The sequence below is a fragment of the Pristiophorus japonicus genome, unplaced genomic scaffold (assembly GCF_044704955.1).
Source record: "Pristiophorus japonicus isolate sPriJap1 unplaced genomic scaffold, sPriJap1.hap1 HAP1_SCAFFOLD_30, whole genome shotgun sequence".
Lineage (NCBI taxonomy): Eukaryota > Metazoa > Chordata > Chondrichthyes > Pristiophoridae > Pristiophorus > Pristiophorus japonicus.
Window position 1 is genome coordinate 6,710,814 of NW_027252779.1, and position 72,089 is coordinate 6,782,902.

Here is a 72,089-nt window from a genome sequence, read left to right on the forward strand (position 1 = left end):
TTCCACACCTCATTCCACGCGTCATTCCACACATCATTCCACACCTCATTCCACACATCATTCCAAACATCATTCCACACACCATTCCACACATCATTCCACACCTCATTCCACACATCATTCCACACACCATTCCACACATCATTCCACACATCATTCCACGCGTCATTCCACACATCATTCCACACCTCATTCCACACATCATTCCAAACATCATTCCACACACCATTCCACACATCATTCCACACCTCATTCCACACATCATTCCACACATCATGCCACAAATAATTCCACACCTCATTCCACACATCATTCCACACATCATTCCACACATCATTCCACACATCATTCCACGCATCATTCCACACCTCATGCCATATCTCATTCCTCACATCATTCCACATATCATTCCACATAACATTCCACACATCATTCCACACTTCATTCCAGATATCATTCCACACCTCATTCAAAACATTATTCCAAACATCATTCCACACATCATTCCACACATCAATCCTCGCATCATTCCACAACACAATTCACCCGTCATTCCACACATCATTCCACACCTCATTCCAATCATCATTCCACACATCATTCCAAACCTCATTCCACCGTTTATTCAACACATCATTGCACACATCATTGCACACATCATTCCACACATCATCCCACACATCATTCTCCCCTCCTTCTACATATCATTCCACACGTCATTCCAGACATCATTCCACACACCATTCCACACATCATTCCATACTTCATTCCACACCTCATTCCACAAATCATTCCACAACTCATTCCACACATAATTCTACACTTCATTCCAAACCTCATTCCACACCACGTTCCTCACATCATTCACACATCATTCCACACATCATTCCACACATCATTCCACCAATCATTCCACACCTCATTCTACTCAGCTTTCTACACTTCATTACAAACCTCATTCCACACATCATTCCACACGTTATTCCACACATGATTCCAATCATCATTCCAAACCTCATTCCACACCTCATTTCAAACCTCAATCCACACATTATTCCACACAACATTCCACACATCATTCCACACATCATTGCACACTTCATTCTACACATCATTCCACACGTCATTCCACACATCATTCCACACATCATTCCACACCTCATTCCACAGAAGATTCCACACATCGTTCCACACATCATTCCATACAGCATTCCACTCATCATTCCACACATCATTCCACCAATCATTCCACACCTCATTCTACTCAGCTTTCTACACTTCATTCCAAACCTCATTCCACACATCATTCCACACATTATTCCACACAAGTTTCCAATCATCATTCCAAACCTCATTCCACACCTCATTTCAAACCTCATTCCACACATTATTCCACACAACATTCCACAACTCATTCCACCCGTCATTCTACACATCATTCCACACATCATTCCAAACATCTTTCCACACATAATTCCAAACCGCATTCCATACATCATTCCACACATCATTCCACGCATCATTCAACAACTCATTCCACCGGTCATTCTACACATCATTCCTCACATGATTCCACACATCATTCCATAGTTCATTCCACAAATCATTCCATACATCATTCCACAACTCATTCCAAACTTCATTCCACTCATCATTCCCGATATCATTCCAAACCTCATTCCACACATCATTCCACACATCATTCCACACGTCATTCCACACATCATTCCAGACATCATTCCACATATTATTCCACATATCATTTAACACATCATTCCACAAATCATGCCACACATCATTCCACAAATCTTTCCACACATCATTCCACACCTCATTCCAAACATCATTGCAAACATCATTCACATCATTCAAAACATCATTCCACGCATCATTCCACACGTTATTCCACACATAATTTCACACATAATTCCACACACCATTCCACACATCATTCCACACCTCATTCCAAACATCATTCCACACATCATGCCACAAATCATTCCACACCTCATTCCACGCATCATTCCACACCTCATGCCACATCTCATTCCTCACATCATTCCACACATCATTCCACACCTCGTTCCACACTTCATTCCCGATACCATTCCACAACTCATTGTAAACATCATTCACATCATGCCACAAATCATTTCACACCTCATTCCACACATCATTCCACACATCATTCCACACATCATTCCACACACCATTCGACACATCATTCCACACATCATTTCACACCACTTTCCACACCGCATTCCACACATCATTCCAAACATCATTCCATACATCATTCGAATCCTCATTCCACACATTATTCTATTCATCATTCTACACATCATTCCACACATCATTCCACACCTGATTCTACACATCATTCCACACATCATTCCAAAAATCATTCCACACCACATTCCTCACATCATTCCACACATCATTCCACACATCATTCCACACATCATTCCACCAATCATTCCACACCTCATTCTACTCAGCTTTCTCCACTTCATTCCAAACCTCATTCCACACATCATTCCACACATTATTCCACACATGATTCCAATCATCATTCCAAACCTCTTTCCACACCTCATTTCAAACCTCATTCCACACATTATTCCACACAACATTCCACACATCATTCCACACATCATTCCACACATCATTTCACACCTCATTCCACACAAGATTCCACACATCATTCCACACATCATTCCACACATCATTCCACGCATCATTCCACAACACATTCCACCCGTCATTCTACACATCATTCCACACATCATTCCAAACAACTTTCCACTCATCATTCCCGACATCATTCCAAACCTCATTCCACACATCATTCCACACATCATTCCACACGTCATTCCGCACGTCATTCCAGACAACATTCCACATATCATTCCACATATCATTTAACACATCATTCCACAAATCATGCCACACATCATTCCACAAATCTTTCCACACATCATTCCACACCTCATTCCAAACATCATTCCAAACATCAGTCACATCATTCCACACACCATTCCACGCATCATTCCATACATTATTCCACACATCATTTCACACAACATTCCACATACCATTCCACACATCATTCCACACATCATTCCACACATCATGCCACAATTCATTCCACACCTCATTCCACGCATCATTCCACACCTCGTGCCACATCGCATTCCTCACATCTTTCCACACATCATTCCACACCTCATTCCACACTTCATTCCAGATATCATTCCACAACTCATTATAAACATTATTCCAAACATCATTCCACACATCATTCCACACATCATTCCACGCATCATTCCACACATCATTCCACACCTCATTCCACACATCATTCCAAACATCATTCACATAATTCCACCCGTCATTCCACACTTCATTCCACACATTATTCCACACATCATTTCACACATCGTTCAACACACCATTCCACACATCATTCCACACCTCATTCCACACATCATTCCACACATCATGCCACAAATAATTCCACACCTCATTCCACACATCATTCCACACATCATTCCACACATTATTCCACACATCATTCCACGCATCATTCCACACCTCATGCCACATCTCATTCCTCACATCATTCCACACATCATTCCACACCTCATTCCACACATCATTCCACACATCATGCCACAAATCATTCCACACCTCATTCCACACATCATTACACACATCATTCCACATCTCATTCCTCACATCATTCCACATATCATTCCACACACCATTCCACACTTCATTCCATATATCATTCCACACCACATTCTAAACAGTATTCCAAACATCATTCACATCATTCCATCCGTCATTCCACACTTCATTCCACACATTATTCCACACATCATTTCACATATCATTCCACATACCATTCCACACATCATTCCACACATCAATCCACACATCATTCCACACATCATGCCAAAAATCATTCCACACCTCATTCCACACATCATTCCACACATCATTCCACACCTCATTCCACGCATCATTGCACACCTCATGCCACATCTCATTCCTCATATCATTCCAGATATCATTCCACACCTCATTCCACACTTCATTCCAGATATCATTCCACACCTCATTCTAAACTTTATTCCAAACATCATTCCACACATTATTCCACACATCATTCCACGCATCATTCCACACATCATTCCATAACTCATTCCAATCATCATTCCACACATTATTCCAAACCTCATTCCACACTTTATTCCACACATCATTGCACACATCATTGCACACATCATTGCATACATCATTCCACAAATCATTCCACACCTCATTCTACATAGCATTCCACACATCATGCCACACATCATTCCACACATCATTCCACACGTCATTCCACACGTCATTCCACACATCATTCCACACACCATTCCACACATCATTCCACACCTCATTCCACAAATCATTCCACAACTCATTCCACACGTCATTCCACACGTCATTCCACACATAATTCCACACATCATTCCAAACCTCATTCCACACATCATTCCACACATCATTCCACGCATCATTCCACAACACATTCCACCCGTCATTCTACACATCATTCCACACATCATTCCAAACAACTTTCCACTCATCATTCCCGATATCATTCCAAACCTCATTCCACACATCATTCCACACATCATTCCAAACGTCATTCCACACATCATTCCACACAGCATTTCACACATCATTCGACACATCATTCCATACATCATTCCACACATTATTCCAAATCTCATTCCACACATCATTCCACGCATCATTCAACAACTCATTCCACCCGTCATTCTACACATAATTCCACACATCATTTCACACATCATTCGACACATCATTCCACACATCATTCCACACAACATTCCACACCTCATTCTACTCAGCTTTCTACACATCATTCCAAACCTCATTCCACACACCATTCCACACACCATTCCAAACATCATTCCACACATCATTCCACACATCATATCACACATCATTCCAAACAGCATTTCACACATTATTCCAAATCTCATTCCACACATCATTCCACAAATCTATCCAAACATCATTCCACACATCACTCAACACATCATTCCACACATCATTACACATATCATTCCACAAATCATTCCACACATCATTTCACAAATTATTCCACAAATTATTCCACACATCATTCCACACATTATTCCACACATCATTCCACAAATTATTCCACACATCTTTCCACACTTCATTCCACTCATCAGTCCAAACTCATTCCACACATCATTCCACACATCCTTCCACACATCATTCGAAACCTCATTCCACACATTATTCCACACATCATTCCACGCATCATTCCACACATCATTCCACGCATCATTCAACAACTCATTTCACCCCTCATTCTACACATTATTCCACACATCATTCCACACATCATTCCACGCATCCTTCCACAACTCATTCCACCCGTCATTCTACACATCATTCCACACATCATTCCAAACATCTTACCACACATAATTCCAAACCGCATTCCACATATCATTCCACACATCATTCCACACCTCATTCCACACATCATTCCAGACTTCATTCGACACATCATTCCAAGCTTCATTTCACACCTCATTGCACACCTCAATTCACACCTCAATCCACAACTCATTCCACACGAAATTTCACACATCATTCCATACAGCATTCCAAACCTCATTCCACACATCATTCCAAATATCATTCCACACCTCATTCCAAACATTATTCCGGACATCATTCAACACCTCATTCCACACATCTTTCCACACATCATTCCAAACATCATTCCATAAATCATTCCACACACCATTCGACACATCATTGCACACATCATTCCACACCACTTTCCACACCGCATTCCACACATCATTCCACACATCATTCCAAACATCATTCCATACATCATTCGAAACCTCATTCCACACCTTATTCTACACATCATTCCACACATCATTCCACACATCATTCCACACCTCATTCTACACATCATTCCACACATCATTCCAAATATCATTCTATACCCCATTCCACACATCATTCCACACATCATTCCACACATCATTCCACCCATCATTCCACACCTCATTCTAATCAGCTTTCTACACATCATTCCAAACCTCATTCCACACATCATTCCACACATCATTTCAAACATCATTCCACACATCATTCCACACATCATTTCACACATCATTCGAAACCTCATTCCACACATTATTCCACACATCATTCCACACATCATTCCACACATCATTCTCGCATCATTCAACAACTCATTTCACCCCTCATTCTAAACATCATTCCACACATCATTCCACACATCATTCCACGCATCATTCCACAACTCATTCCACCCGTCATTCTACACATCATTCCACACATCATTCCAAACATCTTACCACACATAATTCCAAACCGCATTCCACATATCATTCCACACATCATTCCACACCTCATTCCACACATCATTCCAGACTTCATTCCACACATCATTCCAAGCTTCATTTCACACCTCATTGCACACATCATTCCATAAATCATTCCACACACCATTCGACACATCATTGCACACATCATTCCACACCACTTTCCACACCGCATTCCACACATCATTCCACACATCATTCCAAACATCATTCCATACATCATTCGAAACCTCATTCCACACCTTATTCTACACATCATTCCACACATCATTCCACACATCATTCCACACCACATTCTACACATCATTCCACACATCATTCCAAACATCATTCCACAAACCCATTCCTCACATCAGTCCACACATCATTCCACACATCATTCCACCCATCATTCCACACCTCATTCTACTCAGCTTTCTACACATCATTCCAAACCTCATTCCACACATCATTCCACACATCATTCCAAATATCATTCCACACATCATTCCACACATCATTTCACACATCATTCGACACGTCATTCCACACATCATTCCACACATTTTTCCAAATCTCATTCCACACATCATGCCACACATCTATCCAAACATCATTCCACACATCACACAACACATCCTTCCACACATCATTACACATATCATTCCACAAATCATTCCACGTGTCATTTAACACATCATTCCACACATCATTCCACACATCATTCCACAAATTATTCCACACTTCATTCCACACTTCATTCCACTCATCAGTCCAACCTCATTCCACACATCATTCCACACATCATTCCACAACTCATTCCAAACCTCATTCCACACATATATCCGCACATCATTCCATACATCATTGCAAACCTCAATTCACACCTCATTCCACAACTCATTCCACACGAAATTTCACACATCATTCCATACAGCATTCCAAACCTCAATCCACACAGCATTTCAAACATCATTCCACACCTCATTCCACAGAACTTTCCACACATCTTTCCACTCATCTTTCCGCACATCATTCCACACATCATTCCACACATCATTCCACACATCATTCCACACTTCATCCGAGACAACATTCCACACTTCATTCCACGTAACATTCCGCACCTCATTCCAAACATCAACCCACACATCATTTAACACATCATTCCACTCGTCATTCCTCACATCATTTCACACATCATTCCAAATTTCATTTCAAACCTTATTCCACACATCCTCACACACATCATTCCACACATCATTCCACACATCATTCCACACATCATTCCACACGTCATGCCACACATCATTCCACACATCATTCCACACCTCATTCCACACAAGATTCCAAACATCATTCCACACATCATTCCACAGATTATTCCACAGATGATTCCAATCATCATTCCAAACCTCATCCCACACATCATTTCAAACCTCATTCCACACATAATTCCACACATCATTTCACACATCATTCGACACATCATTCCACACATCATTCCACACAACATTCCACACCTCATTCTACTCAGCTTTCTACACATCATTCCAAACCTCATTCCACACATCATTCCACACATCATATCACACATCATCCCAAACAGTATTTCACACATTATTCCAAATCTTATTCCACACATCATTCCACAAATCTATCCAAACATCATTCCACACATCACTCAACACATCATTCCACACATCATTGCACATATCATTCCACAAATCATTCCACACATCATTTCACAAATTATTCCACAAATTATTCCACACATCATTCCACACATTATTCCACACATCATTCCACAAATTATTCCACACATCTTTCCACACTTCATTCCACTCATCATTCCAAACTCATTCCACACATCATTCCACACATCCTTCCACACATCATTCGAAACCTCATTCCACACATTATTCCACACATCATTCCACACATCATTCCACACATCATTCCACGCATCATTCAACAACTCATTTCACCCCTCATTCTACATATCATTCCACACATCATTCCACACATCATTCCACGCATCATTCCACAACTCATTCCACCCGTCATTCTACACATCATTCCAAACATCATTCCAAACATCTTACCACACATAATTCCAAACCGCATTCCACATATCATTCCACACATCATTCCACACCTCATTCCACACATCATTCCAGACTTCATTCCACACGTCATTCCAAGCTTCATTTCACACCTCATTGCACACCTCAATTCACACCTCAATCCACAACTCATTCCACACGAAATTTCACACTTCATTCCATACAGCATTCCAAACCTCATTCCACACATCATTCCAAATATCATTCCACACCTCATTCCAAACATTATTCCGGACATCAATCAACACCTCATTCCACACATCTTTCCACACATCATTCCAAACATCATTCCATAAATCATTCCACACACCATTCGACACATCATTGCACACATCATTCCACACCACTTTCCACACCGCATTCCACACATCATTCCACACATCATTCCAAACATCATTCCATACATCATTCGAAACCTCATTCCACACCTTATTCTACACATCATTCCACACATCATTCCACACATCATTCCACACCTCATTCTACACATCATTCCACACATCATTCCAAACATCATTCCATACCCCATTCCACACATCATTCCACACATCATTCCAAACCTCATTCCACACATCATTCCACACATCATTCCAAACATCATTCCACACATCATTCCACACATTATTTCACACATCATTCGAAACCTCATTCCACACATTATTCCACACATCATTCCACACATCATTCCACACATCATTCCACGCATCATTCAACAACTCATTTCACCCCTCATTCTACACATCATTCCACACATCATTCCACACATCATTCCACGCATCATTCCACAACTCATTCCACCCGTCATTCTACACATCATTCCACACATCATTCCAAACATCTTACCACACATAATTCCAAACCGCATTCCACATATCATTCCACACATCATTCCACACTTCATTCCACTCATCATTCCAACCTCATTCCACACATCATTCCAAGCTTCATTTCACACCTCATTGCACACCTCAATTCACACCTCAATCCACAACTCATTCCACACGAAATTTCACACATCATTCCAGACAGCATTCCAAACCTCATTCCTCACGGCATTTCAAACATCATTGCACACCTCATTCCACACATCTTTCCACACATCTTTCCACACATCTTTCCACACATCATTCCACACATCATTCCACACATTATTCGACACCTCGTTCCACACATCATTCCGCACATCATTCCACACTTCATTCCACACATCATTCCACACATCATTCCACATTTCATCCCACACAACATTCCACACTTCATTCCACGTAACATTCCGCACCTCATTCCAAACATCAATCCACACATCATTTAACACATCATTCCACTCGTCATTCCACACATAATTTCACACATCATTCCACATTTCATTTCAAACCTCATTCCACACATCATTCCACACATCATTCCACACATCATTCCACACCTCATTCCACACAAGATTCCAAACATCATTCCACACATTATTCCACACCTGATCCCAATCATCATTCCAAACCTCATTCTACACATCATTTCAAACCTCCTTGCACACATAATTCCTCACAACATTCCACACATCATTCCACACTTCATTCCACACCTCATTCAACACATCATTCCACACGTTATTCCACACATCATTCCAGACATCATTCCACACCTCATTCCAAACAAGATTCCACACATCATTACACACATCATTCCATAAATAATTCCACACAACTTTCCTCTCATCATTCCACAAATCATTCTACACATCATTGTACACATCGTGCCAAACCTCATTCCACACATCATTCCGCAGGTGATACCAAAAATCATTGCAAACCTAATTCCACCCTTTATTCCACACATCATTGCACACATCATTGCACACATCATTCCACACATCATCCCACACATCATTCCACACCTTATTCTACATATCATTCCACACATTATTTCACACATCATTCCACACCTCATTCCACACGTCATTCCACACATCATTCCACACACCATTCCACACATCATTCCACACTTCATTCCACACATAATTCCACACATCTTTCCAAACCTCATTTCAAACATCATACTACACATCATTCCAAGCATCATTGATTGCATCATTTCACACATCATTCCACACATCATTCCACACATCATTCCACACACCATTCCACACATCATTCCGCACATCATTCCACACATCATTCTCACATCGGTCCACACCTTATTCCATACATCTTTCCACAACTCATTCCAAACGTCATTCCACACATCATTCCAGACATCATTCCAAACCTGATTCCAAACATTATTCCACACATCATTCCACACATCATTCCACGCAGCATTCCACAACACAATCCACCCGTCCTTCCATACATCATTCGACACCTCATTCCAATCATCATTCCACACATCATTCCAAACCTCATTCCACACGTTATTCCACACATCATTGCACACATCATTCCACACATCATTCCACACATCATCCCACACATTATTCCGCACCTCATTCTACATATCATTCCACACATCATTCTACACATCATTCCACACATCATTCCACACGTCATTCCACACATCAATCCACACACCATTCCACACATCATTCCACACTTCATTCCACACCTCATTCCACAAATCATTCCACAATTCATTCTACACGTCATTCCACACGTCATTCCACACATAATTACACACATCATTCCATACCTCATTCCACACATCATGCCACAAATCATTCCACGCATCATTCCATGCATCATTCCACACATTATTCCACACATCATACCACACATCATTCCACGCATCATTCCATGCATCATTCCACACATCATTCCACACATCATTTCACACATCATTCCACACACCATTCCACACATCATTCCGCACATCATTCGACACATCATTCACACATCATTCCACACCTCATTCCATACATCATTCCACAACTCATTCCAAACGTCATTCCACACATCATTCCAGACATCATTCCAAACCTCATTCCAAACATCATTCCACACATCATTCCACACCTCATTCCACAATCATTCCAAACATCATTCACATCATTCCACACATCATTCCACGCATCATTCCACACCTCATTCCTCCCGTCATTCCACAGAATATTCCACACATTATTCCACACAACATTTCACACATCACTCCGCACAGAATTCTACACATCATTCCACACCTCATTCCACGCATCATTTCTCACATCATTCCACAAATCATTCCACACATCATTCCACACATCATTCCACCCAACATTACACACTCATTCTACACATCATTCCAAACATCATTCCAAACATTATTCTAAACATCATTTCACAATAAATTCCAAACCTCATTCCACACATTAATCAACACATTATTCCACACCTCATTCCACACCTCATTCCACATATCATTCCACACCTCATTCCACACATCATTCCAGACATCATTCCACACCTCATTCTAAACATCATTCCACACATCATTCCACACATCATTCCACGCATCATTGCACAACACAATCCATCCGTCATTCCACACATCATTCCACACGTCATTCCATTCAGCATTCCAAAAATCATTCCAAACCTCATTCCACACATTATTCCACACATCATTCCACACCTCATTCTACACATCATTCCACACATCATTCCAAACATCATTCCACACATCATTCCACACATTATTTCACACATCATTCCACACATCATTCCACCCATCATTCCACCCCTCATTCTAATCAGCTTTCTACACATCATTCCAAACCTCATTCCACACATCATTCCACACATCATTCCAAACATCATTCCACACATCATTCCACACATCATTCCACGCATCATTCCACAACTCATTCCACCCGTCATTCTACACATCATTCCACACATCATTCCAAACATCTTACCACACATAATTCCAAACCGCATTCCACATATCATTCCACACATCATTCCACACTTCATTCCACTCATCATTCCAACCTCATTCCACACATCATTCCAAGCTTCATTTCACACCTCATTGCACACCTCAATTCACACCTCAATCCACAACTCATTCCACACGAAATTTCACACATCATTCCAGACAGCATTCCAAACCTCATTCCACACAGCATTTCAAACATCATTGCACACCTCATTCCACACATCTTTCCACACATCTTTCTACACATCTTTCCACACATCATTCCACACATCATTCCACACATTATTCGACACCTCGTTCCACACATCATTCCGCACATCATTCCACACTTCATTCCACACATCATTCCACACATCATTCCACATTTCATCCCACACAACATTCCACACTTCATTCCACGTAACATTCCGCAACTCGTTCCAAACATCAATCCACACATCATTTAACACATCATTCCACTCGTCATTCCACACATAATTTCACACATCATTCCACCTTTTCATTTCAAACCTCATTCCACACATCATTCCACACATCATTCCACACATCATTCCACACCTCATTCCACACAAGATTCCAAACATCATTCCACACATTATTCCACACCAGATCCCAATCATCATTCCAAACCTCATTCCACACATCATTTCAAACCTCCTTGCACACATAATTCCGAACAACATTCCACACATCATTCCACACTTCATTCCACACCTCATTCAACACATCATTCCACACGTTATTCCACACATCATTCCAGACATCATTCCACACCTCATTCCAAACAAGATTCCACACATCATTACACACATCATTCCATAAATAATTCCACACAATTTTCCTCTCATCATTCCACAAATCATTCTACACATCATTGTACACATCGTGCCAAACCTCATTCCACACATCATTCCGCAGGTGATACCAAAAATCATTCCACACATTATTCCACACATCATTTCACACAACATTCGACACATCATTCCACACATCATTCTACACATCATTCCAAACCTCATTCCACAAATTATTCCAAAACTCATTGCACACATCATTCCAAACCTCATTCCATACACCATTCCAAACCTCATTCCACACATCATTCCACACATCATTCCACACATCATTCCACGTATCATTTAAAATATCATTCATCATTCCAAACATCATTCCAAACATTATTCCACAAATCAGTGCAAACCTCATTCCACATATCATTCCACATATCATTCCACGCATCATTCCACAAATAATTGCAAACCTGATTTAACACATCATTCCACGCATCATTCCACACATCATTCGACACAACATTCCACACATTATTCCACACATCATTCCACACATCATTCCACACCTCATTCCACACATATTTCCACATATCATTCCACACATCATTCCACACATCATTCCAGACATCATTCCACAACACATTCCAAACTTCAGTCCACACATCATTCCAGACATCATTCCACACATCATACCACACATCATTCCACACGTCATTCCACACATCATTCCAGACATCATTCCACATATCATTTAACACATCATTCCACAAATCATTCCACACATCATTGCACACATCATTCCACACATCATTCCACACCTCATTCCACACATCATTCCGACATCATTCACATCATTCCACACATCATTCCACGCATCATTCCACAACTCATTCCACCCGTCATTCCACACATCATTCCACACATCATTGCAAACCTTATTCCACCCTTTATTCCAAACATCATTGCACACATCATTGCACACATCATTCCACACATCATCCCACACATCATTCCACACCTTATTCTACATATCATTCCACACATCATTTCACACATCATTCCACACTTCATTCCACACATCATTCCACACATCTTTCCAAACCTCATTTCACACCTCATTCCACACATCTTTCCAACATCATTCACATCATTCCACACATCATTCCACGCATCATTCCACAACTCATTCCACCCGTCATTCCAAACATCATTCCACACATCATTGCAAACCTAATTCCACCCTTTATTCCACACATCATTGCACACATCATTGCACACATCATTCCACACATCATCCCACACATCATTCCACACCTTATTCTACATATCATTCCACACATTAATTCACACATCATTCCACACCTCATTCCACACGTCATTCCACACATCATTCCACACACCATTCCACACATCATTCCACACTTCATTCCACACATAATTCCACACATCTTTCCAAACCTCATTTCAAACATCATACTACACATCATTCCACGCATCATTGATTGCATCATTTCACACATCATTCCACACATCATTCCACACATCATTCCACACACCATTCCACACATCATTCCGCACATCATTCCACACATCATTCTCACATCGGTCCACACCTTATTCCATACATCTTTCCACAACACATTCCAAACGTCATTCCACACATCATTCCAGACATCATTCCAAACCTGATTCCAAACATTATTCCACACATCATTCCACACATCATTCCACGCAGCATTCCACAACACAATCCACCCGTCCTTCCATACATCATTCGACACCTCATTCCAATCATCATTCCACACCTCATTCCAAACCTCATTCCACACGTTATTCCACACATCATTGCACACATCATTCCACACATCATTCCACACATCATCCCACACATTATTCCGCACCTCATTCTACATATCATTCCACACATCATTCAACACATCATTCCACACATCATTCCACACGTCATTCCACACATCAATCCACACACCATTCCACACATCATTCCACACTTCATTCCACACCTCATTCCACAAATCATTCCACAATTCATTCTACACGTCATTCCACACGTCATTCCACACATAATTACACACATCATTCCATACCTCATTCCACACATCATGCCACAAATCATTCCACGCATCATTCCATGCATCATTCCACACATTATTCCACACATCATACCACACATCATTCCACGCATCATTCCATGCATCATTCCACACATCATTCCACACATCATTTCACACATCATTCCACACACCATTCCACACATCATTCCGCACATCATTCGACACATCATTCACACATCATTCCACACCTCATTCCATACATCATTCCACAACTCATTCCAAACGTCATTCCACACATCATTCCAGACATCATTCCAAACCTCATTCCAAACATCATTCCACACATCATTCCACACCTCATTCCACAATCATTCCAAACATCATTCACATCATTCCACACATCATTCCACGCATCATTCCACACCTCATTCCTCCCGTCATTCCACAGAATATTCCACACATTATTCCACACAACATTTCACACATCACTCCGCACAGAATTCTACACATCATTCCACACCTCATTCCACGCATCATTTCTCACATCATTCCACAAATCATTCCACACATCATTCCACACATCATTCCACCCAACATTACACACTCATTCTACACATCATTCCAAACATCATTCCAAACATTATTCTAAACATCATTTCACACTAAATTCCAAACCTCATTCCACACATTAATCAACACATTATTCCACACCTCATTCCACACCTCATTCCACACATCATTCCACATATCATTCCACACCTCATTCCACACATCATTCCAGACATCATTCCACACCTCATTCTAAACATCATTCCACACATCATTCCACGCATCATTGCACAACACAATCCATCCGTCATTCCACACATCATTCCACACGTCATTCCATTCAGCATTCCAAAAATCATTCCAAACCTCATTCCACACATTATTCCACACATCATTCCACACATCATTTCACACATCATTCCACACATCATTCCACCCAACAGTACACACTCATTCTACACATCATTCCAAACGTCATTCCAAACATTATTCTAAACATCATTTCACACTAAATTCCAAACCTCATTCCACACATTAATCAACACATTATTCCACACCTCATTCCACATCTCATTCCACACATCATTCCAGATATCATTCCACACCTCATTCAACACATCATTCCAGACATCATTCCACACCTCATTCTAAACATCATTCCACACCTCATTCCACGCATCATTGCACAACACAATCCATCCGTCATTCCACACATCATTCCACACGTCATTCCATTCAGCATTCCAAAAATCATTCCAAACCTCATTCCACACATTATTCCACACATCATTCCACACATCATTCCACACATCATTATTCACATCATTCTAAACATCATTCCACACATCATCCACAATTCATTCCACACAGCAATCTCCGCATCATTCCAAGCATCATTCCACGCATCATTCCACACATCATTCCAAATCTCATTCCACAAATCATTCCACACATCATCCTGCACATCATTCAACATATCATGCCAAACCTCATTCCACACATCATTCCACACGTCATTCCATACATCAATCCACACACCATTCCACACATCATTCCACACTTCATTCCACATCTCATTCCACAAATCATTCCACAATTCATTCCACACGTCATTTCACACGTCATTCCACACATAATTACATTGGATCAATTGGGCTTGTATTCACTGGAGTTCAGAAGAATGAGAGGGGACCTCATAGAAACGTTTAAAATTCTGACGGGTTTAGACAGGTTAGATGCAGAAAGAATGTTCCCAATGTTGGGGAAGTCCAGAACCAGGGGTCACAGTCTGAGGATAAGGGGTAAGCCATTTAGGACCGAGATGAGGAGAAACTTCTTCACCCAGAGAGTGGTGAACCTGTGGAATTCTCTACCACAGAAAGTAGTTGAGGCCAATTCACTAAATATATTCAAAAGGGAGTTAGATGAAGTCCTTACTACTCGGGGGATCAAGGGTTATGGCGAGAAAGCAGGAAGGGGGTACTGAAGTTTCATGTTCAGCCATGAACTCATTGAATGGCGGTGCAGGCTAGAAGGGCTGAATGGCCTGCTCCTGCACCTATTTTCTATGTTTCTATGTTTCTACATCATTCCAAACCTCATTCCACACATCATACCACAAATCATTCCACGCATCATTCCATGCATCATTCCACACATCATTCCACACATCATACCACACATCATTCCACGCATCATTCCACACCTCATTCCATACATCATTCCACAACTCATTCCAAACGTCATTCCACACATCATTCCAGACATCATTCCAAACCTCATTCCAAACATCATTCCACACATCATTCCAGACCTCATTCCACAAATCATTCCAAACATCATTCACATCATTCCACACATCATTCCACGCATCATTCCACAACTCATTCCACCCGTCATTCCACAGAATATTCCACACATTATTCCACACAACATATCACACATCACTCCGCACAGAATTCTACACATCATTCCACACCTCATGCCACGCATCATTCCACACATCATTCCACAAATCATTCCACACATTATTCCACACCTCATTCCACACCTCATTCCACACATCATTCCACATATCATTCCACACCTCATTCCACACATCATTCCAGACATCATTCCGCACCTCATTCTAAACATCATTCCACACATCATTCCACGCATCATTCCACAACACAATCCATCCGTCATTCCACACATCATTCCACACGTCATTCCATTCAGCATTCCAAAAATCATTCCAAACCTCATTCCACACATTATTCCACACCATTCCACACATCATTCCACACATCATTATTCACATCATTATAAACATCATTCCACACATCATCCACAATTCATTCCACACAGCATTCCCCGCATCATTCCAAGCATCATTCCACACATCATTCCACACATCATTCCAAACCTCATTCCACGCATCATTCCATGCATCATTCCACACATCATTCCACACATCATTTCACACATCATTCCACACACCATTCCACACATCATTCCGCACATCATTCCACACATCATTCACACATCATTCCACACCTCATTCCATACATCATTCCACACATCATTCCAGACCTCATTCCACAAATCATTCCAAACATCATTCCACACATCATTCCACACATCATTCCAAACCTCATTCCAAACATCATTCCACACATCATTCCAGACCTCATTCTCAAATCATTCCAAACATCATTCACATCATTCCACACATCATTCCACACATCATTCCACAACTCATTCCACCCGTCATTCCACAGAATATTCCACACATTATTCCACACAACATTTCACACATCACTCCGCACAGAATTCTACACATCATTCCACACCTCATTCCACGCATCATTCCACACATCATTCCACAAATCATTCCACACATCATTCCACACATCATTCCACCCACCATTACACACTCATTCTAACACATCATTCCAAACATCATTCCAAACTTTATTCTAAACATCATTTCACACAACATTCCACGCATCATTCCACAACACAATCCACCCGTCATTCCACACTTCATTCCACACGTCATTCCATTCAGCATTCCAAAAATCATTCCAGACCTCATTCCACACATTATTCCACACATCATTCCACACATCATTCCACACATCATTATTCACATAATTCTAAACATCATTCCACACATCATCCACAATTCATTCCACACAGCATTCCACGCATCATTCCAAGCATCATTCCACACATCATTCCACACATCATTCCAAAAATCATTCCACACATCCTTCCACACTTCATTCCACACATCATTCCACACATCATTCCACAACACATTCCACAAATAATTCCACACATCATTCCACACCTCATTATAAACATCATTCCACACGTCATTCCACACATCATTCCACTCATCATTCCACACATCATTGCACAATTCATTCTCACATCAATCCACACATCATTCCACGCATCATTCTTGGCATCAATTCACACATCATTCCATACATCATTCCACACATCATTCCACAACTCATTCCACACGTCATTCCACACGTCATTCCACACATCATTCCACACATCATTCCAAACCTCATTCCACAGATCATTCCACACATCATTCCACATATCATTCCAAACCTCATTCCACGCATCATTCCATACATCATTCCAAACATCATTCCACAAATCATTCCACACATCATTCCACACAACATTTCACACATCATTCCAAACCTCATTCCACACATCATTAAACACATCATTCCACCACATCATTCCGCACATCATTCCACACATCATTCCACACATCATTCCACAACTCATTCCACCCGTCCTTCCACACATCTTTCCAAACATCATTCCACAAATCATTCCAAACCTCATTCCAAACATAATTCCACACATCATTCTACGCATAATTCCACAACTCATTCCACCCGTCATTCCACACATCATTCCACCCATCATTCCATACCTCATTCTACACATCATTCCACACTTCATTCCAAACATCATTCCACATTTCATTCCACACATCATTCCACAAATCATCCCACACATCATGCCACACATCGTTCTAAACATCATTCCAAACATCATTCCACACATCATTCCACTGATCATTCCACACATCATTCCACACATCATTCAACATATCATTACAAACCTCATTCCACACATCCTTACAAACATCATTCCACACATCATTCCACACATCATTCCACAGCTCATTCTAAACATCCTTACAAACATCATTCCACACATCATTCCACACATCATTCCACACATCATTCCACACATCATTCCACACCTCATTCCATAAATTATTCCACACATCATTCCAGAGCTCATTCTAAACATCATACCACGCATCATTCCACACATCATTCCACACATAATTCAACACCTAATTCAACACATCATTCCACACATCATTCCAGACTTCATTCCATATATCATTCCACACCTCATTCCACACATCATTCTACACATCAATCCACATATCATTCCACACATCATTCCACACATCATTCCACATATCATTCCACACCTGAATCCACACATCAATCCACACATCATTTCACACATCATTCCAGACATCATTTCACACCTGAATCCACACATCAATGCACACATCATTCCACACATCATTCCACACATCATTTCAAACCTCATTCCACACATCATTGCACAATTGATTCCAAACATCATTCCACGCATCATTCCTAGCATCATTCCACACATCATTCCACACATCATTCCAAACCTCATTCCACAAATCATTCCACACGTCATCCTACACATCATTCAACATATCACGACAAACCTCATTCCACACATCCTTCCACACTTCATTCCACACATCATTCCACAAATCATTCCACATCTCATTCCACAAATAATTCCACACTTCATTCCACACCTCAGTATAAACATCATTCCACACATCATTCCACACATCATTCTACTCATCATTCCAAACATCATTGCACAATTCATTATCACATCAATCCACACTTCATTCCACGCATCATTCTTGGCATCATTCCACACATCATTCCACACATCATTCCACACGTCAATCAACAAATCATTCCACACATCATTCCACACATCATTCCACAACTCATTCCATACGTCATTCCACACGTCATTCCACACGTCATTCCACACATCATTCCAAACCTCATTTAACAGATCATTCCAAACATCATTCCTCATATCATTCCAAACCTCATTCCACGCATCATTCCATACATCATTCCAAACATCATTCCACAAATTATTCCAAATCTCATTCCACACATCATTAAACACATCATTCCACCAGATCATTCCGCACATCATTCCTCACATCATTCCACAACTCATTCCACCCATCGTTCCACACATCATTCCTCACATCTTTCCAAACATCATTCCAATATTCATTCCACGCATAATTCCACACATTATTCCAAGCATCATTCCACAACTGATTCCACCCGTCATTCCACACATCATTCCACCCATCTTTCCATACCTCATTCTATACATCACTCCACACTTCATTCCAAACATCATTCCACATTTAATTCCACACATCATTCCACAAATCATCCCACACATCATTCCACACCTCGTTCTAAACATCATTCCAAACATCATTCATCACATCATTCCACCGATCATTCCACAAATCATTCCAAACATCATTCAACATATCATTACAAACCTCATTCCACACATCCTTCCACACATCATTCCACACGTCATTTCACACATCATTCCACATCTCATTCCACAAATCATTACACACATCATTCCACAGCTCATTCTAAACATCATTCCACACATCATTCCACACATCATCCGCTCATTATTCCACACTTCATTGCGCAATTCGTTCTCACATCAATCCACACATCATTCCACAAATCATTCCACGCATCATTCCACAAATCATTCCACACTTAATTCCACACCTAATCCCACACATCATTCCACACATCATTCCAGGCCTCATTCCACACATCATTCCACATATCATTCCACACTTCTTTTCAATCAACATTCCACACATCATTCCAAACCTCATTGAACCCTTTATTCCACACATCATTCCACACCTCATTCTACATATCATTCCATACATCATTCCAAACATCATTCCACACCTCATTCCACACGTCATTCCACACATCATTCCACAGACCATTCCACACATCATTCCATACTTCATTCCACACCTCATTCCACAAATCATTCCACAACTCATTCCACAACTCATTCCACACGTCGTTCCACACATAATTCCACACATCATTCCAAACCTCATTCCACACTTCATACCACACATCATTCCACGGACCATCCATGCATCATTTCACACATCATTCCACACATAATTCCCGACTTCATTACAGACATTATACCATACATCATTCCACACCTCATTCCACACCTCATTCCACGCATCATTCCACACATCATTCCACACATCATTCCAGATATCATTCCACACATCATTCCAAACATCATTCCAAAGCTCATTCCAAATATCATTCCACACATCATTCCACACATCATTCCACATTTCATTCCACACATCATTCCACACCTCTTTCCACACATCATTCCACAAACCATTCCACACATCATTCAACACCTCATTTCACACGTCATTCCCCGCCTCAATTCACACCTCATTCCACAACTCATTCCACACGTCATTTCACACATCATTCCACATATCATTCCACACATCATTTCACATATCATTACACACATCCTTGCACAGCTCATTCCACACATCATTCCACACATCATTCCAAACATCATTCCACATCTCATTTCACAGCTCATTCCACACCTCAATTCACACCTCATTCCTCAACTCATCCCACAGGAAATTTCACAGATCATTCCACACATCATTCCACACATCATTCCACACATCATTCCACACATCATTCTAAACGTCATTCCATACATCATAGAAACATAGAAACATAGAAAATAGGTGCAGGAGCAGGCCATTCAGCCCTTCTAGCCTGCACCGCCATTCAATGAATTCATGGCTGAACATGGAACTTCAGTACCCCATTCCTGCTTTCTCGCCATAACCCTTGATCCCCCGAGTAGTAACTCCCTTTTGAATATATTTAGTGAATTGGCCTCAACTACTTTCTGTGGTAGAGAATTCCACAGGTACACCACTCTCTGGGTGAAGAAGTTTCTCCTCATCTCGGTCCTAAATGGCTTAAACCTTATCCTCAGTCTGTGACCCCTGGTTCTGGACTTCCCCAACATTGGGAACATTCTTCCTGCATCTAACCTGTCTAAACCCGTCAGAATTTTAAACGTTTCTATGAGGTCCCCTCTCATTCTTCTGAACTCCAGTGAATACAAGCCCAGTTGATCCAGTCTTTCTTGATAGGTCAGTCCCGCCATCCCGGGAATCAGTCTGGTGAATCTTCGCTGCACTCCCTCAATAGCAAGAATGTCCTTCCTCAAGTTAGGAGACCAAAACTGTACACAATACTCCAGGTGTGGCCTCACCAAGGCCCTGTACAACTGTAGCAACACCTCCCTGCCCCTGTATTCAAATCCCCTCGCTATGAAGGCCAACATGCCATTTGCTTTCTTAACCACCTGCTGTACCTGCATGCTAACCTTCAAAAACTGATGTACCATGACATCCAGGTCTCGTTGCACCTTCCCTTTTCCTAATCTGTCAACACTCATATAATAGTCTGTCTCTCTGTTTTTACCACCAAAGTGGATAACTTCACATTTATCCACATTATACTTCATCTGCCATGCATTTTCCCACTCACCTAACCTATCCAAGTCACTCTGCAGCCGAATAGCATCTTCCTCGCAGCTCACACTGCCACCCAACTTAGTGTCATCCGCAAATTTGGAGATACTGCATTTAATCCCCACGTCTAAATCATTAATGCACAATGTAAACAGCTGGGGCCCCAGCACAGAACCTTGCGGCACCCCACTAGTCACTGCCTGCCGTTCTGAAAAGTACCCGTTTAATCCTACTCTTTGCTTCCTGTCTGACAACCAGTTCTCAATCCACGTCAGCACACTGCCCCCAATCCCATGTGCTTTAACTTTGCACATTAATCTCTTGTGTGGGACCTTGTCGAAAGCCTTCTGAAAGTCCAAATATACCACATCAACTGGTTCTCCTTTGTCCACTTTACTGGAAACATCCTCAAAAAATTCCAGAAGATTTGTCAAGCATGATTTCCCTTTCACAAATCCATGCTGACTTGGACCTATCATGTCACCATTTTCCAGATGCACTGCTATGACATCCTTAATAATTCATTCCATCATTTTACCCACTACTGAGGTCAGCCTGACCAGTCTATAAGTCCCTGTTTTCTCTCTCCCTCCTTTTTTAAAAAGTGGGGTTACATTGGCTACCCTCCACTCCATAGGAACTGATCCAGAATCAATGGAATGTTGGAAAATGACTGTCAATGCATCCGCTATTTCCAAGGCCACCTCCTTAAGTACTCTGGGATGCAGTCCATCAGGCCCTGGGGATTTATCGGCCTTCAATCCCATCAATTTCCCCAACACAATTTCCCGACTAATAAAGATTTCCTTCAGTTCCCCCTCCTTACTAGATCCTCTGACCCCTTTTATATCCGGAAGGTTGTTTGTATCCTCCTTAGTGAATACCGAACCAAAGTACTTGTTCAATTGGTCTGTCATTTCTTTGTTCCCCGTTATGACTTCCACTGATTCTGACTGCAGGGTACCTACGTTTGTCTTTACTAACCTTTTTCTCTTTACATACCTATAGAAACTTTTGCAATCCACCTTAATGTTCCCTGCAAGCTTCTTCTCTTACTCCATTTTCCCTGCCCTAATCAAACCCTTTGTCCTCCTTTGCTCAGTTCTAAATTTCTCCCAGTCCCCAGGTTCGCTGCTATTTCTGGCCAATTTGTATGCCACTTCCTTGGCTTTAATACTATCCCTGATTTCCCTAGATAGCCACGGTTGAGCCACCTTCCCTTTTTTATTTTTACGACAGACAGCAATGTACAATTGTTGTAATTCATCCATGCGGTCTCTAAATATCTGCCATTGCCCATCCACAGTCAATCCCCTAAGCATCATTCGCCAATCTATCCTAGCCAATTCACGCCTCATATCTTCAAAGTTACCCTTCTTTAAGTTCTGGACCATGGTCTCTGAATTTACTGTTTCATTCTCCATCCTAATGCAGAATTCCACCATATTATGGTCACTCTTCCCCAAGGGGCCTCGCACAATGAGATTGCTAATTAATCCTCTCTCATTACACAACACCCAGTCTAAGATGGCCTCCCCCCTAGTTGGTTCCTCAACATATTGGTCTAGAAAACCATCCCTTATGCACTCCAGGAAATCCTCCTCCACCGTATTGCGTCCAGTTTGGCTAGCCCAATCTATGTGCATATTAAAGTCACCCATTAAAACTGGTACACCTTTATTGCATGCACCCCTAATTTCCTGTTTGATGCCCTCCCCAACATCCCTATTACTGTTTGGAGGTCTGTACACAACTCCTACTAACGTTTGTTGCCCTTTGGTGTTCTGCAGCTCTACCCATATAGATTCCACATCATTCAAGCTAATGTCTTTCCTAACTATTGCATTAATCTCCTCTTTAACCAACAATGCTACCCCACCTCCTTTTCCTTTTATTCTATCCTTACTGAATGTTGAATACCCCTGATTGTTGAATTCCCAGCCCTGATCATCCTGGAGCCACGTCTCCGTAATCCCAATCACATCATATTTATTAACATCTATTAGCACAATTAATTCATGTACCTTATTGCGGATACTCCTTGCATTAAGACACAAAGCCTTCAGGCTTGTTTCTTTAACACCCTTTGTCCTTTTAGAATTTTGCTCTACAGTGGCCCTTTTTGTTCTTTGCCTTGGGTTTCTCCGCCCTCCAATTTTCCTCATCTCCTTTCTGTCTTTTGCTTTTGCCTCCTTTTTGTTTCCGTCTGTCTCCCTGCATTGGTTCCCATCCCCCTGCCATATTAATTTAAATCCTCCCCAACAGCACTAGCAAACACTCCCCCGAGGACATTGGTTCCGGTCCTGCCTAGGTGCAGACCGTCCGGTTTGTACTGGTCCCACCTCTCCCAGAACCGGTCCCAATACCCCAGGAATTTGAATCCCTCCCTGCTGCACCACTGCTCAAGCCACGTATTCAACTGCGCTATCCTGCGATTCCTACTCTGACTATCACGTGGCACTGGTAGCAATCCCGAGATTACTACTTTTGAGGTCCTAATTTTTAATTTAGCTCCTAGCTCCTTAAATTCGTTCGTAGGACCTCATCCCTTTTTTTTACCGATGTCGTTGGTACCAATGTGCACCACGACAACTGGCTGTTCTCCCTCCCATTTCAGAATGTCCTGCACCCGCTCCGAGACATCTTTGACCCTTGCACCAGGGAGGCAACATACCTTCCTGGAGTCTCGGTCGCGGCCGCAGAAACGCCTATCTATTCCCCTCACCATTGAATCCCCTATCACTATTGCTGTCCCACTCTTATTCTTGCCCTCCTGTGCAGCAGAGCCAGCCACGGTGCCATGAACGTGGCTGCTGCTGCCCTCCCCTGATGAGTCATCCCCCTCAACAGTACTCAAAACAGTGTATCTGTTTTGCAGGGGGATGACCACAGGGGTCCCTGCACTACCTTCCTTGCACTACTCTTCCTGCTGGTCTTCCATTCCCGAGCTGGCTGTGGACCCTTTCCCTGCGGTAAGACCAACTCACTGCACGTGATACTCACGTCATTCTCAGCATCATGGATGCTCCAGAGTAAATCCACCCTCAGCTCCAATTCCATAACGCGGTCCGTCAGGAGCTGGATGTGGATACACTTCCTGCACACGTAGTCGTCTAGGACACCGTCATTCCAAACATCATTTCTCACCTCATTCCACAAATCTTTCCACACATCGTTCCATACATCATTCCACACATCATTCCACACATCATTCCAAACATCATTCCACACCTCATTCCACACATTATTCCGGACATCATTCCACACCTCATTCCACATATCATTCCACACATCATTCCACACATCATTCCACACATCATTCCACACACCATAAGACTCATTATTCCACACATCATTCCACACATTATTCCAAATCTCATTCCACACATCATTCCACTCATCATTCAACAATTCATTCCACCCGTCATTCTACACATCATTCCACACATCATTCCACACATCATTCCAAACATCTTTCCACACATAATTCCAAACCGCATTCCACACATCATTCCACACATCATTCCACACCTTATTCCACACGTCATTCCACACATCATTCCACACACTATTCCACACATCATTCCATACTTCATTCCACACCTCATTCCACAAATCATTCCACCACTCATTCCACAAGTCATTCCACACGTCATTCCACACATAATTCCACACATCATTCCAAACCTCATTCCACACATCATACCACACATCATTCCACGCATCAATCCATGCATCATTTCACACATCATTCCACACATCATTCCAGACTTCATTGCACACATCATTCCACACATCATTCCACACCTAATTCCACACATCATTCCAAACATCATTCCAAAGCTCATTCCAAACATCATTCCACACATCATTCCACACATCATTCCACATTTCATTGACACAACATTCCACACCTCATTCCACACATCATTCCACAAACGATTCCACACATCATTCAACACCTCATTTCACACCTCAATCCCCGCCTCAAATCACACCTCATTCCACAACTCATTCCACACGTCATTTCACACTTCATTCTACATATCATTCCGCACATCATTTCAAACATCATTCTAAACCTCATTCCATACATCATCCCAAACATCATTCCACACCTCATTCCACACATCATTCCAAACATCATTCCAAAGCTCAATCCAAACATCATTCCACACGTCATTCCACACGTCATTCCACACATTATTCCACACATCATTCCAAACCTCATTCCACACATCATACCACACATCATTCCACGCATCATTCCATGCATCATTCCACACATCATTCCAGACTTCATTACACACATCATTCCACACATCATTCCACACATCATTCCACACATCATTCTGCACATCATTTCACACCTCATTCGACACATCATTCCACACATCATTCCACACATTATTCCAAAGCTCATTCCACACATCATTCCACACATCATTTCACACATTATTCCAAATCTCATTCCACACATCATTCCACGCATCATTCAACAATTCATTCCACCCGTCATTCTACACATCATTCTACACATCATTCCACAAATCATTCCACACATCATTCCACGCATCATTCCACAACTCATTCCGCCCGTTATTCTACACATCATACCACACATCATTCCAAACATCTTTCCACACATATTTCCAAACCGCATTCCACACATCATTCCACACATCATTGCACACACCATTCCACACATCATTCCATACTTCATTCCACACCTCATTCCACAAATCATTCCACAACTCATTCCACACGTCATTCCACACGTCATTCCACACATCATTCCACACATCATTCCAGCCCTCTTTCCACACATCATACCACACATCATTCCACGCATCATTCCATGCATCATTTCACACATCATTCCACACATCATTCCAGACTTCATTACACATGTCATTCCACACATCATTCCACACCTCATACCACACCTCATTCCACACCTCATTCCTCACCTCATTCCAAGCATCATTCCACACATCATTCCACACATCATTCCTCATATCATTCCACACATCATTCCAAACATCATTCCAAAGCTCATTCCAAAAATCATTCCACACATCATTCCACACATCATTCCACATTTCATTGCACACATCATTCCACACCTCATTCCACACATCATTCCACAAATCATTCCACACATCATTCAACACCTCATTTCGCACCTCATTCCCCACCTCACTTCACACCTCAGTCCACAACTCATTCCACACGTCATTTCACACTTTATTCCACATCTCATTCCGCACATCATTTCACATATCGTTCCACACATCATTGCACAGCTCATTCCACACATCATTCAACACATCATTCCACACATCATTCCTCACCTCATTTCACACCTCATTCCACACCTCAATTCACACCTCATTCCTCAACTCATCCCACACAAAATTTCACACATCATTCCACACATCATTCCACACATCATTCCACACATCATTCTAAACCTTATTCATTACATCATTCCAAACATCATTCCAAACCTCATTCTACACATCTTTCCACACATCGTTCCACACATCATTCCACACATCATTCCACACATCATTCCAAACATCATTCCACAACTCATTCCACACATTATTCCGGACATCATTCCACATCTCATTCCACACATCATTCCACACATCATTCCACACATCAATCCACACACCTATCGACACATCATTCCACACATCTTTCCACACCACTTTCCACACCGCATTCCAGACATCATTACACACATCATTCCAAACATCATTCCATACATCATTCGAAACCTCATTCCACACTTTATTCTACACATCATTCCACACATCATTCCACACATCATTCCACACCTCATTCTACACATGTTTCCACACATCATTCCAAACAGCATTCCACACCTCATTCCTCAAATCATTCCACACATCATTCCACACATCATTCCACACATCATTTCCCATCATTCCGCACATCATTCCACACCTCATTTCACACATCATTCCACACATCTATCCAAACATAATAACACACATCACTCAACACATCATTCCACACATCATTACACATATCATTCCACAAATCATTCCACGTAGCATTTAACACATCATTACACACATCATTCCACACATCATTCCATACATCATTCCACAAATTATTCCACACATCATTCCACACTTCATTCCACTCATCATTCCAGCCTCATTCCTCACATCATTCCATGCATCATTCCACACATCATTCCACACATCATTCCAGATATCATTCCACACCTCATTCTAAACATTATTCGAATCATCATTCGACACATCATACCACACATAATTCCACACATTATTCCAAATCTCATTCCACACATCATTCCACACATCTATTCAAACATCATTCCTCACATCACTCAACACATTATTCCACACCTCATTCCAAACATCATTCCACACATCTATCCAAACATAATACCACACATCACTCAACACATCATTCCACACATCATTACACATATCATTCCACAAATCATTCCACGTATCATTTAACACATCATTACACACATCATTCCACACATCATTCCACACATCATTCCACAAATTATTCCACGCATCATTCCACACTTCATTCCACTCATCATTCCAACCTCATTCCACACATCATTCCACGCATCATTCCACAATTCATTCCACCCGTCATTCTACACATCATTCCAAACATCATTCCAAACATCTGTCCACACATAATTCCAAACCGCATTCCATACATCATTCCACACATCATTCCACACCTCATTCCACACATCATTCCATACATAATTCCACAACTAATTCCAACTTCATTCCACACATCATTCCAGACATCATTCCAAAACTCATTCAACACATCATTACAAAGCTCATTCCAAACAACATTCCACACCTCATTCCACACATCTTTTCACACATCGTTCCACACATCATTCCGAACATCATTCCACAACTCATTCCACACATTATTCCGGACATCATTCCACAGATAATTCCAAACCGCATTCCATACATCATTCCAAACATCATTCCACACATCATTCCACACATCATTCCACACACCATTCGACACATCATTCCAAACATCATTCCACACCACTTTCCACAACGCATTCCACACATCATTCCACACATCATTCCAAACATCATTCCTTACATCATTCGAAACGTCATTCCACACATTATTCTAAACATCATTCCACACTTCATTCCACACATCATTCCACACCTCATTCTACACATCATTCCACACATCATCCAAACATCATTCCACACCACATTCCTCACATCATTCCACACATCATTCCACACATCATTCCACACATCATTCCACCAATCATTCCACACCTCATTCTACTCAGCTTTCTACACTTCTTTCCAAACCTCATTCCACACATCATTCCACACATTATTCCACACATCATTCCACACATCATTCCACACATCATTCCACACATCATTCCACCAATCATTCCACACCTCATTCTACTCAGCTTTCTACACTTCTTTCCAAACCTCATTCCACACATCATTCCACACATTATTCCACACATCATTCCACACATCATTCCACACATCATTCTACACATCATTCCACACGTCATTCCACACATCATTCCACAAATCATTCCACACCTCATTCCAAACAAGATTCCACACATCATTTCACACATCATTCCACAAACCATTCCACACATCATTCAATACCTCATTTCACACCTCATTCCCCGCCTCAATTCACACCTCAGTCCACAACTCATTCCACACGTCATGTCATACTTTATTCCACATCTCATTCCGCACATCATTTCACATATCATTCCACACATCATTGCACAGCTCATTCCACACATCATTCCACACATCATTCCAAACATCATTCCAGACCTCATTTCACACCTCATTCCAAACCTCAATTCACACCTCATTCCTCAACTCATCCCACACGAAATTTCACACATCATTCCACACATCATTCTAAACATCATTCCACACATCATTCTAAACCTCATTCCTTACATCATTCCAAACATCATTCCAAACCTCATTCCACACATCTTTTCACACATCGTTCCACACATCATTCCACACATCATTCCACACATCATTCCAAACATAATTCCACACCTCATTCCACACATTATTCCGGACATCATTCCACACCTCATTCCACACATCATTCCACACATCATTTCACACAACAATCCACACACCATTCGACACATCATTCCACACTTCATTCCACACCACTTTCCACACCGCATTCCAGACATCATTCCACACATCATTCCAAACATCATTCCATACATCATTCGAAACCTCATTCCACACTTTATTCTACACATCATTCCACACATCATTCCAAACATCATTTCACACCTCATTCTACACATGTTTCCACACATCATTCCACACATCATTCCACACATCATTCCACCCATCATTCCACACATCATTCCACATCTCATTGCACACATCATTCCACACATCTATCCAAACATAATTCCACACATCACTCAACACATCATTCCACACATCATTACACATATCATTCCACAACTCATTCCACGTATCATTTAACACATCATTCCACACATCATTTCACACATCATTCCACACATCATTCCACAAATAATTCCACACATCATTCCACACTTCATTCCACTCATCATTCCAACCTCATTCCACACGTCATTCCATGCATCATTCAACAACTCATTCCACCCGTAATTCTACACATCATTCCACACGCCATTCCACACATCATTCCACACATCATTCCACACATCATTCCACAACTCATTCCACCCGTCATTCTACACATCATTCCACACATCATTCCAAACATCTTTCCACACATAATTCCAAACCGCATTTCATACATCATTCCACAACTCATTCCAAACTTCATTCCACACATCATTCCAGACATCATTCCAAACCTCATTCCACACATCATTCCACACAACATTACACATGTAATTCCACACATCATTCCACACATCATTCCACACCTCATTCCACACATCATTCCAAACATCATTCCACACATCATTCACATTATTCCACACATCATTCCACGCATCATTCCACACATTATTCCACACATCATTTCACACATCATTCCACACACCATTCCACACATCATTCAACAACTCATTCCACACATCATTCCACACATCCTGCCACAAATCATTCCACACCGCATTCTACGCATCATTCCACACCTCATGCCACATCTCATTCCTCACATCATTCCACACATCATTCCACACCTCATTCCACACTTCATTCCAGATATCATTCCACACCTCATTCTAAACATTATTCCAAACATCATTCGACACATCATACCACACATCATTCCACACATTATTCCAAATCTCATTCCACACATCATTCCACACATCGATCCAAACATCATTCCACACATCACTCAACACCTCATTCTAAACATTATTCCAAACATCATTCCACACATCATTCCACAAATTATTCCACGCATCATTCCACACTTCATTCCACTCATCATTCCAACCTCATTCCACACATCATTCCACGCATCATTCCACAACTCATTCCACCCGTCATTCTACACATCATTCCAAACATCATTCCAAACATCTGTCCACACATAATTCCAAACCGCATTCCATACATCATTCCACACATCATTCCACACCTCATTCCACACATCATTCCATACATAATTCCACAACTAATTCCAACTTCATTCCACACATCATTCCAGACATCATTCCAAAACTCATTCAACACATCATTACAAAGCTCATTCCAAACAACATTCCACACCTCATTCCACACATCTTTTCACACATCGTTCCACACATCATTCCGAACATCATTCCACAACTCATTCCACACATTATTCCGGACATCATTCCACAGATAATTCCAAACCGCATTCCATACATCATTCCAAACATCATTCCACACATCATTCCACACATCATTCCACACACCATTCGACACATCATTCCAAACATCATTCCACACCACTTTCCACACCGCATTCCACACATCATTCCACACATCATTCCAAACATCATTCCTTACATCATTCGAAACCTCATTCCACACATTATTCTAAACATCATTCCACACTTCATTCCACACATCATTCCACACCTCATTCTACACATCATTCCACACATCATCCAAACATCATTCCACACCACATTCCTCACATCATTCCACACATCATTCCACACATCATTCCACACATCATTCCACCAATCATTCCACACCTCATTCTACTCAGCTTTCTACACTTCTTTCCAAACCTCATTCCACACATCATTCCACACATTATTCCACACATCATTCCACACATCATTCCACACATCATTCCACACATCATTCCACCAATCATTCCACACCTCATTCTACTCAGCTTTCTACACTTCTTTCCAAACCTCATTCCACACATCATTCCACACATTATTCCACACATCATTCCACACATCATTCCACACATCATTCTACACATCATTCCACACGTCATTCCACACATCATTCCACAAATCATTCCACACCTCATTCCAAACAAGATTCCACACATCATTTCACACATCATTCCACAAACCATTCCACACATCATTCAATACCTCATTTCACACCTCATTCCCCGCCTCAATTCACACCTCAGTCCACAACTCATTCCACACGTCATGTCATACTTTATTCCACATCTCATTCCGCACATCATTTCACATATCATTCCACACATCATTGCACAGCTCATTCCACACATCATTCCACACATCATTCCAAACATCATTCCAGACCTCATTTCACACCTCATTCCAAACCTCAATTCACACCTCATTCCTCAACTCATCCCACACGAAATTTCACACATCATTCCACACATCATTCTAAACATCATTCCACACATCATTCTAAACCTCATTCCTTACATCATTCCAAACATCATTCCAAACCTCATTCCACACATCTTTTCACACATCGTTCCACACATCATTCCACACATCATTCCACACATCATTCCAAACATAATTCCACACCTCATTCCACACATTATTCCGGACATCATTCCACACCTCATTCCACACATCATTCCACACATCATTTCACACAACAATCCACACACCATTCGACACATCATTCCACACTTCATTCCACACCACTTTCCACACCGCATTCCAGACATCATTCCACACATCATTCCAAACATCATTCCATACATTATTCGAAACCTCATTCCACACTTTATTCTACACATCATTCCACACATCATTCCACACATCATTTCACACCTCATTCTACACATGTTTCCACACATCATTCCACACATCATTCCACACATCATTCCACCCATCATTCCACACATCATTCCACATCTCATTGCACACATCATTCCACACATCTATCCAAACATAATTCCACACATCACTCAACACATCATTCCACACATCATTACACATATCATTCCACAACTCATTCCACGTATCATTTAACACATCATTCCACACATCATTTCACACATCATTCCACACATCATTCCACAAATAATTCCACACATCATTCCACACTTCATTCCACTCATCATTCCAACCTCATTCCACACGTCATTCCATGCATCATTCAACAACTCATTCCACCCGTAATTCTACACATCATTCCACACGCCATTCCACACATCATTCCACACATCATTCCACACATCATTCCACAACTCATTCCACCCGTCATTCTACACATCATTCCACACATCATTCCAAACATCTTTCCACACATAATTCCAAACCGCATTCCATACATCATTCCACAACTCATTCCAAACTTCATTCCACACATCATTCCAGACATCATTCCAAACCTCATTCCACACATCATTCCACACAACATTACACATGTAATTCCACACATCATTCCACACATCATTCCACACCTCATTCCACACATCATTCCAAACATCATTCCACACATCATTCACATTATTCCACACATCATTCCACGCATCATTCCACACATTATTCCACACATCATTTCACACATCATTCCACACACCATTCCACACATCATTCAACAACTCATTCCACACATCATTCCACACATCCTGCCACAAATCATTCCACACCGCATTCTACGCATCATTCCACACCTCATGCCACATCTCATTCCTCACATCATTCCACACATCATTCCACACCTCATTCCACACTTCATTCCAGATATCATTCCACACCTCATTCTAAACATTATTCCAAACATCATTCGACACATCATACCACACATCATTCCACACATTATTCCAAATCTCATTCCACACATCATTCCACACATCGATCCAAACATCATTCCACACATCACTCAACACCTCATTCTAAACATTATTCCAAACATCATTCCACACATCATTCCACAAATTATTCCACGCATCATTCCACACTTCATTCCCCTCATCATTCCAACATCATTCCACACATCATTCCACGCATCATTCCACAACTCATTCCACCTGTCATTCTACACATCATTCCACACATCATTCCAAACATCTTTCCACACATAATTCCAAACCGCATTCCATACATTATTCCACACAACATTCCACACCTCATTCCACACATCATTCGATACATAATTCCACAAAAAATTCCAAATTCATTCCACAAATCATTCCAGACATCATTCCAAACCTCATTCCACACATCATTCCAAAGCTCATTCCAAACAACATTCCACACCTCATTCCACACATCTTTCCACACATCTTTCCACACATCATTCCACACATCATTCCACACATCATTCCAAACATTATTCCACACCTCATTCCACACATTATTCCGGACATCATTCCACACATAATTCCAAACCGCATTCCATACATCATTTTACACATCATTCCGCACCTCATTTAACACATCATTCCAAAAATCATTCCAAAGCTCATTCCAAACAACATTCCAAAGCTCATTCCACACATCTTTCCACACATCGTTCCACACATCATTCCACACATCATTCTACACATAATTCCAAACATCATTCCACAACTCATTCCACACATTATTCCGGACATCATTCCACACCTCATTCCACACATCATTCCACACGTCATTCCACACATCATTCCACACACCATTCGAAACATCATTCCAAACATAATTCCATACATCATTCGAAACCTCATTCCACACATTATTCTAAACATCATTCCACACATCATTCCACACCACATTCCTCACATCATTCCACACATCATTCCATACATCATTCCACACATCATTCCACCAATCATTCCACACCTCATTCTACTCAGCTTTCTACACTTCATTCCAAACCTCATTCCACACATCATTCCACACATTATTCCACACATGATTCCAATCATCATTCCAAACCTCATTCCACACATCATTTCAAACCTCATTTCACACATTATTCCACACAGCATTCCACACATCATTCCACACATCATTCCACACCTCATTCTACACATTATTCCACACGTCATTCCACACATCATTCCACACATCATTCCACACCTCATTCCACACAAGATTCCTCACATCATTCCACACATCATTCCACAAATAATTCCACACATCTTTCAACTCATCATTCCACAAATCATTCTACACATCATTGTACACATCATGCCAAACCTCATTCCCCACATCATTCCGCACGTGATACAAAATATCATTCAAAACATCATTCCACACATCATTTCACAAATCATTCCACACATCATTCCACACATCAATTCACAGATCATTCCAACCCTCATTCCAGAAATTATTCCAAAACTCATTCCACACATCATTCCACACCTCATTCCACACATCATTCCAGACATCATTTCACACCTCATTCCACACATCATTCCACAAATAATTCCACACATCTTTCAACTCATCATTCCACAAATCATTCTACACATCATTGTACACATCATGCCAAACCTCATTCCACACATCATTCCGCACGTGATACAAAATATCATTCAAAACATCATTCCACACATCATTTCACAAATCATTCGACACATCATTCCACACATCAATTCACACATCATTCCAACCCTCATTCCAGAAATTATTCTAAAACTCATTCCACACATCATTCCACACCTCATTCCACACATCATTCAAAACCTCATTCCAAACATCATTCCACACATCATTTCACACGACATTCCACACATCATTCCAGACATCATTCCACACCTCATTCCACGTATCATTTAAAATATCATTTATTATTCCACATATCATTCCAAACATCATTCCACAAATAATTGCAAACCTCATTCAAAACATCATTCCACATATCATTCCCCGCATCATTCCACAAATAATTGCAAACCTGATTCCACACGTTATTCCACACACCATTCCACGCATCATGCCTCTCATCATTCCACACAGTCATTCCACATATTATTCTACACATCATTCCACACATCATTCCACACATCATTCTAAACCTCATTCCATACATCATTCCACACCTCTTTCCACACCACATTCCACACATTATTCCGGACATCATTCCACACCTCATTCCACACATCATTCCACACATCATTCCACACATCATTCCACACATCATTCCACACATCAATCCAAACATCATTCCACACCTCATTCCACACATTATTCCGGACATCATTCCACACCTCATTCCACACATCATTCCACACATCATTCCACACCGCATTCCACACATCATTCCACACATCATTCCAAACATCATTCCATACATCATTCGAAATCTCATTCCACACTTTATTCTGCACATCATTCCACACATCATTCCACACATCATTCCACACCTCATTCTACACATGTTTCCACACATCATTCCAAACATCATTCCACACCTCATTCCTCAAATCATTCCACCAATCATTCCACCCATCATTCCAAACATCATTCCACACCTCATTCCTCAAATCATTCCACCCATCATTCCACACATCATTCCACACATCATTCCACACATGATTACACATATCATTCCACAAATCATTCCACGTATCATTTAATACATCATTCCACACATCATTCCACACATCATTCCACACATCATTCCACAAATTATTCCACACATCATTCCACACTTCATTCCACTCATCATTCCAACCTCATTCCACACATCATTCCATGGATCATTGCACAACTCATTCCATCCATCATCGACACATCATTCCACACATCATTCCAAACCTCATTCTACACAATATTCCACACATCATTCCACACATCATTCCACACATCATTCCACGCACCATTCAACAACTCATTCCACCCGTAATTCTACACATCATTCCACACAGCATTCCACACATCATTCCACACATCATTCCACGCATGATTCCACAACTCATTCCATCCATCATTCTACACATCATTCCACACATTATTCCAAACCTCATTCCACACATTATTCCACACATCATTCCACATATCATTCCACACATCATTCCACACATCATTCCACGCATCATTCAACAACTCATTCCACCCTTCATTCTACACATCATTCCACACATCATTCCACACATCATTCCACACATCATTCCACACATCATTCCACGCATCATTCCACAACTCATTCCACCCGTCATTCTACACATCATTCCACACATCATTCCAAACATCTTTCCACACATAATTCCAAACCGCATTCCATACATCATTCCACACATCATTCCACACCTCATTCCACATATCATTCCATACATCATTCCACAACTCATTCCAAAGTTCATTCCACACATCATTCCAGACATCATTCCAAACCTCATTCCAAACATCATTCCACACATCATTCCACACATCATTCCACACGTCATTCCACACATCATTCCACGCATCATTCCATACCTCATTCCACACATCATTCCAAACATCTTTCCACACCTCATTCCACAAATCATTCCAAACATCATTCACATCATTCCACACATCATTCCACGCATCATACCACACATTATTCCACACATCATTTCACACATCATTCCACACACCATTCCACACATCATTCCACACCTCATTCCACACATCATTCCACACATCATGCCACAAATCATTCCACACCTCATTCTACGCATCATTCCAAACCACATGCCACATCCCATTCCTCACATCATTCCACACATCATTTCACACCTCATTCCACACTTCATTCCAGATATCATTCCACACCTCATTCTAAACATTATTCCAAACATCATTCGACACAAAATACCACACATCATTGCACACCACTTTCCACACCGCATTCCACACATCATGCCACACATCATTCCAAACATCATTCCATACTTCATTCGAAACCTCATTCCAGACTTTATTCTGCACATCATTCCACACATCATTCCACACATCGTTCCACACCTCATTCTACACATGTTTCCACACATCATTCCAAACATCATTCCACACCTCATTCCTCAAATCATTCCAACAATCATTCCACCCATCAGTCCAACCATCATTCCACACCTCATTCCTCAAATCATTCCACCCATCATTCCACACATCATTCCAAACATCATTCCACACATCATTACACATATCATTCCACAAATCATTCCACGTATCATTTAATACATCATTCCACACATCATTCCACACCTCATTCCACACTTCATTCCAGATATCATTCCACACCTCATTCTAAACATTATTCCAAACAACAATCGACACATCATTCCACACATCATTGCACACGACTTTCCACACCGCATTCCACACATCATTCCACACATCATTCCAAACATCATTCCATACTTCATTCGAAACCTCATTCCAGACTTTATTCTGCACATCATTCCACACATCATTCCACACATCATTCCACACCTCATTCTACACATGTTTCCACACATCATTCCAAATATCATTTCACACCTCATTCCTCAAATCATTCCACCAATCATTCCACCCATCATTCCAACCATCATTCCACACCTCATTCCTCAAATCATTCCACCCATCATTCAATACATCATTCCACACATCATTCCACACATCATTCCACAAATAATTCCACACATCATCCACACTTCATTCCACTCATCATTCCAACCTCATTCCACACATCATTCCATGGATCATTGCACAGCTCATTCCATCCATCATCGACACATCATTCCACACATCATTCGAAACCTCATTCCACACGATATTCCACACATCATTCCACACATCATTCCACACCTCATTCCACACTTCATTCCAGATATCATTCCTCACCTCATTCTAAACATTATTCCAAACATCATTCGACACAACATTCCACACATCATTGCACACCACTTTCCACACCGCATTCCACACATCATGCCACACATCATTCCAAACATCATTCCATACTTCATTCGAAACCTCATTCTAGACTTTATTCTGCACATCATTCCACACATCATTCCACACATCATTCCACACCTCATTCTACACATGTTTCCACACATCATTCCAAACATCATTCCACGACTCATTCCACAAATCATTCCACCAATCATTCCACCCATCAGTCCAACCATCATTCCACACCTCATTCCTCAAATCATTCCACCCATCATTCCACACATCATTCCACACATCATTCCACACATGATTACACATATCATTCCACAAATCATTCCACGTATCATTTAATACATCATTCCACACATCATTCCACACCTCATTCCACACTTCATTCCAGATATCATTCCACACCTCATTCTAAACATTATTCCAAACAGCATTCGACACATCATTCCACACATCATTGCACACCCCTTTCCACACCGCATTCCACACATCATTCCACACATCATTGCACACCCCTTTCCACACGACTTTCCACACCGCATTCCACACATCATTCCACACATCATTCCAAACATCATTCCATACTTCATTCGAAACCTCATTCCAGACTTTATTCTGCACATCATTCCACACACCATTCCACACATCATTCCACACCTCATTCTACACATGTTTCCACACATCATTCCAAATATCATTTCACACCTCATTCCTCAAATCATTCCACCAATCATTCCACCCATCATTCCAACCATCATTCCACACCTCATTCCTCAAATCATTCCACCCATCATTCAATACATCATTCCACACATCATTCCACACATAATTCCACAAATAATTCCACACATCATCCACACTTCATTCCACTCATCATTCCAACCTCATTCCACACATCATTCCATGGATCATTGCACAACTCATTCCATCCATCATCGACACATCATTCCACACATCATTCGAAACCTCATTCCACACGATATTCCACACATCATTCCACACATCATTCCACACCTCATTCCACACTTCATTCCAGATATCATTCCTCACCTCATTCTAAACATTATTCCAAACATCATTCGACACAACATTCCACACATCATTGCACACCACTTTCCACACCGCATTCCACACATCATGCCACACATCATTCCAAACATCATTCCATACTTCATTCGAAACCTCATTCTAGACTTTATTCTGCACATCATTCCACACATCATTCCACACATCATTCCACACCTCATTCTACACATGTTTCCACACATCATTCCAAACATCATTCCACGACTCATTCCACAAATCATTCCACCAATCATTCCACCCATCAGTCCAACCATCATTCCACACCTCATTCCTCAAATCATTCCACCCATCATTCCACACATCATTCCACACATCATTCCACACATGATTACACATATCATTCCACAAATCATTCCACGTATCATTTAATACATCATTCCACACATCATTCCACACCTCATTCCACACTTCATTCCAGATATCATTCCACACCTCATTCTAAACATTATTCCAAACAGCATTCGACACATCATTCCACACATCATTGCACACCCCTTTCCACACCGCATTCCACACATCATTCCACACATCATTCCAAACATCATTCCACACCTCATTCCACAAATCATTCCAAACATCATTCACATCATACCACACATCATTCCACGCATCATTCCACACATTATTCCACACATCATTTCACAAATCATTCCACACACCATTCCACACATCATTCCACACCTCATTACACACATCATTCCACACATCATGCCACAAATCATTCCAAACCTCATTCTACGCATCATTCCACACCACATGCCACATCCCATTCCTCACATCATTCCACACATCATTCCACACCTAATTCCACACTTCATTTCAGATATCATTCCACACCTCATTCTAAACATTATTCCAAACATCATTCGACACATCATTCCACACATCATTGCACACCACTTTCCACACCGCATTCCACACATCATTCCACACATCATTCCAAACATCATTCCATACATCATTCGAAACCTCATTCCACACTTTATTCTACACATCATTCCACACATCAATCCACACATCATTCCACACCTCATTCTACACATCATTCCACACATCATTCCAAACATCATTCCACACCTCATTCCTCACATCATTCCACACAATCATTCCACATATCATTCCACACATCATTCCACCCATCATTCCACACCTCATTCTACTCAGCTTTCTACACGTCATTCCAAACCTCATTCTACACATCATTCCACACATCATTCCAAACATCATTTCACACGTCATTCCACACATCATTTCGACATCATTCGACACATCATTCCACACATCATTCCACACATTATTCCAAATCTCATTCCACACATCATTCCACACATCAATCCAAACATCATTCCACACATCACTCAACACATCATTCCACACATCATTTCATATATAATTCCACAAATCATTCCACGTATCATTTAATACATCATTCCACACATCATTCCACACATCATTCCACACATCATTCCACAAATTATTCCACGCATCATTCCACAATTCATTGCACTCATCATTCCAACCTCATTCCACGCATCATTCCATACATCATTCCACAACTCATTCCAACTTCATTCCACACATCATTCCACACATCATTCCACACATAATTCCAAACCGCATTCTATACATCATTCCACACATCATTCCACACCTCATTCCACACATCATTCCAAACATCATTCCACAGCTCATTCCAAACAACATTCCACACCTCATTCCACACATCATTCCACACATCATTCCACACCACTTTCTACACCGCATTCCACACATCATTCCACACATCATTCCAAACATCATTCCATACTTCATTCGAAACCTCAATCCACACATTATTCTACACATCATTCCACACACCATTACACACATTATTCCACACCTCATTCTACACATTATTCCAAACATCATTCCACACCACATTCCTCACATCATTCCACACATCATTCCACACATCATTCCACACATCATTCCACCAATCATTCCACACCTCTTTCTAATCAGCTTTCTACACTTCATTCCAAACCTCATTCCAAAAATCATTCCACACTTTATTCCACACAGGATTCCAATCATCATTCCAAACCTCATTCCACACATCATTTCAAACCACATTTCACAAATTATTTCACACAACATTCCACACATCATTCCACACATCATTCCACCGCTCATTCTACACATCATTCCACACGTCATTCCACACATCATTCCACACATCATTCCACACCTCATTCCACGCAAGATTCCACACATCATTCCACACATCATTCCACAATTAATTCCACACATCTTTCAACTCATCATTCCACAAATCATTCTACACATCACTGTACACAGCATGCCAAACCTCATTCCACACATCATTCTGCACGTGATACAAAACATTTTTCCACACATCATTCCACACATCATTCCACGCATCATTCCACACCTCATTCCACACATCATTCCAAACCTCATTCCAAACATCATTCCACACATCATTTCACACGTTATTCCACACATCATTCCACACATCATTCCTCACCTCATTCCACGTATCATTTAAAATATCATTCATCATTCCACACATCATTCCAAACATCATTCCACAAATAATTGCAAACCGCATTCAACATATCATTCCACATATCATTCCCCGCATCATTCCACAAATAATTGCAAAGCTGATTCCACACATCATTCCAGACATCATTCCACGCATCATACCACTTATCATTCCACACATCATTCCACATATCATTCCACACATCATTCCATACATCATTCCAAAGCTCATTCCAAACATCATTCCACACATCATTCCACACATCATTCCACATTTCATTCCACACATCATTCCACACCTCATTCCACACATCATTCCACAAACCATTCCACACATCATTCAACACCTCATGTCATACCTTATTCACCGCCTCAATTCACACCTCATTCCACAACTCTTTCCACACGTCATTTCACACATCATTCCACATATCATTCCACACATCATTTCACATGTCATTCCACACGTCATTGCACAGTTTTTTCCAAACATCATTCCACACATCATTCCACACATCATTCCACACCTCATTTCACACCTCATTCCACACCTCAATTCAAACCTCAATCCTCAACTCATCCCACACGAAATTTCACACGTCATTCCACACATCATTCGAAACATCATTCCACACATCATTCTAAACCTCATTACATTCATCATTCCAAACATCATTCCACACCTCATTCCACACATCTTTCCACATATCGTTCCACACATCATTCCACACGTCATTCCACACAACATTCCAAACATCATTCCACACCTCATTCCACACATTATTCCGGACATCATTCAACATCTCATTCCACACATCATTCCACACATCATTCCACACATCATTCCACAAATAATTCCACACACCATTCGACACATCATTCCACACATCATTCCACACCACTTTCCACACCGCATTCCACACATCATTCCACACATCATTCCAAACATCATTCCATACATCATTCGAAATATTATTCCACACATTATTCTGCACATCATTCCACACATCATTCCACACATCATTCCACACCTCAGTCTACACATCATTCCACACAACATTCCACACATCATTCCACACATCTATCCAAACATCATTCCACACATCATTCCACATATCATTTCACACATCATTCCACACATCATTCGACCCATCATTCCACACATTATTCCTAATCTCATTCCACACATCATTCAACACATCTATCCAAACATCATTCCACACATCACTCAACACATCATTCCACACATCATTACACATATCATTCCACAAATCATTCCACGCATCATTCCACACAATATTCCACACATCATTCCACACATCATTCCACGAATAATTCCACAAATGTTTCCACTCATCATTCCACAAATCGTTCTACACATCATTGTACACATCATGCCAAACCTCATTCCACACATCATTGCGCACGTGATACCAAACATCATTCCACACATCATTCCACACATCATTTCACACATCATTCCACACATCATTCCACACATCATTCCACACATCATTCCAAACCTATTTCCACAAATTATTCCAAAACTCATTCCACACATCATTCCACACCTCATTCCACACATCATTCCAAACCTCATTCCACACATCATTCGACACATCATTTCACACGTCATTCCACACATCATTCCACACATCATTCCACACATCATTCGAAGTATCACTTAAAATATCATTCATCATTCCACATATCTTTCCAAACATCATTCCACAAATAATTGCAAACCTCATTCCACACATCATTCCACATATCATTCCACGCATCATTCCACAAATAATTGCAAACCTGATTCCACACATCATTCCACACATCATTCCACGCATCATACCACTCATCATTCCACACATCATTCCACATATCATTCCACACAACATTCCAAACATCATTCCAAAGATCATTCGAAACATCATTCCACACAAAATTCTACACATCATTACACTTTTTATTCCACACATCATTCCACACCTCATTCCACACATCATTCCACAAACTATTCCACACATAATTCAAACCTCATGTCAAACCTCATTCCCCGCCTCAATTCACACCTCATTCCACAACTCATTTCACACGTCATTTCACACATCATTCCACATATCATTCCACACATCATTTCACATATCAATCCACACATCATTGCACAGTTCATTCCACACATCATTCCACACATCATTCCATACATCATTCCATACCTCATTTCACACCTCATTTCACACCTCAGTTCACACCTCATTCCTCAACTCATCACACACGAAATTTCACACCTCATTCCACACATCATTCCACACATCATTCCACACATGCTTCTAAACATCATTCCATACATCATTCCAAACATCATTCCACACCTCATTCCACACATCATTCCAATCCTCATTCCACACATCATTCAACACATCATTTCACACGTCATTCCACACATCATTCCACACATCATTCCACACATCATTCCAAGTATCACTTAAAATATCATTCATCATTCCACATATCTTTCCAAACATCATTCCACAAATAATTGCAAACCTCATTCCACACATCATTCCACATATCATTCCACGCATCATTCCACAAATGATTGCAAACCTGATTCCACACATCATTCCACACATCATTCCACGCATCATAACACTCATCATTCCACACATCATTCCACATATCATTCCACACATCATTCCAAACATCATTCCAAAGCTCATTCGAAACATAATTCCACACAAAATTCTACACATCATTCCACTTTTTATTCCACACATCATTCCACACCTCATTCCACACATCATTCCACAAACTATTCCACACATCATTCAAACCTCATGTCAAACCTCATTCCCCGCCTCAATTCACACCTCATTCCACAACTCATTTCACACGTCATTTCACACATCATTCCACATATCATTCCACACATCATTTCACATATCATTCCACACATCATTGCACAGTTCATTCCACACATCATTCCACACATCATTCCATACATCATTCCACACCTCATTTCACACCTCATTTCACACCTCAGTTCACACCTCATTCCTCAACTCATCACACACGAAATTTCACACATCATTCCACACATCATTCCACACATCATTCCACACATGCTTCTAAACCTCATTCCATACATCATTCCAAACTTCATTCCACACCTCATTCCACACATCTTTCCACACGTCGTTCCACACATCAATCCACACATCATTCCACACATCATTCCAAACATCATTCCACACCTCATTCCAAACTTTATTCCGGGATTACCAACACCTCATTCCACACATCATTCCACACATTATTCCACAAATCATTCCACACACCATTCGACACATCATTCCACATATCATTCCACACCGCATTCCAGAAATCATTCCACACATCATTCCAAACATCATTCCATACATCATTCGAAACCTCATTCCACAAATTATTCTACACAACATTCCACACATCATTCCACACATCATTCCACACATCATTCTACACATCATTCCACACATCATTTCAAACATCATTCCACACCAAATTCCTCACATCATTCCAAACATCATTCCACACATCATTCCACACATCATTCCACCCATCATTCCACACGTCATTCTACTCAGCTTTCTACAATCATTTCAAACCTCATTCCATACATCATTCCACACATCATTCCAAACATGATTACACGCGTCATTCCATGAATCATTTCACACATCATTCCACACATCATTCCAGACTTCATTACACACATCATTCCACACATCATTCCACACTTCATTCCACACCTAATTCCACACCACATTCCACACCTCATTCCACGCATCATTCCAAACATCATTCCACACATCATTCCAAATATCATTCCAAACCTCATTCCAAACAACATTCCAAACCTCATTCCACACATTTTTCCACACATCCTTCCACACATCATTCCACACATCATTCCACACATGCTTCTAAACCTCATTCCATACAACGTTCCAAACATCATTCCACACCTCATTCCACACATTGGGGAAGAGTGACCATAATACGGTGGAATTCTGCATTAGGATGGAGAATGAAACAGTTAATTCAGAGACCATGGTCCAGAACTTAAAGAAGGCTAACTTTGAAGGTATGAGGCGTGAATTGGCTGAGATGGATTGGCGAATGATACTTAAGGGGTTGACTGTGGATGGGCAATGGCAGACATTTAGAGACCGCATGGATGAACTACAACAATTGTACATTCCTGTCTGGCATAGAAATAAAAAAGGGAAGGTGGCTCAACCGTGGCTATCAAGGGAAATCAGGGATAGTATTAAAGCCAAGGAAGTGGCATACAAATTGGCCAGAAATAGCAGCGAACCTGGGGACTGGGAGAAATTTAGAACTCAGCAGAGGAGGACAAAGGGTTTGATTAGGGCAGGGAAAATGGAGTATGAGAAGAAGCTTGCAGGGAACATTAAGACGGATTGCAAAAGTTTCTATAGATATGTAAAGAGAAAAAGGTTAGTAAAGACAAACGTAGGTCCCCTGCAGTCAGAATCAGGGGAAGTCATAACGGGGAACAAAGAACTGGCGGACCAATTGAACAAGTACTTTGGTTCGGTATTCACGAAGGAGGACACGAACAACCTTCCGGTTATAAAAGGGGTCGGGGGGTCTAGTAAGGAGGAGGAACTGAGGGAAATCCTTATTAGCCGGGAAATTGTGTTGGGGAAATTGATGGGATTGAAGGCCGATAAATCCCCAGGGCCTGATGGACTGCATCCCAGAGTACTTAAGGAGGTGGCCTTGGAAATAGTGGATGCGTTGACAGTCATTTTCCAACATTCCATTGACTCTGGATCAGTTCCTATGGAGTGGAGGGTAGCCAATGTAACCTCACTTTTTAAAAAAGGAGGGAGAGAGAAAACAGGGAATTATAGACCGGTCAGCCTGACATCGGTAGTGGGTAAAATGATGGAATCAATTATTAAGGATGTCATAGCAGTGCATTTGGAAAGAGGTGACATGATAGGTCCAAGTCAGCATGGATTTGTGAAACGGAAATCATGCTTGACAAATCTTCTGTAATTTTTTGAGGATTTTTCCAGTAGAGTGGATAAGGGAGAACCAGTTGATGTGGTATATTTGGACTTTCAGAAGGCGTTCGACAAGGTCCCACACACGAGATTGATGTGCAAAGTTAGAGCACATGGGATTGGGGGTAGTGTACTGACATGGATTGAGAACTGGTTGTCAGACAGGAAGCAAAGAGTAGGAGTAAATGGGTACTTTTCAGAATGGCAGGCAGTGACTAGTGGGGTACCGCAAGGTTCTGTGCTGGGATCCCAGCTGTTTACACTGTACATTAATGATTTAGATGAGGGGATTAAATGTAGTATCTCCAAATTTGCGGATGACATTAAGTTGGGTGGCAGTGTGAGCTGCGAGGAGGATGCTGTGAGGCTGCAGAGCGACGTGGATAGGTTAGGTGAGTGGGCAAATGCATGGCAGATGAAGTATAATGTGGATAAATGTGAGGTTATCCACTTTGGTGGTAAAAACAGAGAGACAGACTATTATCTGAATGGTGACAGATTAGGAAAAGGGGAGGTGCAAAGAGACCTGGGTGTCATGGTACATCAGTCATTGAAGGTTGGCATGCAGGTGCAGCAGGCGGTTAAGAAAGCAAATGGCATGTTGGCCTTCATAGCAAGGGGATTTGAGTACAGGGGCAGGGAGGTGTTGCTACAGTTGTACAGGGCATTGGTGAGGACACACCTGGAGTATTGGGTACAGTTTTGGTCTCCTAACCTGAGGAAGCACATTCTTGCTATTGAGGGAGTGCAGCGAAGGTTCACCAGACTGATTCCCGGGATGGCGGGACTGACCTATCAAGAAAGACTGGATCAACTGGGCTTGTATTCACTGGAGTTCAGAAGAATGAGAGGGGACCTCATAGAAACATATAAAATTCTGACGGGGTTAGACAGGTTAGATGCAGGAAGAATGTTCCCAATGTTGGGGAAGTCCAGAACCAGGGATCACAGTCTATGGATAAGGGGTAAGCCATTTAGGACCGATATGCGGAGGAACTTCTTCACCCAGAGAGTGGTGAACCTGTGGAATTCTCTACCACAGAAAGTTGTTGAGGCCAATTCACTAAATATATTCAAAAAGGAGTTAGATGAGGTCCTTACTGCTAGGGGGATCAAGGGGTATGGCGAGAAAGCAGGAATGGGGTACTGAAGTTGAATGTTCAGCCATGAACTCATTGAATGGCGGTGCAGGCTAGAATGGCCCAATGGCCTACTCCTGCACCTATTTTCAATGTTTCTATGTTTCTATTCCAAACATCATTCCACACCTCATTCCACACGTTATTCCGGACATCATTCCACACATCATTCCAAACATCATTCCATATATCATTCGAAACCTCATTCCACACATTATTCTACACATCATTCGACACTTCATTCCACACATCATTCCACACCTCATTCTACACCTCATTCCACACATCATTCCAAACATCATTCCACACCACATTCCTCACATCATTCTACACATCATTCCACACATCATTCCACACATCATTCAACCAATCATTCCAGCCCTCATTCTACTCAGCTTTCTACACTTCATTTCAAACTTCATTCTACACATCATTCCACACATTCTTCCACGCATGATTCCAATCATCATTCCAAACCTCATTCCACACATCATTTCACACATCATTCGACACATCATTCCACACATCATTCCACACATCATTCCAAATCTCATTCCACAAATTATTCCAAAACTGATTTCACACACCATTCCACACATCATTCCACACATCATTCCACACACCATTCGAAACATCATTCCAAACATAATTCCACACCACTTTCCACACCGCATTCCACACATCATTCCACACATCATTCCAAACATCATTCCTTACAACATTCGAAACCTCATTCCACACATTATTCTACACATCATTTGACACATCATTCCACACATCATTCCACACCTCATTTTTCACATCATTCCACACATCATTCCAAACATCATTCCATACCACATTCCTCAAATCATTTCTCACATCATTCCACACATCATTCCACACATCATTCCACCAATCATTCCACACCTCATTCTACTCAGCTTTCTACACTTCATTCCAAACCTCATTCCACACGTCATTCCACACATTATTCCTCACATGATTCCAATCATCATTCCAAACCTCATTCCACACATCATTTCAAACCTCATTCCACACTTTATTCCACACAACATTCCACATATCATTCCACACATCATTCCACACCTCATTCTACACGTCATTCCACACGTCATTCCACACATTATTCCACACTTCATTCCACACCTCATTCCACACAAGATTCCACACCTCATTCCACACAACTTTCCACTCATCATTCCACAAATCATTCTACACATCATTGTACACATCATGCCAAACCTCATTCCACAGATCATTCCGCAGGTGATACCAAACATCATTCCACACATCATTCCAAACATCATTCCACACATCAATCGATACATTATTCCACACATCATTCCACACATCATTTCACACGTCATTCCACACATCATTCCACGTATTACTTAAAAGATCATTCATCATTCCACACATCATTCCAAACATCATTCCACAAATAATTGCAAACCTCATTACACACATCATTCCACATATCATTCCACGCATCATTCCACAAATAATTGCAAACGTGATTCCACACATGATTCCACACATCATTCCACGCATCATGCCACTCATCATTCCACTCATCATTCCACATATAATTCCACACATCATTCCAAACATCATTCCAAAGCTCATTCCTAACATCATTCCACACATCATTCCACATATCATTCCACACATCATTCCACACCTCATTCCACACATCATTCCACAAACTATTCCACACATCATTCAACACCTCATGTCACACCTCATTCCCCGCCTCAATTCACACCTCATTCCACAACTCATTCCACACGTCATTTCACACATCATTCCACATATCATTCCACACATCATTCCATACCTCATTTCTCACCTCATTCCACACCTCAGTTCACACCTCATTCCTCAACTCATCCCACACGAAATGTCACACATCATTCCACACATCATTCCACACATCATTCCACACATGATTCTAAACCTCATTCCATACATCATTCCAAACATCATTCCACATCTCATTCCACACATCTTTCCACACACCGTTCCACACATCAATCCACACATCATTCCACAGATCATTCCAAACATCATTCCACACCTCATTCCAAACATTATTCCGGACATCATTCAACACCTCATTCCACACATCATTCCACACATCATTCCACACATCATTCCACAAATCATTCCACACACCATTTGACACATCATTCCACACATCATTCCACACCGCATTCCACACATCATTCCACACATCATTCCAAACATCATGCCATACATCATTCCACACATCATCCCACACTTCATTCCACCCATAATTCCACACCTCATTCTACTCAGCATTCTGCACATCATTCCAAACCTCATTCCACACATCATTCCACAAATCATTCCAAACATCATTACACGCATCATTCTATGCATCATTTCACACATCATTCCACACATCATTCCAGACTTCATTACACACGTCATTCCACACATCATTGCACACCTCATTCCACACCTCATTCAAGACCTCATTCCACACCTCATTCCACGCATCATTCCACACATCATTCCAAACATCATTCCAAATATAATTCCAAAGCTCATTCCAAACAACATTCCACTCCTCATTCAACACATCTTTTCACACATGGTTCCACACATCATTCCACACACCATTCCACACATCATTCCAAACATCATTCCACACCTCATTCCACACATTATTCCGGACATCATTCCAAACCTCATTCTACACATCATTCCACACATCATTCCACACATCATTCCGCACACCATTCGACACATCATTCCAAACATCGTTCCACACCACTTTCCACACCGCATTCCACACATCATTCCACACATCATTCCAAACATCATTCCATACATCATTCCTCACATCATTCCACATATTATTCCACACATCATTCCAAACATCATTCCACACCTCATTCCTCACATCATTCCACACATCATTCAACACATCATCCCACACATCATTCCACCCATCATTCCACACCTCATTCTACTCAGCTTTCTGCACATCATTCCAAACCTCATTCCACACATCATTCCACAAATCATTCCAAACATCATTACACGCATCATTCTATGCATCATTTCACACATCATTCCACACATCATTCCAGACTTCATTACACATATCATTCCACACATCATTCCACACCTCATTCCACACCTCATTCCAAATATAATTCCAAAGCTCATTCGAAACAACATTCCACTCGTCATTCAACAAATCTTTCCACACATCGTTCCACACATCATTCCACATATCATTCCACACATCATTCCAAACATCATTCCACACCTCATTCCACACATTATTCCGGACATCATTCCACACCTCATTCCACACATTATTCCGGACATCATTCCACACATCATTCCTCACATCATTCCACACGTCATTCAACGCATCATTCCACACCTCATGCCACATCTCATTCCTCACATCATTCCACATATCATTCCACATATCATTCCACACCTCATTCCACACTTCATTCCAGATATCATTCCACACCTGATTCTAAACATTATTCCAAACATCATTCCACACACCATTCCACACATCATTCCACGCATCATTCCACAACACAATCCACCCGTCATTCCACACATCATTCCACACCTCATTCCAATCATCATTCCACACATCATTCCAAACCTTATTCCACCCTTTATTCCACACATCATTGCACACTTCATTGCACACATCATTCCACACATCATCCCACACATCAATTCCACACCTCATTCTACATATCAATCCACACTTCATTCCACACCTCATTCCACACCTCATTCCAGACCTCATTCCACACCTCATTCCACGCATCATTCCACACATCATTCCACACATCATTACACATATCACTCCACAAGTCATTCCACGTATCATTTAACACATCATTCTACACATCAATCCACACATCATTCCACACATCATTCCACAAATTATTCCACACATCATTCCACACATCATTCCACATATCATTCCACACATCATTCCAAATATCATTCCAAACCTCATTCCAAACAACATTCCACACCTCATTACACACATCTTTCCACACATCGTTCCACACATCATTCCACACATCATTACACACATCATTCCAAACATCATTCCACACCTCATTCCACACATTATTCCGGACATCATTCCACACCTCATTCCACACATCATTCCACACAACATTCGACACATCATTCCAAACATCATTCCACACCACTTTCCACACCACTTTCCACACCGCATTCCACACATCATTCCACACCTCATTCTACACATCATTCCACTCATCATTCCACACAACATTCGACACATCATTCCAAACATCATTCCACACCACTTTCCACACCACTTTCCACACCGCATTGCACACATCATTCCACACATCATTCCAAACATCATTCCATACATCATTCGAAACATCATTCCACACATTATTCTACACATCATTCTACACATCATTCCACACATCATTCCACACCTCATTCTACACATCATTCCACTCATCATTCCAAATATCGTTCCACACCACATTCCTGACATCATTCCACACATCATTCCACACATCACTCCACACATCATTCCACCAATCATTCCACACCTCATTCTACTCAGCTTTCTACACTTCATTCCAAACATCATTCCACACATCATTCCACACATTATTCCACACATGATTCCAATCATCATTCCAAACCACATTCCACACATCATTTCAAACCTCATTCCACACATTATTTCACACAACATTCCACACATCATTCCACACATCATTCCACACCTCATTCTACACATCATTCCACACGTCATTCCACACATCATTCCACGCATCAGTCCACACCTAATTCTACGCAAGATTCCACACATCATTCCAAAAATAGTTCCACACATCTTTCCACTCATCATTCCACAAATCATTCTACACATCATTGTACACATCATGCCAAACCTCATTCCACAAATTATTCCAAAACGCATTCCACACATCATTCCTCACCTCATTCCACACATCATTCCAAACCTCATCCCAAACATCAAACCACACATCATTTCACACGTCATTCCCCGCATCATTCCACAAATAATTGCAAACCTGATTCCACACATCATTCCACACATCATTCCACGCATCATACCACTCATCATTCCACACATCATTCCACATATCATTTCACACATCATTCCAAACATCATTCCAAAGCTCATTTCTAACATCATTCCACACATCATTCCACACATCATTCCACATTTCATTCCACACATCATAACACACCTCATTCCACACATCATTCCACAAACCATTCCACACATCATTCAACACCTCATGACACACCACATTCCCCGCCTCAATTCATACCTCATTCCACAACTCATTCCACACGTCATTTCTCATATCATTGCACATATCATTCCACACATCATTTCACATATCATTCCACACATCATTGCACAGCTCATTCCACACATCATTCCACACATCATTCCACACATCATTCCACACCTCATTTCACACCTCATACCACACCTCAATTCACAGCTCATTCCTCAACTCATCCTACACGAAATTTCACACATCATTCCACACATCATTCCACACATCATTCCACACATCATTCTAAATCTCATTGCATTCATCATTCCAAACAACATTCCACACCTCATTCCACACATCTTTGCACACATCTTTCCACACACCGTTGCACACATCATTCCACACGTCATTCCACACATCATTCCAAACATCATTCCACACCTCATTCCACACATTATTCCGGACATCATTCAACACCTCATTCCACACATCATTCCACACATCATTCCACACATCATTCCACAAATCATTCCACACACCATTCGACATTTCATTCCACACATCATTCCACACCACTTTTCACACCGCATTCCACACATCATTCCACACATCATTCCAAACATCATTCCATATTTCATTCGAAACCTCATTCCACACATTATTCTACACATCATTCCACACATCATTCCACACATCATTCCAAACATCATTCCACACCTCGTTCTTCACATCATTCCACACATCATTTCACACATCATTCCACACTTCATTCCACACATCATTCCACACATCTATCCAAACATCATTCCACACATCGCTTAACACATTATTCCAAACATCATTACACATATCATTCCACAAGTCATTCCACGCATCCTTTAACACATCATTCCACACATCATTCCACACATCATTCCACACATCATTCAACAAATCATTCCACACATCATTCGACACATCATTCCACGCATCATTCCACACGCATTCCACACATCATTCCACACATCATTCCAAACATCATTCCATACATCATTCGAAACCTCATTCCACACATTATTCTACACATCATTCCACACATCATTTCACACATCATTCCACACATCATTCCAGACTTCATTACACACATCATTCCACACATCATTCCACACCTCAATCCACGCCTCATTCCAGACCTCATTCCACACCTCATTCCACGCATCATTTCACACATCATTCCAAACATCATTCCAAATATCATTCCAAAGCTCATTCCAAACAACATTCCACTCCTCATTCCACACATCTTCCCACACATCGTTCCACACATCATTCCACACATCATTCCAAACATCATTCCACACCTCATTCCACACATTATTCCGGACATCATTCCACACCTCATTCCACACATCATCCCACACATCATTCCACATATCATTCCACACATCATTCCGCACACCATTCGACACATCATTCCAAACATCATTCCACACCACTTTCCACACCGCATTCCACACATCATTCCACACATCATTCCAAACATCATTCCATACTTCATTCGAAACCTCATTCCAGACATTATTCTACACGTCATTCCACACATCATTCCACATATCATTCCACACCTCATTCTACACATCATTCCACACATCATTCCAAACATCATTCCACATTACATTCCACACATCGTTCCACACATCATTCCACACATCATTCCACACAACATTCCACCAATCATTCCACACCTCATTCTGCTCAGCTTTCAGCACTTCATTTCAAACCTCATTCCACACCTCATTCCACACATTATTCCACACATCATTTCACACATCATTCCATACACCATGCCACAAATCATTCAACACCTCATTCCACACATCATTCCACACATCATTCCTCACATCATTGCACACCTCATTCCACACATCATTCCACACATCATTCCTAACATCATTCCACACATCATTCCACGCATCATTCCACATCTCATGCCACATCTCATTCCTCACATCATTCCATATATCATTCCACATATCATTCCACACCTCATTCCACACTTCATTCCAGACCTCATTCCACACCTCATTTCACGCATCATTCCACACATCATTCCACACATCATTACACATATCACTCCACAAGTCATTCCACGTATCATTTCACATATCATTCCACACATCAGTCCACACATCATTCCACACATCATTCCACAAATTATTCCACACATCATTCCACACATCATTCCACATATCATTCCACACATCATTCCAAATATCATTCCAAACCTCATTCCAAACAACATTCCAAACCTCATTCCACACATCATTCCACACATCGTTCCACACATCATTCCACACATCATTCCACACATCATTCCAAACATCATTCCACACCTCATTCCACACATTATTCCGGACATCATACAACACCTCATTCCAAACATCAGTCCACACAACATTCGAAACATCATTCCAAACATCATTCCACACCACCTTCCACACCACTTTCCACACCGCATTCCACACATCATTCCACACATCATTCCAAACATAATTCCATACATCATTCGAAACCTCATTCCACACATTATTCTGCACATCATTCCACACATCATTCCACACATCATTCCACACATCATTTCACACCTCATTCTGCACATCATTCCACTCATCATTCCAAATATCATTCCACACCACATTCCTCACATGATTCCACACATCATTCCACACATCATTCCACACATCATTCCACACAACATTCGACACATCATTCCAAACATCATTCCACACCACTTTCCACACCACGTTCCACACCTCATTCTACTCAGCTTTCTACACTTCATTCCAAACTTCATTCCACACATCATTCCACACATTATTCCACACATGATTCCAATCATCATTCCAAACCTCATTCCACACATCATTTCAAACCTCATTACACACATTAATCCACACAACATTCCACACATCATTCCACACCTCATTCTACACATCATTCCACACGTCATTCCACACATCATTCCACACATCATTCCACACCTCATTCTACGCAAGATTCCAAACATCATTCCACACATCATTCCAAAAATAATTCCACACATCATACCACTCATCATTCCACATATCATTCCACATATCATTCCACACATCATTCCAAACGTCATTCCAAAGCTCATTCCAAACATCATTCCACACATCTTTCCACACATCATTCCACATTTCATTCCACACATCATTCCACACCTCATTCCACACATCATTCCACAAACCATTCCACACTTCATTCAACACCTCATGTCACACCTCATTCCCCGCCTCAATTCATACCTCATTCCACAACTAATTCCACACGTCATTTCTCACATCATTCCACATATCATTCCACACATCATTTCACATATCATTCCACACATCATTGCACAGCTCATTCCACACATCATTCCACACATCATTCCACACATCATACCACACCTCAATTCACAGCTCATTCCTCAACTCATCCCACACGAAATTATACACATCATTCCACACATCATTCCACACATCATTCCACACATCATTCTAAACCTCATTGCATTCATCATTCCAAACATCATTCCACACCTCATTCCACACATCTTTCCACACATCTTTCCACACATCATTCCACACATCATTCCACACGTCATTCCACACATCATTCCAAACATCATTCCATACCTCATTCCACACATTATTCCAGACATCATTCAACACCTCATTCCACACATCATTCCACACATCATTCCACACATCATTCCTCAAATCATTCCACACACCATTCGACATAGCATTCCACATATCATTCCACACCACTTTCCACACCGCATTCCGCACATCATTCCACGCAAATTTCCAAACAACATTCCATACATCATTCGAAACCTCATTGCACACATTATTCTACACATGATTCCACACATGATTCCACACATCATTCCAAACATCATTCCACACCTTCTTCCACACATCATTCCACACATCATTCCACACATCATTCCACACATCATTCCACCCATTATTCCACACCTCATTCTGCTCAGCTTTCTACACATCATTCCAAACCTCATTCCACACAACATTCCACACATCATTCCAAACCTCATTCCACACATCATTCTAAACCTCATTGCATTTATCATTCCAAACATCATTCCACACCTCATTCCACACATCTTTCCACACATCTTTCCACACATCTTTCCACACATCATTCGACACGTCATTCCACACATCATTCCAAACATCATTCCACCCAATATTCCACACATTATTCCGGACATCATTCAACACCTCATTCCACACATCATTCCACACATCATTCCACACATCATTCCACAAATCATTCCACACAACATTCGACATATCATTCCACACATCATTCCACACCACTTTCCACACCGCATTCCACACATCATTCCACACAAATTTCCAAACATCATTGCATACATCATTCGAAACCTCATTCCACACATTATTCTACACATCATTCCATACATCATTCCACACATCATTCCAAACATCATTCCACACCTCGTTTCTCACATCATTCCATACATCATTCCACACATCATTCCACCCATTATTCCACACCTCATTTTGCTCAGCTTTCTACACATCATTCCAAACCTCATTCCACACAACATTCCACAGATCATTCCAAACATCATTCCACACATCATTTGACACATCATTCGACACATCATTCCGCACATCATTCCACACATTATTCCAAATCTCCTTCCACACATCATTCCACACATCTATCCAAATATAATTCCACACATCACTCAACACATCATTCCACACATCATTACACATATAATTCCACAAGTCATTCCACGCATCATTTAACACATCATTCCACACATCATTCCACACATCATTCCACACATCATTCCACAAATTATTCCACACATCATTCCACACTTCATTCTACACATCATTCCACACATCATTCAAAACCTCAATCCACACATTATTTCAAATATCATTCCACACATCATTCCACACATAATTCCACACATCATTCCACGCATCGTTCAACAACTCATTCAACCCGTCATTCTACACATCATTCCACACATCATTCCACACATCATTCCACACATCATTCCACGCATCATTCCACAACTCATTCCACCCTTCATTCTACACATCATTCCACACATCATTCCAAACATCTTTCCACACATAATTCCAAACCGCATTCCATACATCATTCCACACATCATTGCACACCTCATTCCACACATCATTCCAAACATCATTCTACACATCATTCCAATCCTCATTCCACACATTATTCCAAACCTCATTCCACACATCCTTCCACAACTCATTCCACCCGTCATTCGACACATTCCACACATCATTCCAAACGTCATTCCACACTTCATTCCAATCCTCATTCCACACATTATTCCACACATCATTCCACACATCTTTCCACACATCATTCCACACCTCATTCTACACATCATTCCACACAACATTCCACACACCATTCCACACATAATTCCACACCTCATTCCACACATCAGTCCACACTTCATTACATAAATCATTCCACAAACCATTCCACACACCATTCCACACATAATTCCACACCTCATTCCACACAATATTCCACACCTCATTCCAAACATCATTCCACACTTCATTCCATACATCATTCCAAACATCATTCCACACATCATTCCAAACCGCATTCCACACATCATTCCAATCCTCATTCCACACATGATTCCACATTTCATTCCACACATCATTCCACACATCACTCCACATATTATTTCACACATCATTCCACATATCATTCCACACATTATTCCACACATCATTCCACACATCATTCCACACATCATTCCACACCTTATTCTAAACATTATTCCGCACATCATTCCACACATCATTACACTCAACATTCCAAACATCATTCCAGAATTCATTCCACACATCACTCCACGCAACATTACACATATCATTGCACACATCATTCCATACATCATTCCACAAAGCATTCCACACATCATTCCACATATCATTCCACACATCATTCCACACATCATTCCACATATCATTGTACACATCATTCCAAACCTCATTCCACACATCATCCCACACATCATTCAACATAAAATTTCAAACTTCATTCCACACATCCTTCCACACATCATGCCACATCTCATTCCACACATCATTCCACACCTCATTCCACGAATCATACCACACCTCATTCCACACCTCATTCTAAACATCATTTCATACATCATTCCACACATCATTCCACACATCATTGTACACATCATTCCACACATCATTCTACACCTCATTCCTCAAATCATTGCACAACTCATTCCACACATCATTCCACCACATCATTCCACACATCATTCCACACCTCATTCCACACATCATTCCGCACATCATTCCACAACTCATTGCACACATCATTCCAGAACTCATTCCAAACATCATTCCACACATTATTCCAAACATCATTCCACACGTCATTAAACACATCATTCCTAAAATCATTCCACACGTCATTCCACACTTCATTCCACAACTCATTCCACAACTCATTCCACCCGTCATTCCACACATCATTCCACACATCGTTCCAAACATCATTCCAAACATCATTCCACAACTCATTCCACACATCTTTCCACACATCTTTCCACACATCTTTCCACACATCATTCGACACGTCATTCCACACATCATTCCAAACATCATTCCACCCAATATTCCACACATTATTCCGGACATCATTCAACACCTCATTCCACACATCATTCCACACATCTTTCCACACATCATTCCACAAATCATTCCACACAACATTCGACATATCATTCCACACATCATTCCACACCACTTTCCACACCGCATTCCACACATCATTCCACACAAATTTCCAAACATCATTGCATACATCATTCGAAACCTCATTCCACACATTATTCTACACGTCATTCCATACATCATTCCACACATCATTCCAAACATCATTCCACACCTCGTTTCTCACATCATTCCATACATCATTCCACACATCATTCCACCCATTATTCCACACCTCATTTTGCTCAGCTTTCTACACATCATTCCAAACCTCATTCCACACAACATTCCACAGATCATTCCAAACATCATTCCACACATCATTCCACAAATCATTTGACACATCATTCGACACATCATTCTGCACATCATTCCACACATTATTCCAAATCTCCTTCCACACATCATTCCACACATCTATCCAAATATCATTCCACACATCAATCAACACATCATTCCACACATCATTACACATATTATTCCACAAGTCATTCCACGCATCATTTAACACATCATTCCACACATCATTCCACACATCATTCCACACATCATTCCACAAATTATTCCACACATCATTCCACACTTCATTCTACACATCATTCCACACATCATTCAAAACCTCAATCCACACATTATTTCAAATATCATTCCACACATCATTCCACACATCATTCCACACATCATTCCACGCATCATTCAACAACTCATTCCACCCGTCATTCTACACATCATTCCACACATCATTCCACACATCATTCCACACATCATTCCACGCATCATTCCACAACTCATTCCACCCTTCATTCTACACATCATTCCACACATCATTCCAAACATCTTTCCACACATAATTCCAAACCGCATTCCATACATCATTCCACACATCATTGCACACCTCATTCCACACATCATTCCAAACATCATTCTACACATCATTCCAATCCTCATTCCACACATTATTCCAAACCTCATTCCACACATCCTTCCACAACTCATTCCACCCGTCATTCGACACATTCCACACATCATTCCAAACGTCATTCCACACTTCATTCCAATCCTCATTCCACACATTATTCCACACATCATTCCACACATCTTTCCACACATCATTCCACACCTCATTCTACACATCATTCCACACACCATTCCACACACCATTCCACACATAATTCCACACCTCATTCCACACATCATTCCACACCTCATTCCAAACATCAGTCCACACTTCATTACATAAATCATTCCACAAACCATTCCACACACCATTCCACACATAATTCCACACCTCATTCCACACAACATTCCACTCCTCATTCCAAACATCATTCCACACTTCATTCCATACATCATTCCAAACATCATTCCACACATCATTCCAAACCGCATTCTACACATCATTCCAATCCTCATTCCACACATGATTCCACATTTCATTCCACACATCATTCCACACATCACTCCACATATTATTTCACACATCATTCCACATATCATTCCACACATTATTCCACACATCATTCCACACATCATTCCACACATCATTCCATACCTTATTCTAAACATTATTCCGCACATCAATCCACACATCATTACACTCAACATTCCAAACATCATTCCAGAATTCATTCCACACATCACTCCACGCAACATTACACATATCATTGCACACATCATTCCATACATCATTCCACAAAGCATTCCACACATCATTCCACATATCATTCCACACATCATTCCACACATCATTCCACATATCATTGTACACATCATTCCAAACCTCATTCCACACATCATCCCACACATCATTCAACATAAAATTTCAAACTTCATTCCACACATCCTTCCACACATCATGCCACATCTCATTCCACACATCATTCCACACCTCATTCCACGAATCATACCACACCTCATTCCACACCTCATTCTAAACATCATTTCATACATCATTCCACACATCATTCCACACATCATTGTACACATCATTCCACACATCATTCTACACCTCATTCCTCAAATCATTGCACAACTCATTCCACACATCATTCCACCACATCATTCCACACATCATTCCACACCTCATTCCACACATCATTCCGCACATCATTCCACAACTCATTCCACACATCATTCCAGAACTCATTCCACACATCATTCCACACATTATTCCAAACATCATTCCACACGTCATTCTACACATCATTCCTAAAATCATTCCACACGTCATTCCACACTTCATTCCACAACTCATTCCACAACTCATTCCACCCGTCATTCCACACATCATTCCACACATCGTTCCAAACATCATTCCACACATCATTCCAATCCTCATTCCACACATTATTCCACACATCATTCCAAACACCATTCCACACATGAATCCACACCGCATTCCAAACATCATTCCACACATGATTCCAATCCTCATTCCACACATCATTCCACACATCATTCCACACAAAATTCCACACATCATTTCAAACATCATTCCACACATCATTCCACACACCATTCCACACATCATTCCACACCTCATTCGAGACATCATTCCACAATTCATTCCACACCTCATTCCACGCATCATTCCTCACATCATTCCACACAACTTTCCACACATCATTCCAAATCTCATTCTACATCTCAATCCACACATCATGCCACACATCATTCCACGCATCATTTAACACATCATTCCACACATCATTCCAATCATCATTCCACACAGTATTCCACAATTCATTCCGCACATCAATCCACACATCATTCAACGCATCATTCCACGCATCATTCCACACATCATTCCACACAACCTTCCACCACAACTTTCGACACGTCATTCAATACATCATTCCACGCATCATTCCACAACTCATTCCACCCGTCATTGCACACATCATTCCACACATCATTCCACAACTCATTCCAAACATCATTCCACAACTCATTCCACACATCGTTCCATAACTCATTCCACACCTCATTCCACACATCATTACAAACAACATTCCAGACTTCATTCCACACATCATTCCAAACATCATTCCACACGTCATTCCACACATCATTCCACAACTCATTCCACCCGTTATTCGACATATCATTCCACACATCATTCTAATCCTCATTCCACACATTATTCCACACATCATTCCACATCTCATTCTACACATCATTCCACACACCATTCCACACAACATTCCACACAAGATTCCACACCTCATTCCACACACCATTCCACACATGATTCATCAATTCATTCCACACGTCATTCCATGCATCATCCACGCATCATTCCAACTATTTTTCCACACATCATTCCACACATCTTTCCACAAATCATTCCACACATCATTCCACCCGTCATTCCACACATCATTCCACACGTCATTCCACACATCATTCCAAACCTAATTCCACAAATCATTACACACATCATTCCACACCTCATTCCAAACATCATTCCACTCATCATTCCACACAGCATTCCACAATTCTTTCCATACATCAATCCACACATCATTCAACGCATCATTCCACGCATCATTCCACACATCATTCCACACAACATTCCACACATCATTCTATACATGATTCCACACATCGTTTCACACATCATTTGCACAACTCATTCCACTCATCATTCCACCACAACTTTCCACACATTATTCAACACATCATTCCACGCATCATTCCACAATTCATTCCACCCGTCATTGCACACATCATTCCACACATCATTCCACACATCATTCCACACATCATTCCAAACATCATTCCACACGTCATTCCACACATATTTCCATACATCATTCCTCAACTGATTCCACCCGTTATTCGACACATCATTCCACATATCTTTTAAAACATCATTCCACACGTCATTCCAATCCATATTCCACACATTATTCCACACATCATTCCACACATCATTCCACGACTCATTCGACACATCATTCCACAACTCATTCCAAACATCATTCCACAACTCATTCCACAAATCATTCCACACATCATTCCACACATCATTCCAAACATCATTCCACAGATCATTCCACACATCATTCCACATATCATTTTACACATCATTCCACACAACGTTCCACACCTCATTCCACACATCACTCCACACATTATTCCATACCTCATTCCACAAATCATTCGACGCATCATCCCACTCCTCATTCTAAACATCATTCCACACATCATTCCGCACTTCATTCCACTGATCATTCCACACATCATTCCACAGTACATTCCACACATCATTGCACGCTTCATTCCTCGCATCATTCCACACATCATTCCACACATCGTTCCAAACCTCATTCCGCAAATTATTCCACATATCATTCCACACCTCATTCTAAACATCATTCCACACATCATTCCACACAGCATTTCACAATTCATTCCACACATGAAACCACACATCATGCCACGCATCATTCTGCGCATCATTCCACACCTCATTCCACACATCATTCCACACATCATTCCACAATTCATTCCACACATTATTCCACGCATCATTCCACGCATCATTCCACATATCATTCATCATATCATTCCAAACCTCATTCCACAATTCATTCCACCCAACATTCCAAACATCATTCCACACATCATTCCAAACCTCATGCCACACATCATTCCAATCCTCATTTCATACATTATTCCACACATCGTTCCACACATATTCCACAAATTATTCCACACCTCATTCTACACATTATTCCACGCACCATTCCTCACATGATTCCACACCTCATTGCACAACTCATTCCACACATCATTCCACATATTATTCCACACATCATTCCATACATCATTCCACACATCATTCCACGCAACATTCCACATATCATTCCACACATCATACCACACCTCATACCACACATCATTCCACATATCATTCCACAAATAATTCCATACCTCATTCCACAAATCATTCCACAAATCATCCCACACATCATTCAACATAGTATTACAAACCTCATTCCACACATCCTTTCACACATCATTCCACACCTCATTCTACACCTCATTCCACACCTCATTCCACAAATCATTTCACACAACATTCCACACCTCATTCTAAACATCATTCCACACATCATTCCACACATCATTCCACTCATCATTCCACACAGCATTCCACAATTCATTCCACACATCAATCCACACATCATTCAACGCATCATTCCACGCAGCATTCCGCACCTCATTCCACAAATCATTCCACACATCATTTCACACATCATTCTACACATCATTCCACACATCATTCCGCACACCATTCCACTGATCATTCCACACATCATTGCAAAATTCATTCCACATATCATTCCACGCATCATTACAAATAACATTCCACACATCATTCCACACGTCATTCCACACCTCATTCCACACATCATTGCACAACTCAGTCCACACGACATTCCACACCTCATTCCGCACATCATGCCATACATCATTACAAACCTCATTCCACACATCATTCCACACGTCATTCCACACATCATTCCACATATCATTTAACACATCCTTCCACGCAATGTTCCACACATCCTTCCACACATCATTCCACACATCATTACACTCAAAATTCCACACAACATTCCATAATTCATTCTACACATCATTCCACGCATCATTCCACACATCATTCCACGCAACATTCCACATATCATTCCACACATCATACCACACCTCATACCACACAACATTCCATATATCATTCCTCACATCATTCCATACCTCATTCCACAAATCATTCCACAAATCATCCCACACATCATTCAACATAACATTACAAACCTCATTCCACAGATCCTTTCACACATCACTCCATACCTCATTCTACACCTCATTCCACACCTCATTCCACAAATCATTTCGCACAACATTCCACACATCATTCCACACATCATTCCACACATCATTCCACACATCATTCCATACATCATTCCACACAGCATTCCACAATTCATTCCACACATCAATCCATACATCATTCAACGCATCATTCCACGCATCATTCCGCACATCATTCCACAAATCATTCCACACATCATTTCACACATCATTCTACACATCATTCCACACATCATTCCGCCCACCATTCCACTGATCATTCCACACATCATTCCAAATTTCAATCCACACATCATTCCACGCATCATTCCATGCATAATTCCACACATCATTCCACACATCATTCCACACCTCATTCCACACCTCATTCCGCTCATCATTGCACAACTCATTCCACACGACATTCCACACCTCATTCTAAACATAATTCCAAACATCATTCCACACATCATTCCACACATCATTACAAATCACATTCCACACATCATTCCACACGTCATTCCACACCTCATTCCGCACATCATTGCACAACTCAGTCCACACGACATTCCACACCTCATTCCGCACATCATTCCACACATCATTACAAACCTCATTCCACACATCATTCCACACGTAATTCCACACATCATTCCACATATCATTTAACACATCATTCCACTCAACATTCCACACATCCTTCCACACCTCATTCCAAACATCAATCCAAACCTCATTCCAAACTTCATTCCACACATCATTCCTCCACTTCATTCCACACATCATTCCACATATCATTCCACAGATCATTCCAAATCTCATTCCACAAATCATTCCACACATCATCCCACACTGCTTTCAACATATCATTACAAACCTCATTCCACACATCCTTCCACACATTATACCACTCCTCATTCCACACTTCATTCCAAACCTCATTCCCAAACATTGCACATATCATTCCACACCTCATTCTAAACATCATTCCAGACATCGTTCCACACATCATTCCACTCATCATACCACACAGCATTCCACAATTAATTCCACACATCAATCCACATATCATTCAACGCATCATTCCACACATCATTCTACACATCATTCCACACATCATTCCACACATCATTGCACAACTCATTCCACTCATCATTCCCCTACAACTTTCCACACGGCATTCAACACATCATTCCACCATCATTCCACAACTCATTCCACCCGTCATTGCACACATCATTCCACACATCATTCCACACATCATTCCACACTTCATTCCACACATCATTCCACACATCATTCCACAACTCATTCCAAACATCATTCCACAAATCATTCCACACATCGTTCCACAACTCATTCCACACATCACTCCACACATCATTCCAAACATCATTCCAAACATCATTCCACACGTCATTCCACACATCATTCCAAACATCATTCCACACGTAATTCCACACATCATTCCACAACTCATTCCACCCGTTATTCGACACATCTTTCCACGCATCATTCAAAACATCATTCCACACATCATTTCAATCCTCATTCCACACATTATTCCACACATCAATCCACACATCATTGCACACATCATTCCACATCTCATTCTACACATCATTCCACGCACCATTCCACACACCATTCCACACATGATTCCACACCTCATTCCACACACCATTCCACACACGATTCCACACCTCATTCCACACATCATTCCACACATAATTCCACACATCATTTCAAACATATTTCCACACATCATTCCACACACCATTTTACACATCATTCCACACCTCAATCCACACCTCTTCCACACATCATTTTACACATCATTCCACATATCATTCCACTCATCATTCCACACATAATTCCCCAATTCATTCCACACATCATTCCATGCATCATTCCACGCATCATTCCACCAATATTCCACACTTCATTCCAAACCTCGTTCCTCAACTCATTCCACCCGTCATTCCAAACATCATTCCATACATCATTCCAAAATCATTCCACACATCATTCCAATCCAAATTCCACACATGCTTCCAAACCTCATTCCACACATCATTCTACACATCATTCCACATATTATTCCACACATGATTCCACATCTCATTCCACACACCATTCCACACATGATTCCACACGTCATTCCACACACCATTTCACACTTCATTCCACACCTCATTCCACACACCATTCCACACATCATTCCACACATCATTCCACACATCATTTCAAACATCATTCCCCGCATCATTCCGCGCATCATTCCACACCTCATTCCACACCTCATTCCACACATCATTGCACAACTCAATCCACCCGACATTCCAAACCTCATTCCACACATCATTCCACATATCATTACAAACCTCATTCCATACATCATTCCACACGTCATTCCACACATCATTCCACATATCATTTAACAGATGATTCCACACTTCATTCCACACATCATTTCACGCATGATTCCACACCTCATTCCACACATCATTACACTCAACATTCCAAACATCATTCCACAATTCATTCCACACATCACTCCACGCATCATTACACACATCATTACACACATCATTCCACATATCATTGCACACATCATTCCATATCTCATTCCACAAAGCATTCCACACATCATCCCACACATCATTCAACATAAAATTTCAAACCTCATTCCACACATCCTTCCACACATCATGCCACATCTCATTCCACACATCATTCCACACCTCATTCCACAAATCATACCACACATCATTCCATATCTCATTCTAAACATAATTCCACACATCATTCCACACATCATTCCACACATCATTGTACACATCATTCCACACATCATTCTACACCTCATTCCTCAAATCATTGCACAACTCATTCCAAACAGCATTCCACCACATCATTCCACACATCATTCCAAACCTCATTCCACACATAATTCTACAGATCATTCCACAACTCTTTCCACACATCATTCCACACATCGTTCCACACATCATTCCACACCTCATTCCACACATCATTCCACACATCATTCCACAACTCATTCCACACATCATTCCACAAATCATTCCACACATCATTCCATACATTATTCCAAACATCATTCCACACGCCATTCTACACATCATTCCTAAAATCATTCCACACGTCATTCCACACTTCATTCCACAACTTATTCCACA